The sequence below is a fragment of the Pistacia vera genome, unplaced genomic scaffold (assembly GCF_008641045.1).
Source record: "Pistacia vera cultivar Batoury unplaced genomic scaffold, PisVer_v2 Contig268, whole genome shotgun sequence".
NCBI classification, from domain to species: domain Eukaryota; kingdom Viridiplantae; phylum Streptophyta; class Magnoliopsida; order Sapindales; family Anacardiaceae; genus Pistacia; species Pistacia vera.
Window position 1 is genome coordinate 1117741 of NW_022196077.1, and position 72089 is coordinate 1189829.

The 72089-nt window shown below is 33.5% G+C and overlaps 3 protein-coding genes and 1 pseudogene across 4 annotated transcripts; 3 read left to right on the top strand and 1 right to left on the bottom strand.

The window, feature by feature from the left end:
- The first annotated feature begins 16384 nt into the window (after positions 1-16384).
- Positions 16385-22426, top strand: LOC116133324 (annotated as a pseudogene).
- A 344-nt stretch (positions 22427-22770) lies between these two features.
- LOC116133273 (phosphoribosylamine--glycine ligase, chloroplastic-like) lies at positions 22771-24918 on the top strand. The gene is made up of 3 exons (XM_031418981.1): positions 22771-22956; positions 23160-23690; positions 24150-24918. The coding sequence occupies exons 1-3, from the start codon at positions 22915-22917 to the stop codon at positions 24564-24566; spliced, it is 990 nt and encodes a 329-aa protein (XP_031274841.1). The 5' UTR covers positions 22771-22914; the 3' UTR covers positions 24567-24918.
- LOC116133274 (BTB/POZ and TAZ domain-containing protein 4-like) lies at positions 24449-26106 on the top strand. 2 transcript variants are annotated; one of them, XM_031418982.1, is made up of 4 exons: positions 24449-24562; positions 25141-25398; positions 25565-25695; positions 25791-26106. In XM_031418982.1, exons 2-4 carry the CDS (start codon positions 25168-25170, stop codon positions 25927-25929), a joined length of 501 nt encoding a protein of 166 aa, XP_031274842.1. In that variant the 5' UTR covers positions 24449-24562; positions 25141-25167; the 3' UTR covers positions 25930-26106. The 2 variants fall into 2 exon arrangements, with proteins under 2 accessions (XP_031274842.1, XP_031274843.1); XM_031418983.1 differs by lacking the exon at positions 24449-24562 and adding an exon at positions 24805-24893.
- A 21137-nt stretch (positions 26107-47243) lies between these two features.
- On the bottom strand, positions 47244-59123 carry LOC116133325. The gene is made up of 8 exons (XM_031419033.1): positions 58148-59123; positions 55901-57843; positions 54907-55317; positions 54281-54688; positions 53496-53906; positions 51859-52677; positions 47523-47630; positions 47244-47345 (listed from the first exon to the last, which is right to left on the bottom strand). The coding sequence occupies exons 1-8, from the start codon at positions 59121-59123 to the stop codon at positions 47244-47246; spliced, it is 5178 nt and encodes a 1725-aa protein (XP_031274893.1).
- Positions 59124-72089: the final 12966 nt, after the last annotated feature.

Consider the following 72089-nt stretch of genomic DNA (forward strand, 5'->3'; position numbering starts at 1 on the left):
ATCCAAGAGATTAGTCTATTAGGTCAAACTATTTAAAATCTATTTGTGCTTATAAATCTCCAAAATTCCCATAATTTTTTTTTGGTTATATGATAAAAGAGTGTTCATCTCGAAGGAGGGAAAAAAAAGAATAATAGATAATTACACTAAATTCCCACAAGTTTGGATATTTTGGATAGTTTTATGAAACCCTTTTGAATAGTTTTAACAATGAATAATACAAAAATTTCATACAAAATCATCCATACAAAATGACATGACACTACTCGTGCATTGTCATATCATTCACTATCATAACTTCCATTTTTCAACTTTAATATATTTGAAGTTAATGATAAAAATGATGTTATTATCAATTTACAGTAATTGAAAAAAAAAAGAAAAAAAAAAAATATCATCTTAATATAAAGGAAAACTTTGTACCACCTTTAAAAAAAGATTATGCTTTAATGCCACTCCCCAATGTGGGCAAACAATGTCGCAATTCTCAGACTATGCTGACACACACCCACATTAGCGAGAACAAGATTATACCTCAACGCAAAATGCATCGGGGTGTGGATGCATTCTCTAATGCCAAATTTATGCGTCAAGACACCACGGTAAATTAGCTACCCACAAACATGACCAATGCATGATTACAACATGACCGTCTTCATAAAAATTCTGATGTGCAGTTGCACCAAAGAAGTATTTATATCTCGTTATATTTGAAAGGAAATAATGCACTAACAAAATATTTCCTACTTGAATGAATTTGTGAGGAGCAAAACCTTGAGTAAATATGTCTGAAACAACAATCAAATTCACAAGAGACATAAGCAATTTTACGTGGTAAAACCTCTTCAATGTGAAGAGATTAAAAAACCACGAGATCGAATAATCCGCTTAAATCCACAATAATAAAAAAGTGTTTACAACAATCACAAATCACCAATAATATTCCATACAAAATTTAGAGCTTCATCACAACTCTAACAAAGTGAAATACACAAAAAAGTTACAAAAAGATAAGAATAATATCACCAGCAAAGCACCCAAAATGCAGGCTATATAACTCCAAACTTAGCCGTTAAAATCGAAAACCAATTGTCCAGATTGAAGAGCCAAACGTCCTCTATGTTCTGACAAAAAATCAGGTTGACTAGACTAGAGATGACTTTCTGATTGTTAGGTTGAAGAAAGATAGAGGGACTAAAAATTCTACAACTCAGCTCTAGGGGTGTTCAAAAGCGATTAACTGAACCGGTTAACCGTTTTTCTAAACCAAACCTGTTTTTCGGTTCGGAAAAATTCCCAAACTGGAACCGAACCAGTTTGGAGGGAAAAATCAGTTTTTCAGTTAATCGAAAAACCGGTTAACCACTTTAAATAAAATGGTTAATCGGTTTTAAACCGATTCCTTCCCCCCCCTCCTTTTTTTTTTATAAAACTTATTTTTTTCCTAAATTAAACTGTAAATATAAACAATACATATCCAAATAAAAATTAAACATTCATACTTATCCATTGACCACTACTAATAATACATTAAAAATTGATATAAATAAAAGTCCGAAATGAAATTATTTTTTTATTTAATATATATATTTGTAAAACCGGTTCAAAAAACCGGTTTTAGTTAATTGTTTTTTATTTTTTCTCAAACCGGTAACTGAACCAAAAATTAGGTTTTTTGAATTTTTTGAACCGTAATCGAACCTTTTGTTCGGTGAACCGGTTTTTCGGTTCGATTTTTGCATTTTTTTGAACACCCTTACTCAGCTCTTTGATTTGGTTGTCTTTTTAGAGGCAAAACTCCACAAAAAAGATGGCTATCATGAAACTGACCATTGGATGTGAAGATCTTATTGTAAACAACACTTTGAAATTTGAGCAAAAATGGAGCAAGATTCACTGTTGGATTGTTGTCAGAATAACTTGGTGTGGCTGCCTTTCTCTCACTTATGCAGATTTTTAATTTGTGAACAGTATCCACGTTTTTTACTATTCACCCACTCAAAAATCAACTAAAAACAAGGTGCACATTTTTTTTTTCATTTTTTTTTGGGCTTTAGGATTTTGGGCCATCCTTCACATGAGGGAAACCCAAGCCTAACAAATTGCCCCCTTTCCTGACTATGTTGAGAAATGGACCATACCGGCAATAGATTGACAAACTTCAAGCTTCTCCATTGCCAAAGACTTTGTCAACATATCTGAACCATTGTCATCTGTATGGATCTTATCAAGTTCAAATAGGCCATTGTGAAGAGTATCCTTTATCCAATGATACCTTACATCAATATGTTTAGATCTCGAATGGAATGTAGAATTTTTCACAAGATTAATATCACTTTGGTTGTCACAAAACAAAACATACCGTTGTTGTTTAAAACCAAGTTTTCTCATGAACTTCTTCATCCATAGCAACTCCTTGTAATCTTCTGTTATAGCAATAAATTCTGCTTCTGTTGTAGAAAGTGCAACACACTTTTGCAATCTAGACTACCAAGAAACAGCTCCATCAACAAAAGTAACTAGATAACCAGAAGTAGACTTACGAGAATCCATGTCTTCGGCCATGTCAGCATCTGTGGAGCCAACCAAAACTAGTTTATCACTTCCAAAACAAAGTTATAACTTGGAAGTGCCTTGAAGATACCTCATAATCCACTTCACTGCATCTCAATGCTCTTTCCTTGGATTTGACAGAAATTTGCTAATAGCCCCGACTCCATAAGCTATATCTGGTCTCGTACACACCATTGCATACATCAAGCTTCCTACAACTGAAGCATAAGAAACTCTTTGCATTTCCTCCTTCTGGATATTTGTAGATGGACTTTGCTTTGCACTTAGCTTGAAATGAGTACCTAGAGGAGAACTCACTACTTTGGCCTTACCCATGTTGAACCTTTCAAGCACTTTTTCAATATACTGCTCCCGTGAAATATACAATTTCTTCTCTTTCTGTCTCAACAAATTCGAATGCCAAGAATTTGTTTTGCTGGCCCTAAATCCTTCATAGCAAATGACTTACTCAACTGTTTCTTCAAATCATCAATCCCAAAAGAATTCTTGCTAACTATTAACATGTCATCAACATAGAGCAATAAAATAATAAAATCATCATCAAAGAATTTATGAACAAATACATAATGATCAGAAGTAGTCTTCTTGTAACCGTGCTCCCCCATAACTGACTTGAACTTCTTATACCATTGTCTGGGTGCTTGCTTCAAACCGTAGAGACTTTTCTTTAAACAACAGACATAGTCTTCTTTTCCTTTAACTTGGAAACCCTCTGGTTGTTCCATGTAAATCTCTTCCTTCTAATCACCATGAATAAAGACAGTTTTCACATCCATCTGCTCAACCTTTAACTCTAGGCTAGTCGTTAAGCCTAAAACCACACATATAGAAGGTAATTTCATAACAGGAGAGAAAATCTCATCAAAGTCAATGCCTTTTCTCTGATTGAATCCCTTGACAACTAATTTGGCTTTGTATGGTGGCTGTGAAGTATGTTGTTCTTGCTTCACCCCATAGACCCACATGTTTTTCAAAGCTCTCTTACCTTTAGGCTACTTTACCAACTCAAAGGTGTGATTGTCATGCAATGACTACATCTCATCTTCCATAGCATCAACCCAATTTGCCTTGTTTTCATCTTCTATTGCTTCTGCATAACATTGAGGCTCTCCCTCATTAGTCAATAATACATACTGTTTGTAGAATACCGTGTGGAAGGACGTCAATCTCTAATAGACCTCCTGAGTGAAATTTCTGGTTCTGGAAGCTGATCAGTAGTCTGATAATCTGTCTCAACCTGCATAGGAGCATCTACATCATCTAAATCTTGTTGGTCATCCAGAACATCATATTCAACTTTTGTTAGCCAATCTGTGAAAGGTACTGGATCCAAGTTAGTTAAACCATCACTATACTGAGACACTACTTTCTCTACTTTTTCAACATCTTGTATAGTTTGATTTTCCATAAACACAACATCATTACTAGTTTCTTATCAACTGGATCATACAGCCTATAGCCAAATTCATCCAGACCATAACCTATAAAGATGCACTGTTGAGGCTTCATATCAAGCTTAGACCTCTTATCTCTAGGAATATAAACAAATGTTTTACATCAAAAAACACGTAAGTGATCATAAAAAATATCTTTGTCACTCCAAACTCTTTTTGGTACATCAGACTGAAGAGGGACACAAGGTGTGAGATTAAGAACATGTACTGCTGTACTCAAAGCTTCACCCCAAAAGGATCCTGGCAACTGTGCTTGTGAAAGCAAGCATCTCACCCTCTCAACTAGTGTTATGTTCATCCTTTTAGCTAACCCATTCAATTGTGGAGTCTTGGGTGGCGTCTTTTGATGTCAAATGCCCTGTTGTCTACAATATTCATCAAATGGACCCAAATACTCTCCCTCGTTATTTGTTATGATGCACTTCAATTTCTTCCCAGTTTGTGTCTCAACCAAAGCTTGAAATTGTTTAAACACATCCAACACTTGATCTTTTGTTTTCAATGTATAGACCCATGAATTTCTTGGATAATCATTTATGAAGGTCACAAAGTAAGAAGCGGTACCAAGTTTTTTCGTCTTCATAGGTCCACAAACATCGGAATGCACCAAATCAAGAATACCTCGTTTTCTTGAAGGAGGGGAACTCTTGAAGGAAACTCTATTATGTTTTCCTGTACATCTTTTCAAATTTACACTTTTCACTCCAGAGAAAAGATTTTTTTTAGCTAATATTGCCAAGCCTTTTTCACTCATGTAGGCAAGTCTCTTATACCACAAGCCTACTGTAAAGTCATCCTCCATTGCATTAATAATGCCTTTGGAAAGTCTTGTTTGTAATATGTATAAAGTAGAAAGCTTCTTGCCTCGAGCCACAACCATGGCACACCTAGTGAGCTTCCACTAACCATCACTAAAAAAGCTTTGCAATAGCTCTCATCATCAAGTTTGCCATAGAAATCAGATTCAGAGAATGTCAGGAATGTGCTTCACATCTTTGAGTAGTAGACTACACCATTATCCATTTCCAAACACACATCTCCATACCAATGACCTTGCCAGATCATCATTGCTCATCTTTACGGTCCCAAATTGCCTACAACATAGGAAGTAAAAAATCTTTTCTAGATGTAGCGTGAATAGAAACACCACTATCATTACCCAATTGGTCTCTTGGCTTGCAACATTTACAACATCATCATCATCATCATAGAATAAGAAATCTTCAGAAGTATAGTAGCAACTTGATCTTATGCTGCCATCATCATTTTTCTCTTGCTTGCTATTTTTCGAGTTGTTCTCCCTTTTCCATTTATACACATTTTCTTGATATGCTGTTTTACCACAGTAGTGACATTCAAGATTCTTGTACTTTGCCTTGATTTACTCCTACTTTACCCTATACATTTTGCCCTTGACCATTACTCTTCTTCTCCCCCTGTTTTAGTGACTGGGACCTCAAAAGGTTATGATGAAGAACTTTGAGTTTTCGTCTGACCTCCTCATTTAAAACACCACTCTTGACATATCCATGGTCACAATTCATTAGGAGCGAAATTTCTCAAGGATACACAAGTTTTCCCAAGAGTTAGGTAGAGTATTAAGCAACCAAGTCCTAGAATATCCTCATAAAACTTTACACCATACTAGGACAATTGATCAAAATAGCATGGAATTCTTTCAAGTGATCCAAAATAGAACTCTATTCCTTGTATCTCAAATTCATGGCTTGTTAAAGTAGGAACAGTTTGTTATTTCCTGTTTTTGAAGCATACAAGGCTCAAGTTTAACCACAAAGTCCTAGTATGAGTCTCATAGCAATTTGATTGACAACATGTCTTCTACCCATTGCCTAATATAGCCACACACTTGTTTGTGCTCAAACTCCCTTCTTCGTCACTTTTAGAATCAGGTTTTTCCCAGCAAATACTGGCAAGTGTAGCCTTCACAAATAGAAGATCTTTCATTTCCCTCTCCACTTATGATAATTTGTTCCATTCAAACAAACCATTTTACTCAATTTGCCTTCAGATCTCAAACAATCCACAATCTCTCTAATACCACTTTGAAAGGAAATAATGCACTAACAAAATTTCATACTTGAATGAATTTGTGAGGAGCAAAACCTTGAGCAAATATGCATGAAACAACAATCAAATCACAGAGACAAAAGCAAGTTTATGTGGAAAAAACCTCTTCGATGTGAAAAGATTAAAAACCACGGATCAAACGATTCACTTAAATCCACTGTAAAAAAAAAAAAAAAAATTGTTACAACAACCACAAATCACCAATAATATTCCACACAAAATTTAGAGCTTTATTACAATAACTCTAACAAGTGAATACATAAAAGAGTTATGAAAAGATTAGAGTAAAATCACCAGCAAAGCCCCAAAATGAAAGCTGTATAACTCCAACTCACTGTTAAAATAAAAACACAACCATCTAGATTGAGAGCCAATTTCCTCTGCGTTCGACAAAAAATCAGGTTGAGCAACTAGAGATACCTTCACATCGTCAGGTTAAAGAATGATAGATGGCTGAAATTCTACAAACTCACTCTTTGATTAGGCTGTCTTTTTAGAGGCCAAACTCCATAAAAAAGATGGCTATCATGCAACTAACCTTGGATGTAAGATCTTGCTAACAAAACAACGCTTAAAATTTGAGCAAAACAAGAGCAAGATTCATTTGTTTAGAATCTTCTTCGAATAAACTGGTGTGGCTTCCTCTCTCTCACTTTTGTAGATTTTTAATCTGTGAATAGTATCCACGCTTTTCACTGTTTACCCACTAAAAAGTAAAAAATAAACTAAAACAAGCTGTACCTTTTTTATTTAATTTTTGGGCTTTAGGATTTTAGACCATCATTCACACGAGGGAAACCCAAGCCCAACAATATTTTCCCTGGACACATTTTGCATCCGAATTGACAGTTTATATGCCAATATAGAGATGAAGGCTGTCAACATGGGAGCTGGACTAGAACCACCAGATTTCTTAGTGAGTAATTCCCGGCGCGAATTTACCAATTTCATATTCATGTAAGCAAGTATCTACTGTGAATCTAAAATATTTTAGAATTTACTCCTACCAATTAAACTTAATATTCACGTAGAGGCGGATCTATTTTATTGTCGAAGTCATATTATTTATGACTTTTTCTTTAAAATTTCATTTTTCATCTCTTGCAGGATTTAAAAAAAATGAGTTAATATATTGTAACACAAATTTTTGATCATTAATCCAATATAATTCCATTTATAAAAGTTCTTAGAATGGTATTAAAGTTAACTACTTTAACTTTCCTTGAATTGAAACAAATCAATAACGTGCCAAAATTTGTGTCAGAAATTTATATTATAATAGTATGAGCTCAGATAATATATAATAAGTTGGAATTGGTCGTAGAGCTTTCTTTATTACTAAAAATTATGTATAAATATAACATATAAAATTAAAATAATGGTAATGCCATTGGTTGCTTATCTTTAGACAGCCAATTGATTAATATTTAAACAAAATATGATCAGGAGATGCTCTCCTCGATCTTCTGGCTTTAATTTGAGCATATTTGATTTATTTTTTATATTTATATAAGACGGGAGTTGTTAGAATACTGGGATATGTGAGAGAGCCCAATTTTATATGTATTTTATTCTCGAAATAAAGCTTGCCTTGGAGAGAATGTTTTAACTAAAAATATTTTTAATCTTTTTTCTATAAACAATTTAAAAAGGAATAAAACTTATATTTTAGCGTTTGAATTTTATTTATTGGTTATATGACAAAATCGGTATTTGAAGGTTTTGGCCTTAATTCCCAAAATTAGAGGGAAAAATGTTTTGGTATCAACCTCATGGGTGGCAATAATTAACTTTTAATTTGATTGATTATTCTTGATCTATCGTTGATTTGAGTATACCCAGCAATGTATAAATATATATTGTGAGATTGAATAACTTAAAACAAATCCTTGTTTTTCATCACTCAAAAATTAAAAATTAAAAATTAAAAGAGCATGTCATGTTTTATATAACTCATTTAATAATCAATCCAAAAAGTTCCTCATGTTCTACATAATTCATTTATATAAAGCAGGATTGGTTTGTGATTTGGAAAGAAAATATAAAACTAAAATAATAAAAAAACAAGAGTTATATTTCAATATTTTTTATATCTAAGAATACCCAGAAGGCCAGAAACCAAATATAAAAATATTTAAAAGCTAATAAAAAAAATTGAGTAATTTTTTTTTTTTCAGTTGAATAAGCAACTTGTCCAGTTTCACAAAATTTATTAAAGAATTAATCCAATCTAAAATACTATCATGATGCACACAATTTATTAAAGAATTAATTTAATCAACAATTTATTGGTTTGTGATTTGAAATTAAATTTTAACAACCAAATTATATTTAAAAAATTGAGATGTATAATAACTTATATTGACTAGCTCCATGATTTTCATCANACCACAGAATGCATGTGCCAAAGACTTTTATAAGATGCTACTAACATTAAACACTAATCGGTAACATTTAAATATTAGAGAAATAATTTTTATTAAATGTCATTAAATCTTTATTAAAAATATAAAATAACAACTCTAATGTCGAAATCAAAACAAATTTTGAAAACAACAATCCAACTTACTCCGCTATGCATAAATTAAGAAGAAAATAAATATTAAAGAAAGACTTGGCATTTGTTTAAGGCATGGTCATGATCCACATTCATTACTTCCATTGCATAAGATCGTATGCTACAACGATAATTTTAGCTGAAAACAAAATGCATCTTGGAAATCCAAACTAAAAAAACAAAAGATTTGGTGTCTGTCATTGTAATTTAAACATTTAATTAATATATTAATCAATAAATTTAACCAAACAAAAGCATATAGAAAGTAATCCGAATACAAAAAAACAAACAACTGAAAGCAACAATCCAACAACTCTTGCATAAAAATAATCGCAATGAAAGCTCTCTTGATGGTAGCTCCAACATTCAAATTCCTAGATTATAGCTTCCTTAATTTGACCTTAACTCAGCAATGTACAGAGCTAATTTGCAATCTATAGAGTTGACATTCCATACTCAATTTAGCATTCATTGCTAATAATCAATCAAAACTCATCCCAAATAATATCTTATAGCCTTCACCAATAAGAAAATGTGATACCGAGACACTAAATTAGAAAAACGCTAGTGGGAAAGAATTTTACAATGTAATAAATAAGTATATGTGGATTTTTAAGAATGTCTTTAACGAAATTCACTAAAATATTGATATACGCAACTCACAATAAGATTTTACATAATTGAGACTTAAGTAAGGAGATATCACATAACATATCTAAAGCTATTTAAGCTTCTTTGATTGATTATAACTTCATTTAATTATTTGGGATTCTGAATGCTTGATCTTTGAAAATACTAATTTGAGTGATAAACTTTAAGGGTAATATGATATTCTCCTAATAAATGATAATATATAGTAAAAGTGTGAATATGTAACTAAAAATGATCTTTTATTGTTTGGATTAAATTATTTATTTTGGTTTCACAATCGATTTAAATGAAATCATGTCATCCAAATTAATCAAATCATAAATAGAAGGATTACTATAAATTTTATTATTTATTATACTTTGTCTAATTATAAACGAANTTTTTTTTTTTTTAATATTGTCACAGAAATTGTTTTATCTAAATGAATTAAGATTATTTTTACCTGAACTGAAGGAAAAAACAAAAAATGTTTTGGTTGGTTTCATCTCTATCCACACTCATTACTTCCATTGCGTAAGATAACACGCTACAATGAGAATTTCAGCTGAAAACAAAGTGGTGACCTCGATTATGTATAATATATATTAAAGCATACAAATGCATCTTGGAAATCCAAATTTAAAAAACAGATTTGGTATCTGTCATTGTGATTCAAACATTTAATTAATCTATTAATCAATGAATCTAACTAAACAAATGCATATAGAAAGTATCAAAGTAATCCAAATACAAAAAAACAAACAACTGACAATCCAACAACTCTGTGCATAAAAATAAAATAAAAGCCATGTTAGAAATAATTAAATTTAAAGAAAGACTTCGGCATTGGCTCAAGTCTTCCAGTCTCTCTGCGTCATGACCTTCACAGAAAGGAGTTAAAAACTGAACAATAATTGATCCACGTTGTTACCTTTATTAGGGAGAAATCACCTCTACCAATCATAATCACAATGAAAGCTCCTGGACGGTAGCTCCAACAATCATATTTCCAGATTATAGCTTTTTTAATTTTGTTGGATATGGTTCATACTTCACATGACATTAATATATTATCCGCTTACATGATGCATTCACGGTAAGTCTAATTAGTAATTGGGTTTAAATTTGATTTGCAAATATTTGAGCTTGGGTCGAGTTATATTGAGTTAACTCAAATGAAGTTAGGTTTACTATTATATGCCTATTGTCATAGTGAAAACCTTGGAGCGTGTAAATATTTAAGAGAGAGTGAGTAAACTGCCACCCCTACTATTGTATTTCTGCAGATTTATGAATATTGGACATAGTTCCTATATTGGGAACGACTTAGGGTAAATTGATTGTCTTCTTTACTTTTTAGCCATATAAGAGCTAATTTACAATATGCAGAGTTGACATTCCATACTCAATTTAGCACTCACAAGTATAATTTTGAATCACCATTCATTGGTGATAATCAATCGAAACTCATCCCAAATAACATTTTATAGCCTTCACCAATAAGAAAATGTGATACCAAGACAGTAAATTGGAAAAACACAAGTGGGAAAGAACTTTACAATGTAATAAATAAGCATATGTGGATTTTCAATAATGTCTTTAGGGAAACTCGCCAAAATGTTGATAGAAGCAACTCACAATAAGACTTTACATAATTGAGACTTAATTAAGGAGATATCACACAATATATCTAGAGATAGTCAAACTTTGATAGATTATAATTTCATTTGATTACCTGATATTCTGAATGTTTGATCTTCGAAAGTAATAAGTTAAGAGTAGTATGATATTCTCCTATTAAATGATAATATATAGTAAAAGTGTGAGTATCTAACTAAAAATGATGTTTTATTATTTGGATTGAATTATATATTATTAGTTTCACGGTGAATTTAAATGAAATCATGCCATCCAAATTAATCAAATCATAAACAGAAGGATTACTATAAATTTTATATTTATTATACTTTGTCTAACTATAAATGAATTACGACATTATATTTCTTTTAAACGCTATGGATCTATATCTTAGATATTAATTAATATTGTGTCTTTTGCATTTAAATGAGTACATATAATTTTAAAAGGGATTTAGATTGATTAAAAATAATAGATTTGAATATCATATATAAGGGATCCAACTCAAAAATAATAGATTTGAAGTATGAAAATAGGGTGAAGCATAGTGTTGTGGAGCAAACTGACTAGATGAGGAGTATATATTTGCCCTGTGTTCGATAAAGATGATGTATAAGGACGGTGATTAAAATAGGTTTGCTTATGTGCTAACAAAGTGTGTTTTGATGTCATTTATGCACTGAACTGTATCTTTCCAGCCTTATCTCATGCTTATGCAGCGGAAATTGAGCCTCTTGAAGTGTGACATTATCCCCTATAGAAGATAAATGCATATAGACTGTATCATATTCAATCCTAGACCATTATTGATTCAGAAATTGAAGAAAACAACCAACTTATAAGAAACTGATCAATTCTCTTCCACAATAGATATTCAAGATTAGAAGTTTTAACAGTTAAACTTGAAGTTTCATTTTTAACAACAACAAAAGAAGAAGGACAGGTTCGAGTTCAAGTTACAAAGCCTTTAAGCTCAAATGAAGCTAATGCTGGCAATACCATAGAATGCCAATAATTGTAATTTTTCTCAACCAGCTTCAAAGAAATTGTTGGCAAAGACGAAGGAAAATTGAAGGCAAACATTTGATCACTGAATTGGAACCTTTCTTGCAGTTTTACCCGTGAGTTTTCTCAAACATATTTGATGAAATTGAGAAATAGGCCATGATGTTAGTGTGGTTTTGATACCATGATAGATTTTGATAGGTTAATTTTACTGAGTCGAGAAAGTGCAAGGGCAAGAAAAACAAAGAAAATACAGAGAGTTTGAGAGAAGATACTAAACTTCAGTAAGAAATTGTACTCATTAATGAACGAAATAGAGACAACAATAGGAACAAAAATATAATAGTAAAACAAATCAAACAGTAAACAAAGAAAATAACACGCAATTTACCCTGGTTCACCCAATGTGGGCTACATCCAGCTGAGTCAATATTATTTCAATATGCTTCACATCTCTTGTTTACAATGAATGAATTGCCCTATGATTTGCTATCACACCCATAACAAGAGAAAAATATGTTTATATACTAGGTCTAAGAAACTAAACCTAGTTTTAAAGGGATTCATATTCCTAAGTCCAACCCAATAAAGAATTAGTAACTTAAAAGAAATCTTATAATGGTTATACATGGAAAAGCCCAAAACCACGATAACTTTGTCAGCGAGACCCTCGAGTGCGTCTCCATTACCCATTAATACTCCAATAATTAAGAACCGAAATGAGTACAATTTAACTTTTATACAACAATGAAGTGGTTATTAGGAATCTAACAAACTGATGTGATCTAAGGCAACCATTTTCCAGCTCATTAACATGCAAAACATGTGCACGGTTTATTGTTTTTTCTTTAATTTAATTATTTTTAGCATTTATTCTACTTGTAGGCCAGTTGATGTTTGTTCTAAACAAAGATTTTGGGTGGTCAGAGCTACTTTGAAAATTTCATCAGCTTCCTAAAAAGCATTTACCCCTTTTTCTATACAGTAATTACCTGTTCCTGATGAAGTCGTTCTTCCTGTCACCGAGTCTATTGCTTTACCTAATTAATTGGGTAATAGTTTTTTTTTTTTTTCTTTTCTTGGGATAAATCCAGAAATTGCATAAAAAGAATAAAAATATACAAAGCTCCCCTAAGACCAAGAGAATAACTTGGACATGCCCAAGAATTCACCTCAACGAAGGCCAAGAGACGCTAGGCCTAACCAATAAGCCTAACCAGAGCCCATAACAAAAACCAAACACTAAGCTCAAAAACAATGCAAAAATAACAAAGTCCACTTCATTTGGGCCAAACCATTAATCCAGCCAATCAGATCATTTTCCTTCTGAGAGTTGCCCAAACCATATCCTTAGAGCTACAGTGTTTGTAGTTGGTTCTGCAGCAAACCATCAACTATAAAGCATACCACAACAGCAAGACCTCTCCGCATCCTTAACCACGTCACATGGCACACACCAATCCCACCAGACATAGATCTTATCAAACCAAATGTTGTGGGAACTGTTTGGTAACATCATCGTCCACAAAGGGAACCAGATTCCCTCCCCAACCCATATAAACATCAAAACTGAGAACAAAAACTCCATCTCATAGTACTTGGCAAGCTTAAATTCAACTAACTTCCTTCCAAAACACATGCGAATCTACTCATTCTGTTAAATTCAAGACACCTTATAAGTTATACCCATCTTCTGTTACCCATCAACTAACTTCCTTTCAAAAGCTCAGTTCTTCTTTTCTCACGGCAGCAGTTGCAATGTTTTCATATATATATATTTCAAAAAACAGAGCTCCTATCTTTACCACATTAAACATTTCGAACATTAATTTCTTTTCAATTATTTTGATAAGTAAATTTCATGAGTCCAGAAATCCAAGAAAAACAGAGAGTTTGAGAGAAAATGACCAAACTTCAGTAAGGTATGAACGAAATAGAGATGGTAGCGAGAACAAAACAATAATAAAGCAAATCACAGATAATAAACACAGAGAAAATAACACGCACAATTTACCCTGGTTCTCCAATGTGGGTTACATCCAGTCGAGTCAATATTATTGTAATATTTCCTCACCCCTCTCTCTCGTGTACAATGAATGAATTACCCTATGATTTGCTATCACACCCATAACAAGAGAAAAATATGTTTATATACTAGGTTTAAGTGAGTAAACCTAGTTTACAGAGATTCTTATTCCTAAGCCCAACCCAAGAATAAATTAATAACTTAAGGAAATTCTATAGCGGTTATACATAGAAAAGAATCGAAATGAAAGCTATATAACTCTAAACTCAACTATTAAAATAAAAAATCAACCGTCTAGATTGAAGAGCCAAATGTCCTATGCGTTTTGACCAAAATCAAATTGATCAGACTAGAGATGACCTTCCTATCGTCAGGTTGAAGAAGGATAGACGGATTAAAAATTCTACAACGCAACTTTTTTATTACACTATGTTTTTAGAGGCCAAACCCACAAAAAAGATGACTATCATGAAATTAACTGTTGGATGTGAAGATCTAGTCAACAATAATGCTGTTCTGAAATTTGAGCAAAAACAGAGCAAGATTTACCATTGGATCATCGTCAAAATAACCTGACGTGGCTTCCTCTCTCTCTCGCTTTTGTAGATTTTTAATATGTGAATAGTATCTACGTTTTTTACTGTTTACCCACTCAAAAATAAACCAAAACAAGTTGTACTTTTTTTCTTTAATTTTTGGGTTTTAGGATTTTGGGTCATCGTCTACAGGAGGGAAACCCAAGCCCAACAATATCTTCCCTCGACACATTTTGCATCGGAATTGACAGTTTATATGCCAATATAGAGATGAAGGCTGTCGACCGGGAGCTTGACTAGAACCACTAGATTTCTTAGTAACTCCCGGCGCGAATTTACCAATTTCATATTCATGCATGTGAGTAGCTACTGTGAATCTAAAATATTTTAGAATTCACTCCTACCAAATACGCCTAACTTAATATTCACGTAGAGGCGGATCTACTTTATTGTCGAAGTCATACCATTTATAATTTTTTCTTTAAAATTTCATTTTTCATCTCTTGCAGGATTTAAAAAAAATTGAGTTAATACATTGTAACACAAATTTTTGATCATTAATCCAATATAATTCCATTTTATAAAAGTTCTTAGAATGGTATTAAAGTTAACTACTCTTAACTTTCTTTGGATTGAAACAAAACAATAACGTGCCAAAAATTTGTGTCAGAAATTTATATTATAATAGCATGAGCTCAGCTAATATATAATAAGTTGGATTTGGTCGTAGAGCTTTCTTTATTACTAAAAATTATGTATAAATATAACATATAAAATTAAAATAATGGTAATGCCATTGGTTGCTTATCTTTAGACAGCCAATTGATTAATATTTAAACATAATATGATCGGAAGATGCTCTCCTCGATCTTCTGGCTTTAATTTGAGCATATTTGATTTATTTTTTATATTTATATAAGACGGGAGTTGTTAGAATACTGGGATATGTGAGAGAGCCCAATTTTATATGCATTTTATTCTAGAAATAAAGCTTACCTTGGAGAGAATGTTTTAACTAAAAATATTTTAAATCTTTTTCTATAAACAATTTAAAAAAGAATAAAATTTATATTTTAGCGTTGAATTTTATTTATTGGTTATATGACAAAATCGGTATTTGAAGGTTTTGGCCTTAATTCCCAAAATTAGAGGGAAAAATGTTTTTGTATCAACCTTATGTGTGGCAATAATTAACTTTTAATTTGATTCATTATTCTTGATCTATCGTTGATTTGAGTAGCAAAATACATATTGCGAGACTGAATAACTTAAAATAAATCCTTGTTTTTCATCACTCAAAAATTAAAAATTAAAAGAGCATGTCATGTTTTATATAATTCATTTAATAATCAACCCAATGAATATCGATCCAAAAAGTTCGTCATTTTTTACATAAATCATTTATATAAGGAAAATGATAGAGTTACCGAAAAACTTATACCAAATTTGTGCACCGAATGACGTGGCAAAATCCTGACGATTGATTAATATTAACTGATAATAAATAAACGATCAGGATTTTGTCACGTCATTCGGTGCACACCCATCGATAACTGTAGCATTACTCTTTATATAATGTTAGCTTGATTTGATTTGTGATCTAAAAAGAAAATTAAATGTGTTTCTTATAAACAGCTTTATTCATTTTACGTGTTTTACATTTGTTTTTCAGGATTATATTCGAAAATTGTTTTAAAATATATTTCTTTTCAGGATAATATTTTAATATTTATTAGTGTCAGCTAAAACTAATCCAAATTTTAATAAAAAATAGTCTTTTGTTTTGCACCTGAGAATTTTCCGTACATATATATACATTATGGTTTGCTACTAGTTTAAAGGACGCCACGTTTGATAGCTACTAAAGCTAAGCAAAATGGCTAAAATTGTTGGTTCAGATGAAATAGAGTCACTGAGAATTGAGTTGGCAGAGATTGGAAGGAGCCTGAGGTTTTCATTCAGGCGCCTTGCATCAAGTTTCAGAACCAGCTCAGTTGTAAGCTTAGGGAGAGATTATCCTGATGTTGAATACGCTTTGCAGTGGGCTGCCATTGAGAGATTGCCAAATTTTGAGAGGCTGAAGTCATCTTTGTTTGAGACTGATGGTGAAGGAAAAAGGGTTGTTGACGTCACCAAGCTTGGCCCTCTTCAAAAGCATATATTCATTGAAAAGCTCATCAAGAACACTGAGCATGATAACCTCCAGTTGTTGAAAAAAATCAGAAAAAGAATTGACGAGTAAGTCTCTTTTAGAAAAATGAGTTGAATGGAAACTTAACTGATATGTCTGCAAGCTCGGTTTGTTATTCGTTGGTGATTTTCTTTTCAAACTTTACTCAAATATGCACTTACTAATTAATGAATAATGTGATCATAAATTTTGTAGAGCTGGTCGTGAATTGCCCTCTGTAGAGGTGAGGCATAAGAATTTGAGGTTGGAATCTGAGTGTGAGATTGTTCAGGGAAAGCCACTTCCAACTCTATGGAATCTTCATTTTCTGTGAGTATCTTCATCTTCTGAGAATGGATTACAAGCATTGAAATGATTTATTAGCTAATTGGACCTTCGTTTCACAGGTCTTATCATGGCTTCAAGGTTCCAAGTCAACAGAAGAAAAGACAAACATCATTAATGCTGTCAGTGGTATCATCAAGCCCGGAAGGTATGTGCTAGAGAATTTTATGGCCAAATTGTACTTATAATCGCTTAATTTGCTTAGCAATTTACTTGTAATTGTATGCAATATGCTTGACTAGAAACAGTTTAAGTCTGAGATGCTTTCTAGGAGAACTGATTGATTTTTTCTAGCAGAAATTTCTGTAAAACCGAATGTTTACTTAACTATGGTTGAATTATTGCAGGATAACTCTTCTGCTTGGTCCCTCAGGTTGTGGGAAGACCACCCTTTTGAAGGCTCTCTCAGGAAATCTTGACAAATCTCTTAAGGTTTCATAATTTCTTTATAGTTAATCATCATTTTGATTACGACTGGAATATTGTTGTATCAAGTGTTAAAGTCACTCATTCAGTTAGGAAGAGAATCTAGATTACCTAATTTGGATATTGCATGTTGAACTTTTCGTAATCGTTGAAACTGACCCCATTATTTTATCGAGAAAAACAATGAATATTACTCCTAACCATATGCTTGTATATATTCACTAAGTTCTGTTTTGCTTTTGTTCAATAGGCGACAGGGGAAATTTCCTACAACGGTTACCGGCTAGACGAGTTTGCTCCCCAGAAAACTTCAGCTTATATAAGCCAAGAAGACCTGCATATAGCAGAAATGACTGTGAGGGAAACACTTGACTTTTCAGCCCAATGTCAGGGTATTGGAAGCCGGGCAGGTAGGTTTTCTTGAGTTTAATCCAATGAATTCTTAGTTGTAGCTACCTTATCAATTCTCACAAGTAATTGATAGTTACAGAAATATGTTTTTCGCCTGTGTAGATATCATGATGGAAGTAAGTAAAAGAGAGAAAGAGGCAGGAATTGTACCAGATCCGGACATAGATACTTACATGAAGGTACCGTTAGCATTCTTGTCTAGTTTCATTCTATTTTATTAAAAAAACTGATATAACAACATTTTTGACTGGTTTGATTCAACAGGCGATATCTGTCCAAGGAGTAGACAGAACCCTTCAAACTGATTATGTTTTAAAGGTAATTCTCTTTAATTTAGTTGCTTGTAACCGTACTTCTCAAGTTGATTTTTTAATTTTTTTTCTGTGGCTTGAAAGATCCTTGGACTTGATGTCTGTGCTGACATGATGGTGGGAGATGTCATGAGAAGAGGTATATCTGGTGGTCAAAAGAAGAGACTGACTACAGGTAATTTTGGCATAAAGGTTTAAAAGTTCATCAGGTAACTTCAAAAGATTAGATGTATACCATAATGTACATTGAAGGATCAAATTTTCATTAACTTACGCAGCGGAGATGATTGTTGGTCCTACAAAAGTTCTAATGATGGATGAAATATCAAACGGTTTAGACAGTTCCACTGCATATCAGATTGTTGCCTGTTTTCAGCAGATGGTGCATATCATAGATGCTACTGCATTGATTTCACTTCTTCAGCCTGCACCTGAAACCTTTGAACTCTTTGATGACATCATTTTGATGGCAGAAGGAAAGATTGTGTATCAAGGACCACTTGATCAAATTGTATAGTTTTTTGAGGACTGTGGATTCAGGTGTCCTGAAAGAAAAGGTGTAGCTGACTTTCTTCAGGAGGTAAGCGCATTACAGGAGCTTATAATCATTTCTTTTCCATGCTCAATTATTAGTTCTTCATCATTTTACCTTCGTTTTTCGTTTGGTAGGTGATATCAAGGAAGGATCAAGAGCAATACTGGTACCGCACCGAAGATCACTACAATTATGTTTCAGTTGATATATTATGCAGGAAATTCGAGGAATCTTCTCTCGGTAAGAAGCTTCAAGAGGATCTCTCAATGGCATTCGATAAGTCAAAAAGCCACAAGGATGCTCTTTCCTTCGACGTGTATTCTATTTCCAAATGGCAACTGTTTAAAGCTTGCATGTCAAGGGAATTTCTTCTTATGAAGAGAAATTCTTTTATCTATGTATTCAAAATTGTCCAGGTTATGATTTATCCTTCATAGCCTTTCATCATTTATCCTTTTGTGCATTGGTTGGAAAATTTTGAAATATGTAAGGACTTTCTTGTTACAGATTCTCATCATTGCAACTATCACGATGACTGTCTTTATAAGGACTCAGATGGACATTGATGTTTTTTATGCCAGTTACTACATGGGAACCCTGTTTTTTGGACTGCTAATATTTCTTGTTAATGGCTTTCCGGAATTGACTCTGATTATTGCAAGACTTCCGGTTTTCTTTAAACAAAAAGAACTAGGCTTCTACCCCACTTGGGCATATGCAATTCCAACTGCTATTCTGAAAATCCCTATTTCAGTAATCGAATCTTTGGTATGGACATGTCTTACCTACTATGTCATTGGATACACCCCTGAAGTCTCGAGGTAAGTTTCACTTGACAACGCTATGTTTATTAGTGCATTGAATCCTCTAATTATGTTTCATGTTTACGTATTTAATTCTGTGTATAAATTGAATGCGTTGATTTCAGGTTCTTCCGCCACCTTATTGTACTTTTTGCTGTGCACTTGGCATCAATATCCTTGTTCCGATGTTTGGCATCAGTCTGCCAGACTCTGTCTGCTGCTATGACAGCCGGTGGTTTTGCAATGTTATTTATCTTGATATTTGGTGGCTACATTATCAAACATCGTAAGGATTTTGAGACGTTCTCACCTTTGATTGCAGAATTTTCACCTGAAAGGATTAACTTATGCTATGTTTTTTGTTGCAGCCTCTATGCCAGGGTGGTTGAAGTGGGGTTTTTGGGTTTCCCCTCTTACATATGGAGAAATAGGCCTTTCTGGAAATGAATTTCTTGCTCCTCGATGGCAAAAGGTGAGTTTCTCATAGCTGAAGTTACTTGTTATTAGCATAAACTGAACCCACCAATCAAAATCTGGAGAAAGAAACTCACTGCGTTGTGCTTCTTGATTTTTTTTTTTTTTTTTTTTTTTTTTTTTTATAGATGCTGCCTACAAATACTACAATGAGGAATGAAATACTTGACAGCCGTGTTAGAGTCATGAAAGTGACTCTATTTTGGTGATAAAAATACCCCATTTGTGATTAAATTGAAGTATATTGAGACAATTAAAGAATTTATGAATTTATTCACGAAAATCGCTTCCTAATATTTTTCTTATGAATTTAACGTGTTTGGAATGATTTTGGAAAGTATATGAGTTGATATTGGGTTGTGGTTTATGGATTGAGGGTGATTTTGTCTCATTTATGCTGTTTAGGGGGTAAAATGTCATGTTTTAAGGGGCTGATTCTGTCATGTTTCAATCATGCAGGGACCAAATGAAAATTTACCAAATTTTGTATAAAACTCCAGTTCAAGTTCGCAGAAACGGGGCTGCCGCCCACCAAAACTCTTCACCTTCTCCGATCAAGCTCCGGCGACCCTCCATCTTCATTTCCGGTGACGTTTCGTCTTCCTTTTGCTCCGATCACCATCATCCCGCAAGCCGCCACCGTGAACGCCACACAACACCGCGACGCTTCGCCTCCCACCGCGTCGTTTCATCTTCCCGGCCAGTTTTGGCCGTTTTCTGGCGACGATTCGACTCCCCAAGGGTTGATCTCCCTTCCCCACACCCGGATCTACACTTCCTTTGCTTCAGTTGCCACGAAAACCGTCGGAATCAGCGGTTTAGCCGCCGCGACTCTTCATCTTCCAGGCCAGATCCTGCTCATTTCCGGCGACTTCTCGCCTCCCCAAGACCTGATCTGAACTCTCCATCACCAGAGCTTTCCATCGGTACCTTCGGATCCCATTTCCGCCACCGTTTTCAGGAGACCCGCCGGAAAATTAACGTTTTCTGGCGAACCGCGGCTGTTCATATTCCAGGCTGTCCGTTGGTCATTTTCGGCCCTTCTTCGCATCATATCGCTGTCGGTTACCTCCTCTTCGCCATGATCAACTCCGTTTCCACTGTTTCAGCCTCCGTCATCACCACCATAAGCGGCTGAGTTCCCGGTTGTCCGTTACGGTGTAGGCGAGATCGAGATTGACTGCACTGATCTCCTCATCAGCTCTCGACTAGTTGGATGAGCCCGAATGTTGGATATTTGGTTAAGTTTCTTGTATTCAGATTATATTTGTTTTCGTTTCAATTTGTTTGCGATACTTTAATNTCAAAATCAAAACCCTTTTGTTTTCTTAAACAGCAGCCAATCTTTCTCTTTGAAACCCCACTTCAGCTTCACCTTTACTCACCGTTCTGTCTCTCCATCACGGACGTTCTTCAGCCCCTTCACGTGTCTTGCCAAGAATTCAGAGCCGTCCGTTGCCGTTGTTACACCCAGCAAACGTGGTAATCCACTGGAACCTTAAGACTTCTGTGGGTATTGATTTTCTATTTATTATAATTGAGTGATCAATTGGGGCTCAAACTGTTCTTGAGCCCTGATGCATCATTAAGGCTGTTTCAGGCGATTTAACCCCGATGGACCAAAGGACCAGGAATCATGTCTTGGAAATGAGATAATTTTGGTGTGGTGATGATGAAACATACGGTTGAGTGTTTTTGAATGAATTTTACTTTCATTAATTTTTTATTCATTTGTTCTTATGTTTTGACTTTTGATGGCCGTGACCATGAATGTTGATGGCTGTGATGATGAAGTGATGGAGGGTCGGGATGATTTTGATTTTAATCTTGTTTGGATGCATCTTTAAGTAGATAGAGATTAATTCTATTTTCTTTTTCCAGGTTTTGATAAATCTGATATTAATTCTTAATTAGTTGAAAATTTATTTGTAATTATGTTTACTTTGATACTAAAATTTTTAATAGATTTTTTATTTATATGGTTTTTTTTAATAATATGATTTTTTTTTAATTAGTGCAGATTTATAATTAATTTGTGTTTAGTGACTATAGAAGATTATTTTTAAAAATTATTATTTTGATAATTATTACTAGGGGCAAAAGTGGCATTTTAGTGCCAACAAACAATTGTGATGAAAAAAAAAAAGAAGCATTTTGATGTTGTAATTGGTCCGGTAACATTATTAAGCCAGTATTTTAACACTACCTTTTAGCAATAAGAAGAGTTAATTTGTAGACTTATATTAGTTTTTTACCAGTTTGAAATTATTGGGAAGAAGTTCGTTTGAATTTTGTGGTCAAAACTTTGATACTCCTGCTGTTAGGATTGTTGGATTCGCGGGTCCCAAATGGGTCACGTGATATGATTGATGAATATATGTTTGTTTTGGAGGTTGAAGCATGGAAGATTATAAGCAATGCAGTGAGTATAGCAGTGCTATAAACCAACAGAAATTGTGTTTGTTCACGACCTGTTTTGTGTAATTTCATCGATGAACAGAAATCAGATAAAAGATAGAATAATATGTTCAAATGGATGATGTTGTTATTTGTTAATTTATAGATGGAGTAATTCTTTAAATTTTTTCGAATGGTGCAGAGGAGAGGGTGGTTGTGTTGGTTATTGGTGGAGGGGGGAGAGAACATGCCCTTTGTTCTGCTTTGAAGCGATCTAGCTCATGTGACTCTGTATTTTGTGCACCTGGAAATGTGGGAATATCTAGCTCAGGGGATGCAACTTGTATTCCTGATCTTGATGTTTTTGACAGTGAATCCGTAATTTCATTCTGCCGGAAATGGGGTGTGGGACTAGTTGTTGTGGGAGCGGAGGCTCCTCTTGTTGCTGGTCTTTCCAATGAACTTGTAAAAGCTGGAATTCCTACTTTCGGCCCTTCATCAGAAGCTGCTGCTTTGGAAGGTTCTAAGAACTTCATGAAGAATTTGTGTGACAAATACAGGATTCCTACCGCTAAGGTTTGTGTTTTTCTTTGGTCTCAATTAAAAAGTTAGTTGTGATCAGACCTAGAAAGTGATTGTGACTAGTAATGAATGTACTATCCTCTTCCTGCTTGCCCCCCTTTTTTCGGCAAACAAAAATCTTCAACTTCATGGTGTCTTTCCTCTGTCCTTCCTTCACCCGGGAAATTCTCTACTGATACTTTGATTTGGTGCTGCAGTATAAAACATTTACAGACCCATCTGCTGCAAAGAAGTATATTCAAGAGCAAGGGGCACCCATTGTCGTTAAAGCAGATGGATTAGCTGCTGGAAAAGGAGTCATTGTTGCTATGACACTGGAGGAGGCATATGAAGCTGTTGATTCAATGCTCATTGAAAATGTTTTTGGCACTGCTGGGTGTCGAATTGTTGTCGAAGAGTTTCTTGAAGGGGAAGAAGCATCCTTTTTTGCCCTTGTGGATGGAGAGAATGCCATACCTCTAGAATCTGCTCAGGACCATAAAAGAGTTGGTGATGGTGATACGGGGCCAAACACTGGTGGAATGGGGGCATACTCTCCAGCACCGATCTTGACGAAAGAACTTCAGTCTGTGGTCATGGAATCTATAATTCTCCCTACAGTGAAAGGAATGTCAGCAGAGGGATGTAAGTTTGTCGGTGTCTTATATGCTGGGCTTATGATTGAGAAGAAGTCTGGCTTACCTAAGCTAATTGAGTACAATGTGCGATTCGGAGATCCAGAGTGTCAGGTTAGTTAAAAAGTCTCTTAGCATATATCTCTTAATATGATCCCACTCATAATTTAGATAATGATTCAAATAAAAGTTTATTTCTTGCGGAGTTGTTCATATCATCACTTGATGTATATAGGTTGGTAGTGAGATTTCTATGTAGGTGGTTTGGAACAATGGAACAAGGTAGTGAGAGGAGAGTTCTAACGACCTATGAGATGGGATGATGTTGTTTCTCGTACCATAAGTTTTCTATGTTCTATTTTAATGATTGGCAAGTGGTTGGATTCTAATAATATCTAGTTTGCGTACTTTATGGGGTCTCATGCTATAAGGGGGCAACTGACAATCTTTCGGGTGCATTTGCATGTTATAGCCAAGAAAGTTCAGTTTATGTTATGGATTGCATAAATGATGATATAATTTGATGTGGATTTCTTTCAACCATGTCTTATACCTCCATTAATGGTTGCACAGGTATTGATGGTCCGCTTGGAGTCCGATCTGGCACAAGTTCTGCTTGCAGCATGTAGAGGAGAGCTAACTGGTGTGACGCTAAACTGGTCTCCAGGCTCTGCCATGGTGGTCGTAATGGCAAGCAAGGGTTACCCAGGATCCTACGAGAAAGGCACCGTGATACGAAATCTTGAAGAAGCAGAACAAGTTGCTCCATCTGTCAAGATATTCCATGCTGGAACTGCACTTGATTCTGATGGCAACTTCATTGCCACTGGAGGCCGTGTTCTTGGGGTTACTGCAAAAGGAAAAGATCTTGAAGAAGCACGAGATAGAGCTTATCAGGCTGTAGAGGAAATTAACTGGCCAGGAGGGTTCTACAGGCGAGATATCGGATGGAGAGCACTTCCCCAAAAGCAATTTGCCTCACAAGGGTAAATTTATGTCCAGAAACTAGGGGTGGCTCATTTGAGGACACAGATATCATTCAATGTCAAACAGTTTATAGAGTTACCAAAATAATGTATTAAAAAAGCTTTCCGAGTTAAGCAAAATTCTGTTAAGTTGAAATCAAAACCTCAGCAAATTTGGTCTATAGTGTTCATTTCATGCTGCTGCTCTTCATTAAAGACATTTTGTTCAACATTAGCTTCAGATTGCTTCTCTCGTCTATGTTTCTCTGTTTATCGAAAGCTAAAATAGCAAAATTGAGGCTGTATAGGTTGTATCAGCTCTGAAGAGGCCATTTATTGTTCATCAAATAAAGTAATTAGTTCATTTTCGTTGACAATCCTATTATCCTAAGCTTTATGATGCTTTGGCTGTTATATATCTGGCACATAGATCTTCTCTGATTAGATGCAGAGGAATATCATTTAGAAGTGTCATAAATTATTTGAGCATAAATAGATCATGCTGAACCATATCTTTACTTTATTATCTTTTTTTAATGTTATATAAAGAAGTCTATATCGAGCCAAAATTTTATTTGATTGTTTTCTAAATTCTGCAGAAAAAGTAGCTTGAAAATATACTATACATGATGGAGAACGTTCAAGTGGGATCTCCCCAAGTTGCCAATGGAGTTGTTCCAGTTCCGCCTCCATTACCTGGTCCAACAACCAGTTATAATCAATTGAAGGATGGATCTCCATTAAGAGGGTACAGTTGTGTCTCCACAGCAACAAAAGATTTGTGGGAGAATCTCTCTGACTCAGGCTTTATTAACACTGATTATGATGGCATCATCTATGGCCATGCTAATATTCTTGTAAGTCTTTTAATTCTACCTTTTGTTTAATGAAAGTAAAAGCTTTTCTATGAAGAACAATGAAAAAGATTTAAAGTTTAAATAACTTGTTAGTTAGTAAGGCGTACCTGTGTAAAATCTGACACCTTAAGTAATCATATTGTCCATTTTTGTGTTTTGGTAACAGGGCATTGCTTCTCCTACTATGAGAGGGATCCTGAAGCAATCAAAATGTCATGGACGTTGGCGATCTCTCTCAATTCATGGTGTTCCACCAAATGCAGTTAAAATTTTTATAAGATTCTTGTACTCTTCCTGGTAAAAGTTTTGTCCTCAATAGTGCTTAATTTGCTGCTTAGAATTCTGCAAGTAATGCCACTGCGTGCTAATTGTTATTGGTAATTAATTTGTAGTTTTGAGAAAGTAGACATGGAGGATTATGTCTTGCATCAGTTGGTTCTATCTCATGTGTTTGTGGTTCGTCGGTTAAAGCGGGAGTGTAAATGTTCACTAGAGGAAGGTTTGCACACCATGCCATACCCCAATCGGTAGCCTTAGCCTCCCGTTTATCACCACAGTAGCCAAATCGTTGCCATCTCCTCCATTGCATCCACACATGACACCACAGCGATCGCTATTGCATAAAAGTTGACCTTGATATAAGCTTTCCAACTCATCTTCAAGAATCTCAATGGACTTTTAGAACTCAAGTTATACCCAATTATTGATCAGTGCCCAAGTTTGTGACAAGATTGATCTTAACTTTCATGTAAACTTTGAATACCCAAATCTACTGGGATGAAAATGCGTAAACCAAATTTAGAAAGCTCAAGATTTCTACTTCAAATATTAAGAAGACCTCTTTCTGATTCTAGAACTCTAAGATTGTCAAAGCTCTATGAACCTTCAGATGTCGAATCAGCCAATGTTTGAAAACTGCACATTATGCTCACTTCCATTCGCATGCCTCCATTCCTTTTTTAATTCAGAAAATATACTAATCAGCTCAATTAATCACAAAATTATCGCAAGATTAATAGTAAGGAATTGAAAATATCAATTATTGAACATTTATCAAGATGATATTAAGATGGCATTTGGGGCTTACGTAGTCTTATTACCCCGGCCTGGGTTTTAAAAATTACTATATAAATGAAAATTTCAGACTGTTTTTGTATTTTACATAAGAGTTGTCGGTGGGTCACGCCATGCCACGATCCACAAAAATGTGGGTTGTGCCATGCCTGCCAGACAAAAACTCAAGGCCCATGGCCTGCCTTCGTGGGCCGGCATAGGCTATATTAATTTTTTTTAATTTGTGGGTCGTGTTGTGCCGCCCACATGCCAAACTAAGACCCACATGGCCCATGCCCCACGGGCCATGGCAATGCACAAAATTTTCATTTCGTGCTATGGTGGGTTGTGCCAAAAAAATTGTGAGTCGGTGCCGGTTTGCAAATTGTATATCTAGCTTGCTGCTTGTCTCTAGATTTCATTTCATTTTCATTTTTAGTTTATTTGATTTTTGAGTGACCAAATATGTACTTTTACCTTAAAGAGAATCAATAACCTAACAGATTTTGTTAGTAAACAGTACAGAGGGGAGGTGTAGGACACTTTTTGCAATTTGAGGAGAGGTTAGAGATGCTATTTTAAACATGTTGGTGTCCCGGAAAATGTAAACCTTAAAGGAATGAGGGATATCAAAAGTTTAAACCATCTATATATATATATATATCATCTAATTATTTTTGAGTTGGATCCGTTATATAAAATATTCAAATATATTTTTTTAATCAATTTAAATCTTACCTAAATCCCTTTTAAAATTATGTGAGGGATCTTTAGATATTAATATTGTGTCTCTCAAGTTTAAATGAGTACATATAATTTAAAAGCAATTTAGATAAAATTGATTAAAATAATATATTTGAATATTATATATACGGATCCAACTCAAAAATAATAGATATGAATATGTGATTATTTTAGTGGTGTAATTGCAAGAAACTAAACTAAGAAGGATTGAAAGAATGACAAAATAAAGGGGGCTGAAATAAGAAGCTTTTATTAACTCTTTTATGTCATTGTTTTGTGTACATAGAATGAAAATGGGCTGAATTATAGGTATTATCACTCTCCTCAAACCCAATAGGGGCATGCCAAAGACCTTTCTTGATTACATGTGGAATGTGGTAGCTAAGCCACCATTTATAGCACTCCCTTTTGGATTTCCATCACTTTTTCTACATAGATAATGACCTGTTCGATTGTTCCTGATGAAGTCGTTTCTCCTGTCACAGAGTCCATTGCTTTAATCTTAATTAATTGGGTAATACTGTATGGGGGGATAGATCCGGAAATAGAATGAAAAATTACAAACACCTGGGAAGCTCCCCTAAGACCAAGAGACAACTTGTACATGCCCAAAATTCACCTCAACAAGGCCAAGAGCATTGTAGGCCTAACCAAGCCCCATAACAAAAAGCTCAAAAACTATGCAAAATAACAAACTCCACTCATTTGGGCCAACCCATTAATCTGCTATCAGATCATTTTCCTTTTGAGAGTTGCCCACCCCATATCCTTAGAGATCAGTGTTTGTAGTTGGTTCTATAGCAAACCATCAACTGAGTCTGACTATAAAGCATACCACAACAGCAAGACCTCTCCACAACCTTAACCACGTCCCAAGCCAGTCCACACAGACATAGATCTTATAAACCAAAGGTTGTGGAACTGTTTGCTAACATCATCGTCCACAAAGGGAACCAGATTCTCTCCCCAACCCTATGAACTTTATTTCATTAAGAACAAAAATGACTATAATTGAGTGAGTCCAGAAATGCAAGAAAACAGAGAGTTTGAGAGAAAATGACTAAACTTCAGTAAGGTATTCTCATTAAGAACAAAATGACTACAATTAACTTTTATACAACATGAGGCGTGCACTACAAAACCCAGAAAGCTTTTTAGAACCAAGCTCGCAATAAATTTTATTATTCTGTATAATTAGCACAAATGCATTATAGCACATCCATACCAAATAATTCTTACGCAAGTAAATAAATACAATCCATAGCAACAGATTGAAAAAGAGCCTCCACTGCAGCTGAATCATTCTCAATTAAAGATAACCTTGGTTTCGTTACAATCCTATAGCAGTAATTCACAATGAAGTAAAGTTAAGCAATAACCACATGGAAACAAGGCCCTTCTACACTCTGACTTCAGCAAACGGAACACAATACAATAAGGAGGGCAAAAGCGGGACAATCGAGATGCAAACAAAATGCCCTTCCACTCTCTCACTTCAACAAGGGGACAGAGCCATAATACCTCACAGACCATTTAGATAGGAGCCCTTAATCTGAGACTGCATCGAAGTTTGACCTGAATTTTTCCAGAACTCTTGATACTCTGTAAATATAGAAGACAACAGGTTTGAAGTGAACGCAAAGCTATAGGGAAGTTATTTTGAACCATAATTGGGATAGTTTATTCAAGCAAAAAGAAAATGTTATCCATGATCATGAAGTTTTATTGTGGCCTCTAAACGACCTTTATGCTACTATATTAAATATCATTATATGTAGCTTTTGTATTCTTAAAGAGTTATCGACTCATGATAGAGAAGACATATATAAAACAGATATAAAATTAAGATATGGTCATGAGAATGGACTAGTGTCCTATTTCAAATGTTAGGAGAATAGGAGATCCAAAGAAAAGTAATTTTTAACTAAATATTTACCTCTTTCTTCTGAATGATGTTGTTTTAAGGTCACCTTCCCATACTCTTCATTGACTAATATACAAGCTTCACTCGTAAAGTTTGGTGTGTTCATCTGGGGCATTTTTACACCACTATGTATTCCAGTCAAGGAATTTCAAGGTGTGTTCCCGAATGCCGTCCCGCCCTATCTCCTTTCAATCCTTAATTGTGAGTGGTACATGCGGATTCCCAGAGCATCCATTTTCCTCGAACTAAAATCTGCATTCTCCTGTGAATATTTTCCGTATCTCTTAGGCTTTGATAACAAGATGTGACCAAACCAAGTAAACGAGGCAGAGACAACAAGAAGACGCCAGGGAGCACAAACTATAGCATTACAGAACATCATAATACACATAGCATCATAATACACCAGAAGTCCATTACAACAAAGATTGGGTGTGATCACAACATATATAAGATTAGGGGAATAATTATAACAGCTTTCAGAAATCAATTTCACCAAATACATCATAATATTACATAAACATATGCATGTAATTCACAGTTCAGACATCCATAGGCACATAATTCATACTTTAATGTAATGCACCGAAGCTGAACGAAAAATAACCTCCATGTTCTTATTTCAACCTCAAATGAGTCAAGAAAATAATTTTTGAATCATGTACTTAAAAGCTACAATTCACAATCAAGGAAAACTAAAGCGAACAATAAACATGAAACAAAACACCCTTCTAATTGCCGACTTCAGCATAGGGAACATGAGCCATAATGACTCATAAACCACTTAGAAAATGGGCCTTATTCTGGAATTGTAAAGAAGGTTGACCCGAATCTTTTTAGGAATTTTAAGATATTTCTAAATTCATGATAATTCGTCAAATAAAAGATATGTTTCCGTGATCATGGCGTAATATGGTGGTAAATAAGGTCGCCTCTAATGACCATCACACCACTCCTAACTATTATTATATTGTAATGTCAGTAAACACTGACAATGGAAGCATTAGTTCTGTATCCACTTTCAAGCATCAACTCACATGAAGGAAAGCTAAAGCAAAGATAAAGATAGAAACAAAAGGCTCCACCCTTCTCTGACATCACGCAGGGAACTCGAGCCGCATAATGCCTCACAAAGAGCCCTTATCACTAGATTTCATAGAAGTTTGACACAAATCCTTTTGAAAACTCTGAATACTCTGTAAATATAGAGCACAACACATTCAAAGTAAAAACAGAAACTGCAGGGAAATGATATTTTAAAAAGCAAATTGTCGATAGTTCAGCAAAGAAAAGGTAGTTGGAAATAAAAAGAAAATATATACCCCTGAAATTCCAGCGCTCCAATTCAAATGATGAGTGATGAAGATATAAGCGTTGTTACATTTTCACACCAGCAACATCACAATGAAGGAAAGAACAAAATCAGAACATTGAAGATGAAAATAGATGGCCCTCTCATTGTCTGACTTAAAGCAGAGGAGCAGGAGCTGCAATGCGTCAAAAAACTACATAGTGGCCTTATTACTTGAAGTTTAACCTAAATTAGCGTTTGAAACTGTGAACATTCTGAATCATTGGCAAAATATATTGGAAGTAAAAGCATGATCAGAGGAGAAATGTCTTTGAACTACAAACCGATGATAGTATTTTGATTGAAGAAAATCGAAAATTTGAGTAAATTTATATATAATCATATGACGTTTTATGGTGATACGTTAAGATAATTACCAGTTGTAATATAGTAATTGCTATATGCTCATGAGTTTATTGATTCCCACATAGATGTCTCACATGATTTATCATTAATTAATAATGCACTGATCTGTTTATGATAATCTCAAGAGGAATGGCAAGTAAAGGTAAAATGCATTAACTAAAAACTCACCTCAGGCGTGCTCTGGACATGACAGATATATGAAGTTAAAGCAATTTTGGAAGAGCTGCCTAGAAGTTTCTGACCTACCTGTAATGTAGAGATATCAAACCAATCAATGTTCAAATGAGTCCAACCAAATCATTGAAACAATTCAAACATCGCTAATATTAATTATTCTAAACATTTTAGGATTACAATTGTTCACTTTTTCATAGCTACATTTAATAATTTGATTGTTTACATATGTTTGTCGGTAAGAGCTCATGTGTGTTTTCAAATTTCTTGAGACTTTGTAACAAAGACAACACAATGGTGATTACAACAATACAACGAGTTTAGCATAGGAGGTCTATGAGATATAAGCAATTGAATTGGTTTGTGTGATCAGTGCAGAAATGAAGATTAAGTGGAATGATTAGACACATAATTCATACTCACGTCATGAATACAGAGCACCAAAGCGGAATTTTGAATGATCTATACCAGCTTTTGAGGAACAAAAATTCATGAAATAGATTTATAATACACCAGAAGTTCATTACTTTGACAGATTCTGAGACTCGCACAAATTCACGTATCCATAGGCACATAATTCATACTTCTAAGTATTGAATACAATGCAAAGCAACAGAATAAAATACAACCTTCACTTTGCAAATCAACCTCAAATATGTGACTAAANGGCCTGGGTTTTAAAAATTACTATATAAATGAAAATTTCAGACTGTTTTTTGTATTTTACATATAGAGTTGTCGGTGGGTCACGCCATGCCACGATCCACAAAAATGTGGGTTGTGCCATGCCTTGCCAAACGACAAAAACTCAAGGCCCATGGCACATGCCTTCATGGGCCGGCATAGGCTATATTAATTTTTTTTTAAATTTGTGGGTCGTGTTGTGCCAGCCCACATGCCAAACTAAGACCCACATGGCCCATGCCCCACGGGCCATGGCAATGCACAAAATTTTCATTTCGTGCTATGGTGGGTTGTGCCAAAAAAATTGTGAGTCGTGCCGGTTTGCAAATGTATATCTAGCTTGCTGCTTGCCTCTAGATTTCATTTCATTTTCAGTTTAGTTTATTTGATTTTTGAGATGAACAAATATGTACTTTTACCTTAAAGAGAATACAATAAACCTAACAGATTTTGTTAGTAAACAGTACAGAGGGGAGGTGTAGGACACTTTTTGCAATTTGAGGAGAGGTTAGAGATGCTATTTTAAACATGTTGGGTGTCCCAGGGGAAAATGTAAACCTTAAAGGAAATGAGGGATATCAAAAGTTTAAAACCATCTATATATATATATATTCAAATCTATTATTTTTGAGTTGGATCCGTTATATAAAATATTCAAATATATTTTTTTAATCAATTTAAATCTTACCTAAATCCCTTTTAAAATTATGTGAGGGATCTTTAGATATTAATATTGTGTCTCTCAAGTTTAAATGAGTACATATAATTTAAAAAGCAATTTAGATAAAATTGATTAAAAATAATATATTTGAATATTATATATAACGGATCCAACTCAAAAATAATAGATATGAATATGTGATTATTTTAGTGGTGTAATTGCAAGAAACTAAACTAAGAAGGATTGAAAGNCATATTTATATTTTTTAAAATTGAATTAGTTTTCCTTTTAAAATTTGAACTTTCTATATTCTTAAATTTATGCATTTATGTTTTATATATATTTTGAAACTTAATATTTGTTTCTTACTAAATATCTTTTGGAATCATATTATCAAGATTTTATTGAGTGTGAATAGAAATATGAAATTTAGAGATAAATTATTCTTAACAAGACACGTACCTTTTTTTTGTATAGTTGTTGCATAGTTGTATTAAGGTCACTTTTCCAATATCCTTCCGTGTCCCAATTGTTCTTCTTTACTTTTTGTAAACATGGTGCACTTGTATCTCCTTTAGAAAAAGTCTTCATGTTGTGGCAGTTTTCCACGATTAATTCTTCCAAAGTTGGGAATTTGAAAGTGAAATTGCCATAGCAGAAACATGTGAGACTTTCTAAACAGTGAAGTGACAACAATTTCAATTTGTTAAAAACAATTCCATCTTCTACTCCTTCATCATCCTCATTTGATACCACTTCTATCAGCATTTCACACCACTCAATGTTTACTTCCTTCAATTGCACCATGCTTTTGGCTGTTGAGGGTGTGAATAATTTTATCAATCCCCAGCACCAACTTATGCTCAAAACTGTAAGATTTGCAAAAGATGCTGAGGATGGCAGCATACAACTCAATTTGTGACACAGCTTTACTTCTAGAACTTCAAGATTTTGAATAACAAAGTCCACTTTGGAGTCTTTACTCCATAAGTTCTTTAGATTATAAAGTCTATCCAACTCTAAACTTTTGATCTGCATCAGTGTTCCCGTATGTCTATCGTCCCATCCATATGAGAATATTTCTTTGTATGAACTCTTATGTAGTGTGAGTTTTTCCAGACGAAAAGATCTCTTAAGGACACCAAGTGGAATATTTGTTGATTTATCACCATTGATCTCAACAGTACATTTGCAAGAGAAGTTTTCTAGAAGTAAACACTGCCATGTCATCATGTTGTCTGCTCTTAATACCAATTCCAATTCCTCCAAATTGGGGCAAATCTACAAATCAATCAAACAAAATCAAATCAACACCCCAAAAAAAAAAATTCCTTTATTTACAAGTCTGCCATTACTGGTTTTATTTTCAAATTTTCTGATAGATTGTACAACAAAAACGTTTTATTTTCTATCAATATTGGATTTGATTAAAGAGTTCATTTGTTTAACAAACGTAAACAATATTGCATACACTTAATTTTTTGTTTTTTTAATAAAATTATTGTTTATAAACTTTATACATTTTCATCAATTATTAGAAAAATGATTTATTTTGCTGAATAAAAACAAAAAAGTGTGAACAGTTACTACCTTTACAGTAACTTACTTTCTAATTTTATAAGTGAAATAGATAATATTTTTATTATTAATTATTTAAATAAGTTTAATTTAAGATATTAAATTGTGAGGAATATTATAAAGGATTTTAATTATTACTCCAATTACATTATATATATTTCTTTTTTTTTTCTTTTTTTTACCAAAAAGTTTCTAATATAACCATTTTTATATGATTTTTCGAATTTTTTTAAAGAATAATGCTAAAATAAAATTATTTATTTTATTCTAATCTTAATTTATTTCGAACGAATTGCTTAAATTAACAAAATTTATTAGACTTTCAGTTCCTTGGACTATGCATATATAATTCCAATTAAATTAGATTTGTGATGCTTGCTTTTGTCTTCTCTAGGTGAGATAAAGAAACTCGGCTCTATAACATTCAGACATCAATAACAAAAAAGAAAAAATTAACCAGAAAAATTAATAATTTTTAGGATAAAAGCGTTCTTGTAAGGCAAAAACCTTTTGGTGTGAAACGAAAATTTACCAAATTGGTCAACAAGAGGTATTAAATTGCTGAAGTAGACTTCAAATGGTCAACAAATTCAACCAAAAAGTTATACAGTTGAAGAGGCATCTTTGTAATTTGTATATAAGGGCTCATACCTTATTTTCGAAGGCAGCATTGTAATTTGTCACAATCGGACACTTCCAGCTTCTTTAACTTGGGCAAGGGCCAGTCTAAAGTAGGTATCCCAAGGCAAAACTTTGTAAGTTCTGGCAAGTCATTAAGTTTTAAGAAAGCTACATGCGGAAAGTCAAATTAGCATTCTTTCTTCAACGTCTTCTTGGTAAAAACTCCTTTAGTTCTTTACAAGTGCTTATCGAGGTGTTGAGCTGCTCGAAGCTTTGATCATAGAAATGGAAATACGTATTTTGTTTTTCACAGTTCCCAAGATCAAAGGGTCAATTTTTCGGGGCCGGAAGATGTTTTTTAGAAGTGAGAGTGAGATCTTCCGTATTGTTCCTGCCGTTTAAGGCTCCAAATCGGGTAAAAACAACCTGCACTCACAGTTATTGATTAGAAGTAAATAATTAATAATTGTTTCTCCAGTTGTGTCATGTGGCAGGTCTCACACGTCAATTTTTTCTCTTTAGAAATTGCATCCATTATCAATACACTGAAAAAACAATGAAAGCAAGAGTATGTTGTACATACAAATACAAATTATCTTTTATTAGCTATTTCTAATTTATTTTCAATTATAAAGTCTTATTAAAATTTATATGAATGAGAGTTGTATAAATGTTTCTACACAAAGTATTATGTAAAAAATATTGTTTTCCTTTATTTAAAAGTCTGCCATGTCTTGACTTGCACGACAAAATATATTAAAAAAAACTGAATTATATTCATACCATTTTATAATTTACTTATTTTATAGTTATTATGAAGAAAGAAAATAATTGGTCAACAAATTCAAACCAAAAAGTTAATACAGTGAAGAGGATCTTTGTAATTTGTATATAAGGGCTCATACCTTATTTCTGAAGGCAGCATTTGTAATTTGTCACATCGGACACTTCCAGCTTCTTTAACTTGGCCAGGGCCAGTCTAAGTAGGTATCCCAAGGCAAAAAGTTGTAAGCTCTGGCAAGGCATTAAGTTTTAAGAAAGCTACATGCGGAAAGTCAAATTAGCAATTCTTTTCTTCACCGTTTCTTGGTAACAACCTCCTTTAGCCTTACAAGTGCTTATCTCGAGGTGTTGGAGCTGCTCGAAGCTTTTGACATAGAATGGAAATACGTATTTAGTTTTTCACAGTTCCTCAAGATCAAAAGGGTCAATTTTGGGGGCGGAAGAGTGTCCAAAAGTTGAGAGTATTTTCGGTATTGATTCCCATGCAGTTCTAAGGCCTCCCAATGGTAAAAACAACCTGCACTCACAGTTCATGATTTAGAAGTAAATAATTAATAAGTGTTCTCATAGTGGTCAGGTGCAGGTCTACAAGTCAATTTTCTTTTTCAAAATTGCATCCATTTATCAATACACTTAAACAACAATGGAAAGCAAGAGTAATGTTGTACATACAAATACAAATTATCTTTTATAAACTATTTCTAATTTATCTTTCAATTAAAGTATTCATCTTATAAATTTAATGAATAAGATTGTATAAGAGTGTTTCCACAAAGTATTATTGTAAACAATAATTGTTTTTCCTTTATTTAAAAGTCTGCCATTAGTCTTTGACTTGCACAACAAAATAATTATTAAAACAAACGAATTATATCATACCATTTATTTAAAATTTACTTATTTTATGTATTATGAAGAAAGAAAAGAGGCCATACCTTGCATTCTGAAGTGGATATTTGTAGGTTGTCACATCCAGACACTTCCAACTTCTTTAAAAGGCCATTCTGAAGGGTAGAAAGTTTTAAGTTGGGTAAGTTTCCTAGTTTTAGAATTCTATCCATGGAAAGATAAATGTAGGAGGTGCTTCTGCTCTTTTTGGCGACAATCTCCTTCAACTTCTTACAAGAAATTATCAAAGTGTTGGAGTTGCTTAAAGTTTTTTACCAAAGAAGATGGGAATACATATTTTAGTTTCAACGTCTGATGACCAAACGAGTCAAATTTTGATAGCCATCAAAAAATTATGGAAGTTGACTGTCCCATATCATTTGAGAATTAATTGCTTGCAGCCTGAATCTACCAAATTGGGAAAAAACTCAATCCAAAGGAATTGTTTACATACGTTCAAGTCGTTCCGTTAAAAGCTCTTTCATAAAACGATCAATACTAAGAAATTCAGCATTCTTAAAAAATACAAAAATAAATATTAATATTATTCTTTCATATTTTCAAAAGATTATAAACAGATTTTAATTCATGGTTGTGCAATATTATATATTTCCTGTAATAATTATGAAACTAGAATATGGAAAAAGAAACTTACTTGAAAAAGTGATAATTTTGTAAAGACAACACTTTAATTATGAAATCATTATTTGCATCAATAGAAAGTAAGTTAATAACTTGAGAACACTGATGGTATAATTAATATGTAGCACAATTAGAATTAAATGTTGGTAAACAAATCTAACCAAATGTAAAACACGTGTGTATGTTGAGGCTAGTGACAGTCTCTGCCAGTACTTGTAATTTTTTTTATTATTATTATTATTAAAGAAAGAAAAAAGGTGCATACTTGTATTGGAAGTGAATATGTGTAAATTCTGACAATCAGAACCTCCAACTTCTTTAACTTGGGCCAATTTGAAGTGTGTATCCAGGGTAGAAAGTTGTAAGTTTGGTAAGTCTTTGAGTTGTAGAAATTCTACTGAAAAATAAATGTAAAGCTGCTTCTACTCCTCTTCTTTGTCAACAATCTCCTTAGTTCTCCAAATTCTTATCTAAGATGTTGGAGCTGCCAAAACTTTTGACATAGAAGATGGAATACATAATTTAGTTTCTCCATATTACTAAATATGACCAAGCGTGTCAAACATGATAGCAAGAAGACATTGTTGGAAGTTGGTTGTCCCAGATCATTCGAATTAATTGCTGCCAGTTCAAGGTCCAAATTGGGGAAACAACCTGCATTCAATGTTAATTTTCATTTCAATTTTTTCTATATGAAGTAAAAAGCAATAATTGTTTCTGAACATGACAATATGCCCTGCCCCAGGGGTTAGAATATATAAGAAACTCTCTACCTGTCTATCTTTAGCATGTGCAAACATTTGAGATACGTGTCATAAGAAACTTTAGCATGCTAAAATTCTAATCATAAATACTTTTTTTTTTTTTTTTCATATGTTTAATAAAATACGAAGTAAAGAAGCAATAATAGCTTAATTAAGACTAGAATAAGAATGAACGAACATTGACAAAATGACAAAGTTTATCCACAGTTGGTTGAGTAAGCATCGAAAATAAATTCTAGTGACACAAGTTTTACTGAATTAAAACATGAGAAGAATTTATGAAAAAAGATGAGAAGAATAACGCAATTATATGTAATCTTATTTACATTATTTTTTATTTATTATTTGCGTTTTTTTTTGTTTTTTTTTTTTTTTTGTCTCTTGCCAATGAGAATTTGTTTTCTTGTATTGTTAACAAAAGAAAATAAATGCAAAAGAAAAAATTATATAGATAAATACAAAGTTATCGGACCAAACTTTCCGTTAAAAAGTGGGTGAAAGTATCAAGCTCATCTTCCAAAATTTCATGGACTGTAAATTCGTTGTTGATTCCTTCTGTCTCATTGGCAATGTTGAAGGTGTCTTTACTTCTGAGTAGAAGCTTGCAATCCTTGGAAGATCCGTCAAAGTCAGATAGCATAATTGACAGAATTCAACTCTCTCAATTATTCATTGTTGTTGACATTATCTTCTCTTTCTGCAACAAAAATCTCTTTCATATTCTTGCAATTTGCCACGGGATTGTTTGAAGATGTGGAAGGCTCTGGAATTGGAGGATGAGAAGATATTCTTCAATTTATCGAATGCCCACTTCAATGATTTTTAAGTTGGAGAAAGAATTTATTGTGGTTGACCATAACATACTTCTCCAAGTTAATCAGATTGAAAAGAATCAGTGACTCCAAGGCAGGGAAGGCATCATGAGGGTGCACTTTATCGAATCAACAATACAAAAACGTTAGATTAGTGGACACGAAGAGTTTTAATTGTGAGAAACCTCTTTGTCTAAATCAAAAAAACATTATTGATCCCCAATTTGTCTAAGCATAGAACCAACATTCTTGAAACCCTGCAATTGTCAGACCAAACGGTAGAATTTAGCTTTATTTCAAAGTCCTAATTGAAGTTATAGGCTTATCAAAACTGAAGCTTAAAGACATTGCTTCCACAGCTAACATGACCAATCACCAACCAGACGACCTAGCTCCTATTGATATTTGCCTATCTACTTTTGGTGAACAAGCCTTCTGGCACAATTTGTCATCTTCAATATCATTTAAAGTGGTAAGATGAGCAGATGCTTCAACTCCTCAAGACTAGATTACTTCTTGAACATCGCGTCCTTCAACCTCCCATAAACAGAACATCCATTCAAATACAACTCTTCCAATCCAACCAAGTTTGATAACAGTTTGGTGCGATAACTTCAACTGCTTACAATCGCTTAAATCTAACAATTTTAATTGAGTCAATTGACCTTTCAGGCAACTGCTCAACACTTGAACTCGTAAGCTAGAATTTTTAATTTCTTTAGCTTTCCGATGATTGCTACATCTCAAATTACTATAATCCAAACACAATGTTTGAAGGTTACCAGGAGACTAAGCGACAACGCAAAGAGGAAAACTGCATTCTAGCAAATCTAGAACTTGAGTTTTTCATGCCTCTGAAAAAATTATCAGGAAGTTTTACATGAGAATCTCCAACCTTGGTGTTCATGAAGAGAGATTCAAGCTGGGACAATCCAAAAACACCATACTACGATATCAATAGTACTATCACGTACAAATATCTTTTGCAAATTTTAGCCTACCTGATGAGGCCATTCCCACTTATCTCATTTCTCACGGAATACTTGATCATCCCTATTTGCATCGACAAAGCAACTTCTCGAACAAAATCATGCATTAAAAATGATTCATAGGTGTGACGTAAGTAATAAAAATAGTCTTTAAGGTCATAGAATCAATGCATTTACTTTATTCGTGCTTCTTCCATGCATAGATCTGAAATATATATCCAAACCTATAACATATTTGACCAAGTCTAAACTGAAAACTTCAGTTCATTAGACTACAGAGCAAAAAAGCTTTTTGTAGTTCCTCCACCTTTCAAGTATTGTAACTCAACTCATCGTTGCATATGCTTCTTTGATATCTCTTGTGAAGTTTTTCGAGGAAGACCTTTCAATTGTCAGGGCTTTTTCCACTGAGATGAATGTTCTTGGTCTTAATGCTTTTGCTACAGTAACTACAGCAATAGGTAACCCTCCACTTTCTCGCATATATTTTCGGCCAGAGTTTTAAACTCTCGTGTTTCAATAAATTCACCTGCAAGGAAAAAAAGTTATTTAATTTAAAAATATTTTTAACAAAATTAAGACGCAGAGTTTTGACGTTTATAAATATTTGATTCAATTGAGAAAGTAAATGAGCCAACGTTCTAAGTTCAGGAATAAAACAGAGGATGGCTCAATAACTATTGGGATCTTTAAGACTGAAGACGCTTTGATAGAAAACCTTGTGAACTAATATATATATAGTTTGTTATCATGCTAAGTATTGTTTTGCTTTATCAAGTTATATATAGATGACAATTATTCTGTTGAAATTGAAACTTTAATATTTGAATTATTTTCTAAGAATTAAGAATTTATGTGTTAAGATATTTAAAAAAAAAAAAAAAAATTAAAGTATAGAAATTGTATTAACAGAAAGATTGAGAATTCTATAACATGATCACCTGCGTCTTCTTAAACAGTCTCAACTCTCGTCACCATTTAAACTGTCAATCTGTAAAGATTAGGACAACCCATCTTCTCCAATAGTGGTCGTTCTTCTCGCTGTCAGCAATAATTTACATCCCCTATCATCAACTTCATCAGGAATTCCAACACTCTTAAATAAACTCATCCCAAGATTATCTAAAAATAAGGATCTTCTTCTCTTTCTTCTTCAATCGTTCATGCAGCTTACTCGCTCTCTGAGTCTCTTCTTCGAATTTCATATCTACGTACGCGCAATTTCTCTCTGAATCTCTCAATGTCTATAGTTTATTTACCTCAAACTAACCACCACATCGAAGATTATTCTTTCTTGGCTTGCCTGCCTATTTCTTCACTAGAGTCGTTTTTTCCGATGCCACCCATCCCGTACACCCCAACGTTAACATCAGCATCATTTAACGCCTTGAGTATATTTTTGAAGTGGAATCTCTTGATATGAAAAGATCATAATTTTGTCGGTTTAAGCCACAAGCCTCCAGAGTAGTGGGATAGGAAACCTCACCGAAGTCATTTCGTTGCTGCAGGAGTGGAGTATATTATGCTCCTTTATTTCGAATGCTTTCTTACCATGTTTGTAGCGGGTGATCAAATTAGGACAAAATCCTTCAACATCGGTCGTTTGCTTCTCTGCAATCAACTGCTCTGCTTCAGATGATGGAATCCAGTCATCCTGCCATTGCGTAACACTCGTGTTGATATTTTCCACTGTTTTCAGCCGCACAAACCTTATTCTTCACCTCCTCCTGTGCATCCTTCAGCTCGGACTTCTTTTAAGATTTTCTAAGTTGTTCCGTGGGTGTACAAATACATAAATCGGCGCCCTCGGACGAGCAAACCACTTGCCAACCTGGAGAGCAACACTCACCACACTGGCGATATTCGGCAGGTTCCACCATTTTCATTCCTTTTCTTTCTCTTTCATTTTTGTTTTTGAAGTTTGAAAAATAGAAAAGAAGAAAAGCAAATGAAATAAAACAGAGACAGTAACAGAACAAAGCAGAGGGCAAAATCAAACAACAGTAAGGTATTTTTTGTTTTTTAAAAAAAGATTAAAGGAGTCTCTTGAACGTTTTCTTGATTGAAGAAGGAGATTATTGTCGTTAAGAACTGTCTGATTAAGAAATGAGGGAAAGGGGGAGAGGAAAACTAATTCAGAGAAACAAAAAAGCAAGAAATAAGTGATCGAAAGTTTTTTTTTTTTTTTTTTGAAAGAAATAGATAATGGAATGGAAGAGGATCTAATAAACACAAACAAAAAAGAGAAATAAGAAGATGGAAAAGATATAAGAGGATCTAAGCAGTCCCTGAAGATATGAGAAAAGGCAAAAAGCAATAGAAAGAGGTATTTAGAAATGTGGAAAGGAGGAACGAAGAGAGTGATTGACGGCAGTAACACCATGAGAGAATGAAACAATAATAGCATGACGGAAACACTAACATTATAACATTATAATAAATCGTCAACTGGAAACACTAACATTTAAAATTATAATAAATCGCATCTAACAACGACAAAATGTGAAAGCCGAAAACCACGGAATGCATGTGCCAAAGACTTTATAAATAATTTTTCGGTTATGATATATATGAAATTTTGATATAAACTTCATGATTAATAATGTTGATGATAATCAATCAAAACTCATCCCAAGTAACGAAAAAAAAAAAAAATCGTTAGTTTTAGGTGTTAAATAAATAATAGAAAGTTAATTTGTAATATTTATAATTCATACATGTAAATTTTATCAGTTTATAACAATTTATAACTAGAGAAGGATTTTTGTTATGTTGAAAACCTCATAAGAATTGTTTGATTATATAATATCTTAGGGGTATTAATTTCATTAATCTTTATTAATATAAAATAACAACTCGAATATCGAATCAAAACAAATTTTGAAAACCACAATCCAAACACGCTATGCATAAATTAAAAACCAAATATATTAAGTATATAAAAAAGACTTGGCATCTGGCAAGTCTTGTTTAGGCATGATCATGATCAACATCAAGGAGTTTAAAATAAACGACAGCTAACCACATGTGGTGGCTGACTGCATTGAAATTACGACAAAATGTGACAGCTGGAAGCTAAAGAAGAAATTGATGTAATTAAATATGTTTCAATGTATATTATTATTAAGATGTCTTTACAAATGTCCCGGAATTCAATTTTTATCATTGTGCCTGAAAATGAAGATTGAAGTAATTAAAATGAGCACTAAGAAAAATATACAATTATAGTTTTTTGCCTAAGAAAAATTGTAATTAAATTCTTCAAATTTTTTTTTTTTTTTTTATTGTCACAGAAATGTTTTATCTAAATGAATTAAGATTATTTACCTGAACTGAAGGAAAAAACTAAAATGTTGCTTGGTTTCATCCTCTATCCACACTCATTACTCATTGCGTAAGATAACACGCTACAATGATAATTTCAGCCGAAAACAAAGTGGTATCTGTCATTGTGATTCAAACATTTAATTAATCTATAATCAATGAATCTAACTAAACAAATGATATAGAAAGTATCAAAGTAATCAATACAAAAAAAAAAACAACTGAAAGCACGATCCAACAATTTGTGCATAAAATAAAATAAAAGCCATATTAGAAATATTATATTTAAGAAAGACTTTGGCATTGGCACAAGTCTCCAGTCTCTGCGTCATGACCTCACACGAACGGAGTTGAAAACTGAACAATAATGATCACGTTGTCACCTTTTAGGGAGAAATCACCTAACAAATGAGAATCACAATGACAGCTCCCTTGATGGTAGCTCAACAATCATATTCCCATATTATAGCTTCCTTAATTTTGTTGATATGGTTCATCTTAGTATGACCTTAAGGATTATCGGCTTACGTCGATACATCATGGTAAGTCAATAATAATTGGGTTTAGATTTGATTTGCAAATATTTAGGCCTGGGTCAGGTTATATGGGTTAACTCAAATGGGGTTAGATACATTATGCTATTATAATAACGAAAATTTGGAGTGTGTAAATATTGAGAGAGGGAGAGAGAGAGTGAATTGCCGTCACTAGTATTGTATTTTTGCGGATTTATGAAACTCAATAAAATCATCTCTATCTTGAATGGACATAGTTCTTATATTGGAAACGAATCAGGTAAATCGATTATTTTATTTACTTTTCTGTTTCATTATTAGTGTGTTTTCAGCGTTATTTTAAACAAATTTGACTTTAACTTCAGCCATGTAAGACTAATTTACAATATGCAGAGTTGACATTCCATAATCAATTTAGCACTCACATGTATAATATTGTATCACCATTCATTGGTAATATCAATCAAAAACTCATCCCAAATAATATCTGTAGCCTTCACCAATAAGAAAATGTGATACCAAGACACTAAATTGGAAAAACGCAAGTGGGAAGAAACTTTACAATGTAATAATAAGTATATGTGGATTTTCAATAATGTCTTTAGGGAAACTCGCCAAAATGTTTATAGAAGCAACTCACAATAAGACTTTACATAATTGAGACTTAATTAGGAGATATACACAATATATTTAAGATAGTCAAACTTGATAGATTAATTTCATTGATTACTGATATCTGAATGTTTGATCTTCGAAAGTATAAGTTAAGAGTAGTATGATATCTCTCTATTAAATGAATATATAGTAAAGTGTGAGTATCTAACTAAAAATGATGTTTTATTATTTGGATTGAATTATATATTATTAGTTTCACAGTGAATTTAAATGAAATCATGCCATCCAATTAATCAAATCATAAACAGAAGGATACTATAATTTTATATTTATTATACTGTCTAACTATAAATGAATTACGACATATATTTCTTTTAAACGCTATGGATTCTATCTTAGATATTAATTAATATTGTTTCTTTTGCATTTAAATGAGTACATATAATTTTAAAAGGGATTTAGATGATTAAAATATAGATTTGAAATTATATATGGGGGATCCAACTCAAAAATAATAGATTTGAAGTATGAAAATGGGTGAGCATAGTGTTGTGGAGCAAACTGACGATGAGGAGTATATATTTGCCCTGTGTCGATAAAGATGATGTATAGGACGGTGATTAAAATAGGTTTGCTTATGTGCTAACAAAGTGCGGTTTTGATGTCATTTATGCACTGAACTGTACTTTCCAGCCTTATCTCATGCTCATGCAGCGGAAATGAGCCTTGAAGTGTGACATTATCCCCTCTAGAAGATAAATGCATACAGACTGTATCATATTCAATCTAGACCATTTGATTCAGAAATTGAAAAAAACAAACACCTTATAAGAAACTGATCAATTCTTTCCACAATAGATATTCAAGATTAGAAGTTTTAAGAGTAAACTTGAAGTTTCATTTTTAACAACAACAAAAGAAGAAAGACAAGTTCAAGTTCAAGTTACAAAGCCTTTAAGTCAAATGAAGCTGATGCTGGCAATACCATAGGTGCCAATAACTATTTTTCTCAACCAGCTTCAAAGAAATTGTTGGCAAAGACGAAGGAAAATTGAAGGCAAAAATTTGATCACTGAGATTGGAACCTTTCTTGCAGTTTTACCCGTGAGTTTTCTCAAACATATTTGATGAAATTGAGAAATAGGCCATGATGTTAGTGTGGTTTTGATACCATGATAGATTTTGATAGGTTAATTTTACTGAGTCGAGAAAGTGCAAGGGCAGAAAAACAAAGAAAATACAGAGGTTTGAGAGAAGATACTAAACTTCAGTAAAATTGTAATCATTAAGAACCGAAAGAGTAACATTAACTTTTATACACAATGAAGCGGTTTAGGAATCAACAAACGATGTGATCTAAGGCAACCATTTCTAGCTCATTAACATGCAAAACAGTGCACGGTTTATTGTTTTTCTTTAATTTAATTATTTTAGCATTTATTCTACTTGTAGGCCAGTTGATGTTTGTTCTAAACAAAGTTTGGGTGGTCGAGCTACTTGAAAATTTCATCAGCTTCCTAAAAAGCATTTACCCCTTGTTCTATACAGTAATTACCTGTTCCTGATGAAGTCGTTCTTCCAATTAATTGGGTAATAGTTCTTTTTTTTTTTTTCTTGGGATAAATCCGGAAATTGTATAAAAAGAATAAAAATATACAAAGCTCCCTAAGACCAAGAGAATACTTGGACATGCCCAATAATTCACACTCAACGAAGGCCAAGAGACACTAGGCCTAACCAACAAGCCTAACCAAAGCCCATACAAAAACAAAAATTAAGCTCAAAAACATGCAAAAATAACAAAGTCCACTTCATTTGGGCCAAGCCAGTAATCCAGCCAATCAGTACATTTTCCTGAGAGATTGCCCAAACCATATCCTTAGAGATGCAGTGTTTGTAGTGGTTCTGCAGCAAACCATCAACTATAAAGCATACCACAACAGCAAGACCTCCCTGACTCCTAACCACGTCCCATGGACACGCCAATCCCACCAGAAATAGATATTAAACCAAATGTTGTGGGAACTGTTTGGTACATCATCGTCTACAAAGGGAAACCAGATTCCCTCCCAACCCATATAAACATCAAAACTGAGAACAAAAACTCCATCTCATAGAACTTGGCAAGCTTAAATTCAACTAACTTCCTTCAAAACACATGCGAACACTCATTTGTAAATTCAAGACAACCTTATAAGTTATACCCATCTTCTGTTAACACCTGTTAACATCAACCATCTTCCTTTAAAAACAAGCTCAGTTCTTCTTTCTCACGACAACAGGTGCAATGTTTTCACAACATATATTTCAAAAAACAGAGCTCCTACCTCAACCACATTTAATTTCAAACATTAATTTCTTTTCAGTTATTTTGATAGGTAAATTTTAGTGAGTCCAGAAATGCAAGAAAAACAGAGAGTTTGAGAGAAAATGACTAACTTCGTAAGGTATTCTCATTAAGACAAAAATGACTAAATGAACTTTATACAACGAGGCGTGCACTACAAAGCCCAAAAGCTTGAGCCACTAAGCTTTTAGAACCAAAATCTGCAATAAATTTTATTACTGTATAAATCATCAATAAGATACACAGCAACTAATGAAAAACAAACCTCCACGATTCAAATCAACCTCAAATGAGTGAAGAAACTAAGTGTACACTTTCAAAGAAGTAATTCACAATGAAGGGGCTACAGCGGCACAATAAGATACAAACAAAATGACCTTCACTCTCTCACTTCAACATAGGGACCAAGAGCCATAATACCCACAAACCGTTTAGCTAAAGAGGCTTAAACCGGATACTGCATCGAAGTTTGACATGAATTTTTCTAGAACTCTTGCTATTCTGTAAATATAGGACAACAGGTTTAAGTGAAACAGAAGCTATAGGAAGTTATTTGAACTAAAATTGGTGATAGTTTATCAAAGAAAAAAAATGTTTCCATGACATGAAGTTTTATTGTGGCCCTTTAATGACCTTTATGCTACCATATAAGATATTAATTATCAATTATACTGTAGCTTTTGTTTCTTAAAGATTATCACTCGAACGAGATAAGACATTTATAAAACAAATATAAAATTAAGATACGGTGAGAATGGACTAGTGTCCTGTTTCAAATGTTAGGGGGAATAGGAAGATCCAAAGAAAAGTAATTTTAAACTAAATACTTACCTCTTCTTGTGAAGATGTTGAACGGTTGTGTTAAGGTCACCTTCCTAATACTCTTCATCGAATAATAGATTGCTTTACTCTATAAACTTTGGTGTTCAATCAGGGAATTTCAAGGTGTGATTCTCAGAGCATTGATATTGCCCTTTCAATCCTTAATTTATGAGTGGCAGGTGCGGATTTTACGCGGATGAAGGCACATCATTGTTTTCCGAACTAAAATTTGCATTCTCTGTGGAATTTTCCATATCTCTTAGGCTTTGATAAGAAGATGTGAGTGCAAACTATAGCATTACAGAACATCATAATACAACAATAGCATCATAATACAACAGAAGTCTACCGTTCAAATCAACCTAAAATTGGTGAAGGAAGCATTAGTTCTATATCCATTTTCAAGCAATCAACTCACAATGAAGGAAAGCTGAAGCAAAAGAATAAAAAGGAAACAAAGGCTCTACCCTTCTCAAACCTAACACAGGGAACAAGCCGCAATAGTGCCTCACAAAAGAGCCCTTATCCGGAGATTTCTCGAATATTGACCAATCCTTTTCAGAACTTGGAATACTCTGTAAATATAGAGCAAAATACATTCAAAGTAAAAAAACGAAACCGCAGGAAGTGATATTTTAAAAAACAAATTGTTGATATTCAGCAAAAGAAAGTTGGAAGATAAAAAGAAAATGTTTCCATGATCATGAAACTGTGTTTAGTATATATCCAGGAAATGACCTCACAATACTATTAAATTCAATATATTTACTTTGTCTACTTAAAGAGTTATCAATATACTCCTGAAATTCCAACGCTCCAATTCAAATGATGAGTGATGGAGTAAGCGTTGTTACATTTTACACAAGCACATCCAAATGAAGGAAAGCACAAAGCAGAACATGGAGATGAAAAAAGAGGCCCTCCTTGTCTGAGTTAAAGCAGAGGAACAGGAGCTGAATGCGTCAGAAAAACTACATAGATGCTCTTACTTGAAGTTTGACCTAAATCAGCGTTTGAAACAATGAACGGTCTGAATCATTGGCAAAATATTGGAAGTGAAAAATCTGATCAGTGGAGTGATGTCTTTGAACTACAAACTGATGATACCATTATTTCAATACATTATAATGCAATGATCTGTTTATGATAATTCGAGGAATGGCAAGTAAAGGTAAAATGACTTAGGCGTGCTCTGGATTGACAGAATATCTAGTTCAAGAATTTTGGAAGAGTACCTGGAAGTTGCTGACCTACCTGTAATGTAGAGATATCAAACCAATCAATGTTCAATGAGTGCCAACCAATCTTAAACAATTCAAACATCGCAATATAATTATTCTAAACATTAGGATTACAATTGTCACTTTTCATAGCACATTAATTTGATTGTTTACATATGTTTGTGGGTAAGAGCTCATGTGTGTTTTCAAATTTCTTAAGACTTGTAACAAAGACAACACATGGTGATTACAACAATACAACAGCATTAATTTGATTGTTTACATAAACAATTGAATTGGTTTCTGTATCAGGGCAAAAATGAAGATTAAGTGGAATGATTAGACACATAATTCATACTCACATGAATACAGAGCACCAAAGAGAATTTTGAATGATCTATAGCAGCTTTTGAGGACAAAAATTCATGAAATAGATTTATAATACACAGAAGTTCTACTTGACAGATTCAGAGACTCGCACAAATTCACATATCCTAGGCACTATTCATATTCTAGTATTGAATACAAGGCAAAGAACAGAAAAAATCAAACCTTCACTATGCAAATCAACCTCAAATATGTGAAGAAAATAAAGCACGAAAATGAAGATAAGAAAATATATATCCTTCCACTCTCTATCAAACTCAATATGTGAAGAAAATAAAGCATGAAATGAAGATAAGAAAATATATATCCTTCCACTCTCTGACTTCAGCATAAGGAACACGAGCTACAGAATAACTCACAAACCAATTAGAAAATATAGCTTTATTCAAAGATTGCATCGAGTTGACCTGAATTGATAGATACCTTCCAATACTCAATCAAACCCAACAATAACAGCAAAAACACTCAGACTCAACTAGAAAAATATCAACAAACAGTAGCCATACCCAGAAAATAAAAGTCAAAAGTCTATTTATATTCTAGCAAACCAAATACAAAGAAGAATAAAACTTAGCAATCACCTCTCCACTTTTCTCTTTTTTGAATATCGTCCAATTCTCCCTATCTCCTTTTTATCCCATTTAGACTCTCTCCAGAACGATTCCCAGTTAGCCACACTCTATTGCACCTGTCCCACATAATTAATTCTTTCCTTAACAATCACACGCCTAGGACCTTTTGCCCAACTACTAATAATCCTCTACTACCACATCCTACACTTCCTACTACAGACCAACACATCAGGTGTTTCATCATAATCTTTTTCAGAACTCTGATCATTCTGTAAAGTGGAATATAACACATTGAAAATAAAGATGGAGCTATAGAGAAAATATTATTTTGAACTACAAATTGATGATAGTTTTTGGTACCATACATGGCCTCATGACTCATTGTTATTAAATATAACTTATATCGTAGTTTGATAACGAAGGTATTAACCCTAGCAGAGATATTAAACAAAAATGAAATACAATGTTAAAGGGAACAAGAAAATCCAAAAAAAAAAAAATTAATTGTTAAACAGAATACGTACCGCTTTCTTGAATAGATGTTGTAAGTTGTATTAAGGTCACCCTCCCAATGCCTTTCATTGTCATGCAACTCTGCTCCACTTTGTCCAATTTTGGTGTGCTAAGACTCTCTAGAGAAAGTGTTCATTGGGGCATTTTTCCACTCATGTATTCCAAAGCTGGGAATTTGAAGGTGTGATTTCCAGAGCAAAAGCTTCTGAGGCTTCTAAATTGCGAAGTCTAGGGAATTTAATTTACCAAAAACAATTTCATTTTTCAACATCTCCTGTATTTGCTACTATTCAACCGTCATCTCACAATCTTCTATGACATCTCTTCAAGGTCACCATACTTTTGGCCGTTGAGGATGTTACTAAGTTTACCAATCCATCACAATTTTGTACAACCAGAGTTATTAGATTGTCAAAAGATGCTGAAGATGGCACTAGTTAATCAAATTGTGACATGATACACTGACAGCTCTTGAAGATTTCGAAGAATTGAGACTGATGAGAATTTGTTACAGGTGCTTCAAATTGAAAAGTCCTGAAGCTCTAACTGTTTAATATGTGCAAGCATCCCTGATGTTTCTCACCCTCTCCACATGAGAACAACTCTTGGTATGAATTTCCTTTTAATACGAGTTTTGGAGATTGTTAAATCTCTGAGGATTTCATGGGAATATTTGTTGGTTCATTGTGAATAACATTAACAACTTTCACTGCAGAAAACCGATGTTCTGGAAACTGATTTGGCCACATAGACAGATGTCTTTTCCACTTAATGTCAATCCTCACAATTGGACTTTACCTAAAGTTCAATCATATAAATCATGTCAAAATAGATGTTCCCTTAAACAATTTTACACAAAATTAGAATTTGTATATTTTCAACAATACAAAGAAATCATATATCTAAATTAAAAGAGAAGAAAATGATTAAATTAACAGTTAGCTCTTTACCTTCATTATATTTTCCTTCGACTGGGTTTGTTTCTCTTGAATGAAATATTAAAGATCTAGTGTACTACATGGGTTAGGGAAATTAGGATTCAATTTAATATTAAGATAATTTTTTCATTTGTTTTATTAAGTAATAATTTTTTCATTTGTTTTATTGGTGGTCATTATTTGTTTAGTGTTTATTTGTTACAATTGAGGTTTGGGGTCATGGGATAACAGCTTGTGGTTACAAGAGGAGGCGACAACATTGAGATGTGAAAAGCTCAAAACTTAACCCTTGTTTATGATATATATAATAATCATAATCATTAATGGAGACAAACTATTCGGAAATTGGGGAGGATATGGTTTTAAATAATAATTAAGCAAATTAGAGATTAATATAAAAAGATGTTGAGGGTGTAGTTAGCAAGAGTGGGGTGGGTGCGCCAGCCTTTACTTACTTTTCATTTGTTTTAGTGTAATTAGGATTCATTAATTAATTTGATTTTTTTTTATATTTATTTATATGTAAACAGGATTCAGTCAATTTTATAATCTAATTAACAATTATTTTAAACCTTTTTCAAGGGTAAAAAGGTCCTTAAAACACAAAATGGTAAAACTTTGGACAATTAATATGCTAAAATTTTGGAGCTAAAAGATAGGGAAGTAATTTTAGCCCCACCCAGCTTATTAGGATCCCCATTTGAAACATTTTTTGACACGTTTGCCTTAAAGAAAATTACTAAAAATGTTTTTTAATAATTAATTCTTACATAAATGTTCATAATCATTTAAAATATATTATTAAAATTGTAATTGTACACCACAATGAATCAAAAGAAGTAAAGGTAAGTTTCCAATTTGAAGCTGAATCAAATTTTTAAAGTCCAATAAGCATCAAGCTGGGCCAACTACCCGGAGCAACCCCACGAAATTGCTATAGCCCTCTAATGGTACTACATTTTGATATGTACTATTTTCAAAAAATATTTATATTTTTTAAAATTGAATTAGTTTTCCTTTTAAAAGTTGAACTTAATATTTGTTTTATATATATTTAGAAACTTAATATTTGTTTCTAATTAAATGTCTTTTGGAATCATATCATCAAGATTTCATTGCGTGTGAATGGAAATAAGAAATTTAGAGATAAATAATTCTTAACAAGACACATACCTGTTTTTTGTATAGTTGTTGTATAGTTGTATTAAGGTCACTCTTCCAATATCCTTCCGTGTCCTCCTTGTACTTCTTTACTTTTTGTAAACATGGTGCACTTGTATCTCCTTTAGAGAAAGTCTTCATGTTGGGGCAGCCTTCCACAATTAATTCTTCCAAAGCTGGGAAATTGAAAGTGAAATTCCCATAGCAGAAACATGTGAGACTTTCTAAATCCCAAAGTGACAACAACTTCAATTTGTTAAAAACAATTCCATCTTCTACTCCAACGTCTTCCTCATTTGATACCACTTCTATTAGCATACTGCATGTCACAATGTTTACTTCCCTCAATTGCACCATGCTTGGGGCTGTTGAGGGTGTGAATAATTTTATCAATCCCCAGCAACCACCTATGCTCAAAACTGTTAGATTTGCAACAGATGCCAGGGGTGGCAGCATAAAACTCAATTTGTCACAGTTGTGTACTTCTAGAACCTCAAGATTTTGAATAACATAGTCCACTTTGGAGTCTTTACTCCATATGTTATTTAGATTAGAAAGATCATCCAACTCTAAACTTTTGATCTGCAGCAATGTCCCTGTATGTCTATCGTGCAATCCATATGAGAATATTTCTTTGTATGAACTAGAACGTAGTACGAGTTTTTCTAAATCAAAAGATCTCTGAAGGATGACAAGTGGAATATTTGTTGATTTATCACCTTTGATCTCAACAGTACATTTGCAAGAGAAGTTTTTTGGAAGTAAACACTGCCATGTCATCATGTTGTCTGCTCTTAATACCAATTCCAATTCCTCCAAATTGGGGCTAATCTACAAATCAATCAAACAGAATCAAATCATCACCCAAAAAAATAAAATCCTTTATTTACAAGTCTGCCATTACTGGTTTTATTTTCAAATTTTTTGATAAATTGTACAACAAAAACGTTTTATTTTCTATCAATATTGGATTTGATTAAAAGAGATCATTTATTTAACAAACATAAACAATATTGCATACACTTAATTTTTTTTTTTTTAATGAAATTATTGTCTATAAAGTTTATACATTTTCATCAATTATTAGAAAAATGATTTATTCTGCTGAATAAAAACAAAAAAGTGTGAGCAATTACTACCTTTACAGTAAGTTACTTTCTAATTTTATAAGTGAAATAGATGATATTTTTATTATTAATTATTTGAATAAGTTTAATTTAAGATATTAAATTGTAAGGAATATTATAAGGGATTTTCATTATTACTCCAATTATATATATATATTTATTTTACAAAAAAGTTTCTAATATAAGCATTTTTATCGATATGATTTTTCGAATTTTTTTTAAAGAATGATGCTAAAAACAAATTATTTATTTTATTCTAATCTTAATTTATTTTAGAAATGATTTTTAATTAACAAAATTTATTAAACATATTTCAATTTCCTCGGCCTATGAATTATATAATTCCAATTAAATTAGATTTGTTGATGCTTGCTTTTTGTCTTCTCTAGGTTGAAGTAAAGACATTTAGATACCGATAAACAAAAAGAAAAAATTAACTAAAAAATTTTATAATTTTGTGTATAAAAAGCGTTCTTTATTTTCTGAACACAAAAACCTTTAAAGAAGAAAAATGGCTCATACCTTATTTTCTGAAGTTAGCATTTGAAATTTGTCACAATCAGACATTTCCAGCTTCTTTAACTTGGGCCATGGCCAGTCTATAGCACGTATCCCAAGGCAAAAAGTTGTAAGTTGTGGTAAGTCATTAAGTTTTAAGAAAGCTACATGCGGAAAGTCAAATTTGGCATTTGTTTCTTCTCCTTCTTCTCTGCTAACAATCTCCTTTAATTCCTTACAACTGCTTATCTCAAGGTGTTGGAACTGCTCAAAGCTTTTGATCATTGAAGATGAAAATACATATTTTATTTTTTCACACTTCTCCAATACCAAACGGGTCAACTTTCGGGAGCAAGAAGATGTTTTCAAAAGTTGAGAGATATTTTCGGTATTGGTTCCATGCAGTTCTGAGGCCTCCAAATTGGGTAAAACAACCTGCACTCACAGTTAATTAATAATTGTTTCTCATAGTTGTATCACATGCCAATTTTTTATTGGAGGTCTGGCTAACCTCTCATACTGACACGTCTATTTTCTCTCACAGTTAATTAATAATTTATCTTTAAATTAAAGTCTTCCAGTCATGTTAAAATACGTCAATTTGAAAGAAAGTTTGTATAAAAAGTTTCTACACAAATATTAGTGGAAAAAAAAAATGTTTTTCCTTTATTTAAAAGTCTGCTATTAGTCTTTGACTTGCATGATAAGTTGCACGACAGAAAACTATTAAAACAAAAATGAATTATATTTTAACCGTTTATGAGAAATTTACTTATTTTTATATTTATTATCGAAGAAAGAAATCATACCTTGTATTCTAAAGTAGACATTTGTAGTTTGTCACAGCTAGACACTTCCAACTTCTTTAAATTGGGCCATTCTGAAATGTGCATTCCGGGATAGAAAGTTCTAAGTTCTTCTAAGTTTTCTAGTATTAGGGATTCTACCCGTGGAAAGATAAATGTAGGAAGTGCTTCTGCTCCTTCTTTGGCGATAATCTCCTTCAACTCCTTACAAGAACTTATATAGAAGTATCGGAGTTGCTTAAAGTTTTTTACCAAAGAAGATGGGAATACATATTTTAGTTTTCCAATGCTATTGATGACCAAACAAGTCAAATTTTGATAGCAATCTGACATTATTGGAAGTTGGCTATCCCATATCATTTGAGAATTAATTGCTTGCAGCCTGACATCTTCCAAATTGGGGAAAACGACCTGCACCAAAGTTAAAAGCTCTTTTCATAAAACAATCAATACTAAAAAATTCAGCATTCTTAAAAAATACAAAAAAATATATATATATATATATATTTAATATTATTCTAAATCCTAACCAAAATGTCAAACACCTGTGTATGTTGAAGAGGCTAGTGACAGTCTCTTGCAATACTTGTTAATTTTTTTATTATTAAAGAAAGAAAAAAGGCTCATACCTTGTATTCTGAAGTGAATATGTGTAAATTGTCACAATGATAAACCTCCAACCTCTTTAACTTGGGCCAACTTGAAGTGTGTATTCCAGGGTAGAAAGTTGTAAGTTTTGGTAAGTTGTCGAGGTGTATGACTTCTACCCTTGAAAATAAAAATGTAGCAGCTGCTTCTGCTCCTTCTTCTTTGCCAATAATCTCCTTTAGTTCTTTACAACTCGTTATCTCAAGAACCTGGAGCTGCTCAAAACTTTTGACCATAGAAGATGGAAATACATAATTTAGTTTCTCCATATTACAAATGATCAAACGTGTCAAACATTGATAGCAAGAAGACATTGTTGGAAGTTGGTTGTCCCAGATCATTTCAGAATTAATTGCTTCCAGTTCTAAGGTCTTCAAATTGGGGAAAACAACCTGCATTCAATGTTAACTTTCAATTCAATTATTTCTCATATGAAGTAAAAAAGCAATAATTGTTTCTGAACATTTGACAATATTCCCCTGGCCCCTGGGGTTAGAATCTTAATAAAGAACTCTCTACCTGTCTAATCTTTAGCATGTGCAAACATTTGAGATACGTCTCGTACATAAACTTTAGCATGCTAAAATTCTAATAATAAATAACTTTTTTTTTTTCATATAGTTTAATAAAATACGAAGTAAAGAAGCAATAATAGCTTAATTAAGACTAGAACTAAGAATGAATGAACATTTGACAAAATGATAAATTTTATGCAAGCAGTAAAAACAAATTCTAGGGACAAAGTTTTAAATGAAATCTAAAATCATGAGAAGAATTTATGAAAAAAGATGCGAAGAATAACGCGTTTCTATTGTAATCTTATTTACATTATTTTTTATTTATTATAAGAGTTTTTTTTTGTCTCCTCGTCAATGAGGAATTTTTTTTCTTGTATGTGTTAACAAAAGAGAATAAATGTCAAAAGAAAAAAAAAATATTTATAATAGATAAATGCAAAGTTATGGCTGACCAAACCTTTCTGTTAAAAAGTGGCGTGACAGTATCAAGCTCATCTTCCAAATTATTGTCATTGGACTGTAAATTCGTTGTTGATTCCTTCTGTCTCATTGGCAATGTTGAAGGTGTCTTTACTTCTGAGTAGAAGCTTGCAATCCTTGGAAGATTCTTCAAAGTCAGATAGCATAATTGACAGAATTCAACTCTCTCAATTACTTCATTGTTGTTGACATTATCTTCTCTTTCTGCAACAAAAATCTGTTTCATATTCTCGCAATCTGCCACGTGGATCGTTTGAAGATGTGGAAGGCTTCTGGAATTGGAGGATGAGAAGATATTCTTCAATTTATCACAATGCGCCACTTCTATGATTTTTAAGTTGGAGAAAGAATTTATTGTGGGTTGACCATAACATATCTTCTCCAAGTTAATCAGATTGAAAAGAATCAGTGACTCCAAGGCCGGGAAGGCATCATGAGGTGTGCACTTTATCGAATCAACAATAAACAAAACGTTAGAATTATTGTGGACACGAAGATGTTTCAATTGTGAGAAACGCTCTTTGTCTAAATCAAAAACAACATTATTGATCCCTTCCAATGGGTCTAAGCATAAGAACTCAACATTCTTGAAACCTTGCAGTTTGTCTGACCAAATGGTAGAATTTAGCTTTAATTTCAACGTCCTAATTGAAGTGATAGGCTTATCGAAACTGAAGCTCTTAATTCTCATGGACTTCCAATCAGAAAATATGTACGAATCACCAAACTTAGACGACCCAGCTCCTATTGATATTTTGTACCTATCTAGCTTTTTGGTGAACAAGCCTTCTGGCACAATCTTGTCATCTTCAATATCTATTTCTAAAGTGGTAAGATGACGCAGATGCTTCAACTCCTCAAGACTAGCATTACTTCTCTGAACATCGCGTCCTTTAACCTCCCATAAAACAGAACATCCATTCAAATACAACTCTTCCAATCCAACCAAGTTTGATAACACGTTTGGTGCGATAACTTCCAACTGCTTACAATTGCTTAAATCTAACAATTTTAATTGAGTCAATTGACCAATTTCCTTAGGCAATTGCTCAACACTTGAACCTTGTAAGCTAAGAATTTTTAATTCCTTTAGCTCTCCAATGATTGCTACATATTCAAATTCACTATAATCCAAACACAATGTTTGAAGGTTTACTAGGAGACCAAGCGACAACGGCAAAGAGGAAAACTGCATTCTAGTGAAATCTAGAACTTTGAGTTTCTTCATGCCTATGAAAAAATTATCAGGAATTTTTACATGAGAGTCGCCAACCTTGGTATCCATGAGAAGAAATTCAAGCAACGGACAATCCAAAACCACTTTACTAAGATCACCAATAGTACTATCATGTACAAAGATCTTTTTGCAAATCTTTAGTCTATCTGCATCAGGCCATTCCCACTTTATCTCATTTCTCACAGAAAATACATGATCATCCCTATTTGCAATTGACAAAGCAACTTCTAGAACAAAATCATGCATTGAAAATGATTCGTAAGTGTGACCGTTAAGTAATAAACATGAGTCTTGAAGGTCATCGATCAATGTAATTACTTTATTTTGTGCTTCTTCTGTTGTATAAATTGCTTGAAACATATGCAAACCTATAACATATTTGACCAAGTCTAAACTGGAAGCTTGATGTGGCATTAGACTACAGAGCAAAAAAGTTTTCTGTAGTTCCTCACCTTTTAAGTACTTGTAACTCAACTCAATCGTTGCATATGCTTCTTTCATATCTCTTGTGAAGTTTTTTGAGGAAGACCTTTTCAATTGTCGAAGGGCTTCTTTCCACTGAGATGAATGTCCCTTGTTCTTTAATGCTTTTGCTACAGTAACTATAGCAATAGGCAAACCTCCACATTTCTTACATATGTTTTCCGCGGGAGATTTAAAGTCTTGTGTTTCGATAAAATCACTTATAAGGAGAAAAGTTATTTAATTTAAAAAAAAAAAAAAAAATCAACAGATTAGTAAGAAGTAAGCTGACAATTATTCTGTTGAAATTAAAACTTTAAAATTTGAATTATTTTTTCATGTTATTTTTACTTTAATTCTTTTTATTCACATAAAAAACACAGGAAGTATGAATTTATGTGTTAAGAAATTAAAAAGAATAGATTTTACCAAGAGATCTAGAGGGCCAAGACTAATAATTAAAGTATTAGAAATTGTATTATATAATTATATATAAAGAAATTGAGAATTCCATAACATGATCACCTGCTGTCGTCTTAAACAGTTTCCAACTCTCTTCACCATTTAAACCGTCAATCTGTAAAGGATTAGGACAACCCATCTTCTGCAATGGCTGTCTTTCTCTTGCTGTCAGCAATAATTTACATCCCCTATCATCAACTTCATCAGGAATTCCAACACTCTTTAAATCAAACTCATCCCAAAGATTATCTAAAATAATAAGGATCTTCTCCTCTTTCTTCTTCTTCAATCGTTCATACAGCTTACTCGCTCTTTGAGTCTCTTCTCCGAATTTCACACCCAAGTTACGCGCAATTTCTTTCTGAATCTTTTCAATGTCTAGAGTTTTACTTACCTCAACATAAACCACCACATCAAAGATCTTCTCTTTCTTGGCTTGCCTGCCTATTTCCTTCACTAGAGTCGTTTTTCCGATGCCACCCATCCCGTACACCCCAACGTTATCATTAGCATCATTTAACGCCTTGAGTGTATTTTTGAAAGTGGAATCTCTTGATATGAAAAGATCATAATTTTTGTCAGGTTTAAGCCACAAGTCCTCCAGAGTAGTGGGATAGGAAACCTCATCGAAGTCCTTTAGTTGCTGCAGGAGTGGAGGTATATTATCCTCCTTTATTTCGAATGCTTTCTTACCATGTTTGTAGCGGGCGATCAAATTAGGACAAAATCCCTTGAAGCATTGGTCGTTTGCTTTCTCTGCACTCAACTGCTCTGCTTCATGAATGATGGAATTCACTTCCTCCTGCCATTGCCTAACACTCTGTTTGATCTTTTCCACATTGTTTTCAGCCGCAACAACCTTATTCTTCATCTCCTCCTCTGCATCCTTCAGCTTCTGAACTTCATTTTCAAGATTGTCTAAGTTGTTCCTGTGGTTGTACAAGTACATAAATCGGCGCCCAATCGGACGAGCAAACCACTTGCCAACCTGGAGAACAACACTCACCAGACTCGCGGTATCCCCGGCAGGTTCCACCATTTTCAATCCGTTTTCCTTTCTCTCTCACTTTTTGTTTCTGAAGTTTGAAAAAATAGAAAAGAAGAAAAGCAAATGAAAATAAAACAGAGACAGTAACAGAACAAAGCAGAGAGCAAAATCAAACAACAGTAACGTTTTCTTGATTGAAGAAGGAGATTATTGCTGCCAAAGAACCGTCCGATTAAGAAAAGAGGGAATGGAAAATTAATTCTTTTAAGAAAAAAAGGAGAAATAAGAAGATCGAAGAGGTTTTTTTTTTTTTTTTTTTTTTTTTTTTTTTTTTTTTTTTAAGAAAATAGTAAGGGAATGGAAGAGGATCTAAAAACACAAACAAAAACGAGAAATAAGAAGATGGAAGGGGGTAAGTTTACTTATTTTAGTTCTTATAGCAATAAAAAGATCAGAGGTAGCAGTCCCTGAAGGTATCAGAAAGAAAGAAAGAAGATTGAAAAAGCAGTAGAAAGAGGTGTTTAGAGAGGTGGAAAGGAGAGGAATGAAGAGATTAGTGATTGATGAGAATGAAACAATAAGAGCAATGGCTGGAAACAGGGGCGGATGGTAAAGTGAAATAAGACTTAATCACTTTATCAGTAGCCATGGGAGGAACCCAAAATATAATTAACAAAAGATTCTAATAAAGAAGTAACGACGAAATGTGAATGTCGGAAACTACGGACTGCATGTACATTCTGAAGAGTGTATTTAGGAGTATTTCATCAAACAGTTCATAGACGCAGATCCAACACCTCTATAAGATTGTAAAGTGCATTGAGTTGCGTATATAAATGTGTGTAAAGTGCATTTCACCAAATTAAAGTTTAATAAGTATAATATATGAAAAATGTTATCCTTACAAAGATCCATACAAAGAGAGCTACAAAGTGACATCAGTAAGAAGAAAAAAACAAAGAAAAAACGAAAAAAGAGAGAGAGAAATCATGAAAATCAAGGATAGAGATTGTCTTTGTATGTCCCCTTTATATGTGTCTTTGTAAAACTAACGTTGCTCATAATATATATAGGATTAGGGTTTGTGTTTTTAGATAGACAATTATACTGGATTGAATTTATCTTGATATTTGTGAATACTTATATACTTGTATTGTAACACTTGTTATTTATCATCATCATCATTACTTTTCTATATTGTCAGGACATTATTGTCTTATGCCTAGGATCCTTGGTTAACTTCTGCACACCAAGTGTTTGATAAATTATCATACATTGAATTATCTTCAAATATATCATATGTCAATAATGAAAAAGAAAGATTTGGTTTATATCAAAAGTCTCAAGTAGCTAAGAAGACAAAACATGGAAAGCAAGATGAATTGCGCACAAATTCAAAGAATTTATTCCACAATGAAATAGAAAAAGTCTTAAAAGGATAGAAAGGAGTTAAAAGATGAATTGTGTTTCATGAACAATAGATTATACCAAATATTTCTTCATCTTTCACTTCACTTTCACATTCATTGTGGGGGCACATGATAAAGATAGAATAAATTATTACTAAATATTATTTTAAGTCTAATGAAAATTCTGAAAAATTTGAGATAGTGGCTGAGAGGTAGGTTAATTACTATGTATAACAAGAGTAGTGTTGGTTCTATATCTTCATAATTTGATTTCTAGATGAAAGACCATTTTAAGTCAATACAGAAAAGCAAATTGAAAGCCACAAAGACAACCCAACAACTCTCAGCATGATAGTTAATACATGGAGAAGGAGACTGAAAGAAAATATTTCTTTAAGGCCTTGATTTAAAAAAAAATAAAAAATAAAAAAATTGTGTTAATAAACAATTGGAGAAGTGAAATGAAATGACATTTTAGTCCTCAAAGGGTGTTACGTGGTCAACTTGAAGGGAAAAAATTGTGTTAATTCTTATAATAATATTGATTGTGGCAGACAAAGAGCCAAGGATGGGACTAAAGTTACAGTGAGCATCTCCCCTTTGTTTAGTGCTCATATGAAAAGCAAAACTTTAAAGAGCCAAGGATGGGACTAAAGCTAAAGTGAGATCTTAACTTGTTTCTTTTTCTTTTTTTCTCTCACCCTGTCATTGTACAAGTTGTTCCAAAGAAATCGCAGTATCTTGATGCAGCCCAAACATCTGGTTTAAAACATTCAAATATCACTAAAATTTCAATTTATGTTAAATATATTAGGATTAATATAATTGTTGATAGCTTCAATTTATGTTAAATATAGTCAGCCAAAATTTTTGAAGCTAAATTATCTGGATAATTAGCCATACGGATAATGAAATGGTGAGATCTCTTTTTATCAATAACGCTGGATTGTTTATATATGTTTGTGAGTATGCAGGGAGAATGATAATCTTTATATTTTTTATTGCGGGCATTTCACTAAAGGATATGAGATTTTATCGAAATAATGTTCTTATTACAAATGCAATGTCACATTTGTAAATATGAAATGTTATAATGGTAATATACGCATCAACTGGTTACTCTTGACCATATTTATCATTCTTCACTTTGCATCATGGTTTAATCGAGCAAATTCATCATGCTTTGGCTTCAGGAAATCAGTAAATTTGTCATACCAAGTTCTTATTTCAGAGACAAGAATATACATGCATTCTTAATTTATACTTTAGAGATTTTAAATAAGAACAGTTATGAAAGAATAGAATAATGGAACCAAGGAAGCCTTGAAAGGCAAGGCAAATTATGGAATCAATAATCAGTCAAAATCTATTCTCTTCTCTTTTCTAATTCAATTGCTTCCTCTTTTCTATTTGAATTGCTTTATACTGTAACTCTTCTAAATAACAATTATGAAAGAAACGAATAATGGAACCAAAGAAGCCTTTAGAGGCAAGGCAAATTATGGAATCAATAATCATTTCAAAATCTAGCTATTCACTTCGCTTTTCTACTTCAATTGCTTCCTCTTTTCTACTTGAATTGCTTTATACTGTAACTCTTCTAAAGAAGAGTTATGAAAGAAAAGAATAATGGAACCAAAGAAGCCTTGAGAGGCAAGGCAAACTATGGAATCAATAATCGTTTCAAAATCTATTCACTTTTATTTTCTCATTTATTTTTGAATTTACCATTTTGTCATTCTTCAGTTAAAGTTAATAGATGGATTTTAATGATTGATGGGAAATTGTTTTTCTCAAACTTTTTGGGTGAAAAAATTAATTACGCCAAACCTTGGGTGGGAAATTGTTATTCCCCCTAAGTATGCATGGGTCAAACTAACAAAGGGTGCAAAAGAAAATCTGGAATTTTTATTAATTGAATGAAAGATCAACGGTACAATCTTATATAGTAAGCTTAACTAATCTTTAATAAAACTAACGGCTATAATTTCTCTTCAACATCATTGATCCCTGGTCTCGCCAGCTTCAATTTCTTAACTTAACCTCACTATCATCACTGTTGTTATCATCCCTGAACCTTTGAAACATCCTTTGTACACTCGTCCACAAACAACACTTTTAAGTTTTCTTCAAAGGCTCGCAAATTGATTAGCTGCTAGAGTTGTTGTAAGAATATCAGCACTTTGAGATTCAAAAAGAACATATTGAATAACAAGCTGCTTTGTAGTAACTTGATTTCTAATATAATATGCATCAATTTGAAGCAAGAGATCTGGCACTAAGATTATCACACCAAATGGTAGGAGCTACCACAAAATGTAATCCTAATTCAGAAAACTAGCTTCTGAGCCAAGCAATTTCAGTTGTTTATGTTAAAGCCCTGTATTAAGCTTTTGTAAAAGATAGTGCTACCACCTTCTATTTCTAAAACCCCCATTGAATGAAATTAGAACAAAGAAATAAGCAGTTTCCAATTGTAGACCTTCTGTCATGTAGACTAATTGCCCAGTCTGCATTTGCAAAACATTCTAAGTGTAGTCTGTCACTGGCCCGAAACATTAACCCAAAGTTCATAGTTCCTTTGATGTACCTAAGCACCTTTTTATAGGCCTGTTAGTATAGCTATATGCGAGATTTCAAAAATTGATTTAACTTGTTTACTGAAAAAGCAGTATCTGGCCACCATTACAAACAATAATAGCAATATCTGGCCACCATTCAAAAATTAAGGAACATAGAAACTGAAACCAAGATGCTGAAAGAAAAGTGAAAAAGCAGTAGAAAGAGGTGGAACGGTGAGAAATGAAGAGATTAGTGATTGACGGCACGGCAATATGAATGAGAATAAGAATGAAACAATAATAGCAATGACTAGAAACAGAATATAACGTAAGTGTATTCAGGGCATTTCATCAAACAGTTCATAGACGCGGCTCCAACACTTTTAAAGATTCAAAAGTAATAATTTGAGCGGGCAGTATGATATTCTTCTAGTAAAAGTGAGAATATCTAACTAAAAATGATCTTTTATTGTTTGGATTAAATTATTTATTTTTAGTTTCACAATGGATTTAAATGAAATCATGTCATCCAAATAATCAAATTATAAACAAAAGGATTACTATAAATTTTATTATTTATTATACCTTGTCTAACTATATATTTTTTTTCATTTTTCTTTTCCTGTAGTTGACGTAGAAAAATGCTTAATTACAGGTAAGTCATAAACCGTAAAACTAATTTAATATAATTAAGATTTTTGTACAAACAATAATTTCATTCATATATACCTAAAATCTCAAATTCAGCATAATTAAAATTATAATTAATTTTTCCCAACAGCAATCAATGGTGATTTAGGACAGCGTTGTTTATATCCAAATTTCTGCATAAAATTTAAATATATATGCAGATAAGTCTTTACAATATTTCACCAAATCATAATTAATACCAGTACTCTCAAGGTTTATCAATCTAGATTACCAAGGAGACTATTTCATCATAACTTCAATGATTCTCAAGTTACTAAGATGATTACTAATGCCATAATTCTTTATAATATTCATTGACTGGACATGGCACATAATCCATCAGACGAACACTGATATTGATATAATGACTTTGTTTCAAAGCAAAGATTTGACCATTTCCGGAGAGAGGAAATCCCACTACAAGAAAATCTATCTTTGTAACACCCTTATGTGTTAGCACTAAACAGCTGTCACAAAAACACAATATTTGTAACGGCTTCAATGCTAGTCATAATAGAAATAAAAATAAAATTAAAATTTTGCATCATAATCAAACCAAAAATATAAAAGTTAATTTAAAAAAAAAAAAAAAAGCCAAACGGAAATCTCTCAAACCCTAAAACACATTACCTAATAACCTATCTTGATAGCTTCCAGCCACTGTTTTTGCTTCCGAACACAAGACCATTGCACGACTACTAGAGTCGATTGAGCCACCGTCAGCATGACAAGCCCTAGGCAGTTGTATTGCCACCAACTCAAAAGGCTTTTACTGATCGTGTCGCTGCTAACATTGAAAGTTTCAGTGATCATGTTGTCTTCGATCGTGGGACCACCACAAAAGGCCTCTGCTGATATACATCAATTCCTCAAGTTTGATATATAGATTTTTAATCCAACAATTTATAAGTAGTTACGTAACATCATGCTTGGTGTTGACGCTTGATTTTGGACGCCAACGACTCGCACGTGGGAAACGCTGAGCTGACTCAGGAGACACACGTGATGGATACATGAGATTTGAATATGGAGCTGAGAATATATATTTTGCAGATAAATAAGTAAAAGATTGGCAAGAGGGGTTTTTATAGTGGTTCGGATGCTCAACAAGCGACTCCTACATCCACTGTTATTTTATTGATCTCTCACTATTTCTATGATTTTGCCCGTAAGGCATACAAAGATGAAGAAATACAGTGTTTTTACAGAGAGAAAGAATTGAAGCTAAATCTCAGCTCAGCCACCAGCCTCCTTCATTCGGGAAGAGAAATGCCAATTTATTCACATTTGCACTCAATGCAATGAGTGTTTTGCAAGCTGCCTTGACACATGGAAGGCTCTCGTCCATTCATCTCTTTGAAATGAGATAAAGTTGGTGAGAATGCTTTGGAGATATAGGCTTGGTAGCTGGTACAGAGAGACATTAATTGTGCTGACATAGGCTTGACTTTTGAGGCATAACACTTGGTAAATATAATATTTATTTAAATTTTGCTATTTATGTTGTCACTGATTAAAACTGATTTATTTGAATCTATTAGAAATTGAATTGGTGTTATTGTCTTCTGCAAAGCATATGAAGGTGCAACATTGAACGGAGGACTGGAGAAAAGTTTCCTATTTAGAGTTTTGATTACTTTTGCATTTAAACGATGGGTATATTCATGCATGCGACATCTTTTACAATTACTTAAGGCTTTAGCATGCAGTCAGCTGAAATTTTAATTTTGACAAAGCACGGTTTATTTTTTTTTTTTAATTTAATTATTTTTAGCATTTATTCTACATGTAGGCCAATTGATGTTTGTTATAAACAAAAATTTTGGTGGTCAGAGCGAGGGGTGGGATAATCCGGTTAACCAAACCGGTTTATCCAAACCGAAAACCAAACCGGTTTTTCGGTTTGGAGAAAATCCAAACTGAAAACCAAACCGGTTTCAGTTAAAAAACGAATGTAAACCGAATTGAATTTTTGGTTCGGTTACCAATTAACCGGTTTTCAAATTATCCTTTAATCCTTAAAATTGATTTACCTCTTATAGAACAAATACCCTTAAAAAGAATATGCAAACATTCTACTGCTATCAAATTCTTTTGCTTCCAATCTTACTAGTCCATTTTCTAATGAAGGCAAAAAGGAAACGAGCTATGATCATCATCATCCAAAGAAAACAGACCAAAAATGAAGTACAAACACAATGACATTATCAAAGAAACAAGAACATGCTTAATGAAGCAAGTACAATTAAAATTCCAGNCCTCAAGTTTGATATATAGATTTTTAATCCAACAATTTATAAGTAGTTACGTAACATCATGCTTGCTGTTGACGCTTGATTTTGGACGCCAACGACTCGCACGTGGGAAACGCTGAGCTGACTCAGGAGACACACGTGATGGATACATGAGATTTGAATATGGAGCTGAGAATATATATTTTGCAGATAAATAAGTAAAAGATTGGCAAGAGGGGTTTTTATAGTGGTTCGGATGCTCAACAAGCGACTCCTACATCCACTGTTATTTTATTGATCTCTCACTATTTCTATGATTTTGCCCGTAAGGCATACAAAGATGAAGAAATACAGTGTTTTTACAGAGAGAAAGAATTGAAGCTAAATCTCAGCTCAGCCACCAGCCTCCTTCATTCGGGAAGAGAAATGCCAATTTATTCACATTTGCACTCAATGCAATGAGTGTTTTGCAAGCTGCCTTGACACATGGAAGGCTCTCGTCCATTCATCTCTTTGAAATGAGATAAAGTTGGTGAGAATGCTTTGGAGATATAGGCTTGGTAGCTGGTACAGAGAGACATTAATTGTGCTGACATAGGCTTGACTTTTGAGGCATAACACTTGGTAAATATAATATTTATTTAAATTTTGCTATTTATGTTGTCACTGATTAAAACTGATTTATTTGAATCTATTAGAAATTGAATTGGTGTTATTGTCTTCTGCAAAGCATATGAAGGTGCAACATTGAACGGAGGACTGGAGAAAAGTTTCCTATTTAGAGTTTTGATTACTTTTGCATTTAAACGATGGGTATATTCATGCATGCGACATCTTTTACAATTACTTAAGGCTTTAGCATGCAGTCAGCTGAAATTTTAATTTTGACAAAGCACGGTTTATTTTTTTTTTTTAATTTAATTATTTTTAGCATTTATTCTACATGTAGGCCAATTGATGTTTGTTATAAACAAAAATTTTGGTGGTCAGAGCGAGGGGTGGGATAATCCGGTTAACCAAACCGGTTTATCCAAACCGAAAACCAAACCGGTTTTTCGGTTTGGAGAAAATCCAAACTGAAAACCAAACCGGTTTCAGTTAAAAAACGAATGTAAACCGAATTGAATTTTTGGTTCGGTTACCAATTAACCGGTTTTCAAATTATCCTTTAATCCTTAAAATTGATTTACCTCTTATAGAACAAATACCCTTAAAAAGAATATGCAAACATTCTACTGCTATCAAATTCTTTTGCTTCCAATCTTACTAGTCCATTTTCTAATGAAGGCAAAAAGGAAACGAGCTATGATCATCATCATCCAAAGAAAACAGACCAAAAATGAAGTACAAACACAATGACATTATCAAAGAAACAAGAACATGCTTAATGAAGCAAGTACAATTAAAATTCCAGTGAAAACTTTCGCTGCAACGAACAGCAAACTTCTTGACACTTGAACAAAGAGCTGTAAATACGACATTTTTGGTATATATAACAAATGAGAGGAGCAAGAATGCGCCCAAAAACTAAAATTAACCCACAAAAAAAAGGGCTTCTGGGCATCAAAATTAACAAGACAAATCAACCACTAGCCACAGAATAACTCAGAATACATAGGGGTATCTCATGTAAATAACAAAACAAACAAACAAAGTTCTAATCAAGAGTCTGCTCAGGGTGGGTCTGCTCACGGTGGAGTCTGTTCACGGTGACGGTGGAGTCTCTTCAAGGTGGGTCTGCTCACGCCTCAAGTTGGAGTCTGCTCATGGTGGCTTGACTGGAGAGTGATCTGTGGACTGGGAATGTGAAGCTCGCCAGATCTAAGCTTGGACAGAAGAGTCTGCTCACGGTGGGACAATAGCGTGATTGCCTGACTGGAGAGTGGAGTCTGTTGGAGTGCTGGGTGCTGGCGAACGACGAACGTAGCTCATGGTGACTAGACAGTGATGGAGTCAACTCTGCTTAGTAGCTCATGGTGTGGAATTGATGAACTGTGGATGGAGTAGCTCATGCCTCACGGTGTGGACTGTGGATGGAGTAGCTCACGGAGGAAGACTGGAACTGCTGAACTGGAGTCTGGAACTTTGGAAGTGACGAACATACGAAGTGTAGAGATTTGAAATTTTCAGATTTGGAGGCGGAGAAAGACGAACTATGAAGAGAAATAGAGTGAGAAGTAAAAAAAAAAAAAAAAAAATTTGCTTTTATATTTAGGGTAAAACCGGTTTGAAATTTTTTTTAAACCGAAAACTGAACCGGTTTTCTGGTTTTTTTAATTTCACAAACTAAAAACCGAACCGGTTTGTAAAAAAACCTAATTTTCAGTTCGGTTCGGTTTTCGGATTATTTATCCCACCCCTAGTCGGAGCTACTTTGAAAATTTCATCAGTTTCCTCTTTCTATATAGATAATTATCTTAATTAATTGGGTAATAGTATTTTATTTTTTGGATAATTCGGAAATTGTATAAAAAGAATTTTCATTAGTTACCTAAAAGCATTTACCCTTTTTTCTATACAGACAATAATCTGTTTCTGATGAAGTCTTTCTTCCTGTCACAGAGTCTATTGCTTTATCTTATTTAATTCGGATATATATATATTTGAGATAAATCCGAAAATTGTATAAAATGAATGAAAAATTACAAACAAATGGGAAGCTCCCTTAAGACCAAGAGAACAGACATGCCCAAGAATTCACCTCAACAAAGGCCAAGATACACTAGGCCTAACCAACTAGCCTAACCAAGGCCCATAACAAAGACTAGGCCGTACCAAAACTAAGCCCAAAAACTATACAAAAATAACAACTTGCCCACAAGGGGTTGCTCCACAGTCGGCAGGCAGTCCAAGATGAAAGCAGGCCATCTTCAAAAGCCCACTCACAATTGCTGATCTGGCCTAGCATCTGTTTTGAAAATAATTTACGAAAATATTTATGGACTATTTTATTTTTATATACAAAATTTTTAGGATATGAATACCCTTGAACTTAAAAACAATTACCCAAGACTAGTGGTCGCACCAACCGTTTATGACTAGATTGCTATGTCTTTGGCAAAAAACGGCCAGATTCGTTGATCTGACTGTTAACGGCCATGATTCTAGAATAGAGGTTGTATAAATCAAATTTAGTGCTCTCAAACATGTCAATTCACATAGCTTTGCTTTCCTTTTTCTTTCAAAATTATTTTGTCCCACACTCATTTAACTTTAGCCAAGGACTATTATATTTCATATGGCTTTTGGGCCTACCTTCCCTTCTTCAAAACAATTTTGTCCCTCAAATTATGATGTGTATTGATTTGGGATATTTAGAAAAAATTTGTCCTATAAACGGGTGCAGATAACACTTTTCGCTCCTAGAGAACCAGTTTATTTACGAGCTGATTAAAACAACTGCATATGTTCGACTAATTTATAGAGACAAATTGTGTTATTATTAGGGCTGTGCAAATCCGGATATCCGATCCGAATAGGGCATTTTTTGATCCGATCCGAATTTTCGGATCAAGCTATTTGTTGATCCGAATCCGATCCGAATTATGTGGATATCCGGTTATCCGGATATCCGATTATTCGGATCGGATAATCGGATATCCGAATTTTAAGATTTCCTTATTAAAATTTAAAACCAAATAATTCAATCGTTCATTTCATTGGGCGTTCAATGAACTACAAACATAAGCAGTTAGAATGTGTCACATTTCATAAGAACAACATCAAAGTGAACAATAATAATAATATAAGATGCAAACAGTTTCAATGAACTATAAACTACTACAAAGTACAAACATAAGCACTATTGCACTAAGCAGCACTGCAATCAGAAATGTTCCTGTGGCATTTACATCAAAAAGACAGCAAGAGAAAAACAAGGGGACTTTTCAAGTAAATGCTAGATTGACCATCAAGTCTTGTCCCTTGCCAGTTGCCACCCCACGTAGAAAGACCAAGGTGAAGGTGCTCCAATTCATCACTGCACAAAAGGAAAAATATTATGTCAAACAATGAAAAATAACAACAATAATTATTGCAAAGAGAAATCTTAGATGATACACCACCCTCCTCTGCCCACATCAACACAACAATTCAATTTCAGTAATTCACGACATTTTTCTCTTCAATACAACACTCTAAGCTACACATTTCCCTTGACTATATTTCAGTAGTGTAATAATTCAGGGTCAATAGCAATCACTGTAGTACAGTTTGAAAATAAGGTATGAATTAGTCTTCCAAGTTTGTTGAAATTCCCATTTAACAAAAGAATTAAACAAATATCAAATATGGGTTACGAATGGAACTAAAATTCTTGGAAATTAGAAGTTACCCTTAACTTGGTCTCCAATCAAACATTATATAGAACCAACACATAAAAAAAAAAAAAATTAGAAGTTACGCTTTCATGCTTTCACCTTCGTTTCCGAAAGAATCTTCTTCCTCTAGCCGACCCACACCCCACTCTTGAATCCGGTGATCAGAAATCGTCACCAGGAGGGCTCGGGGTGAGAGGAAGGAAATGATTGAAGGGTCGGGTTTCTATTCAATCTAAGAGTCAATTATCAAAGATGCTCTACCAAACAAGGATTTGTCTGTACGTATTCGAGCGAGAGAGATCGAGAGAGTCAGAGAGTTGAGCGAGAGAGACAGAGTGAGATTGAGATGAGATCTGGTGATTCACTGATTCTGGTCTGAGAGAGTGAAAGGCTTAAGGCTGTGCGTGTTTCAGGCTTTGAGCGAGAGAGACAGTGAGAGATTGAGACGACAGACGCGATCTGGTCTGAGAGAGTGAAATTGTGACTCTGTGAGAGACTGAGAGGCTGTGCGACTGACGATGACGACTGTGAGAGACTAAGAGGCTGTGCGACTGACAATGATGACTGTGCGTGAGCGAGAGTGCGAGACTGCATGTTCGTGTTCGATTCGAGCAAGAGAGATACTGAGTGTTTACTGTTTAGGGTTCGTGTTCGAGTCTGAGACAGAGATTCAGAGTAGTGACTAGTGAGACTATTGTATTTTTCGTTGGAGACTTGGAGAGTTGGAGTATAGACACTTAGACAGACAGACTGTAGGAGTGTTAGTGTCTTAGTGACTTAGTGTTACTGTGTTAGCACTGTTAGGGACTTAGGGTGAATTTAATTTTGAAAACTCAAAACGACGTAGTTTAGCAAAATCTGGATCGGATACGGATATCCGGTTTTTTTATAATCCTGATCCGGTATCCGATCAGAATATTCGGATTTTGCTAAATTCCGATTCGTATCCAATCCGAATTTCCAGATATCCGAATTTTTCGAAGCAGAGCGGAGCAGATTAGGATCGAATATCAGATTTTTTTCCACAGCCCTAGTTATTATGTAACATATTCCCTGTTTTCATTAATTTTTGTTTAATTAATTAACTAATTACAAAAAATATGCAAACTTGATATACTTGTATGATCTATCATTTTGAAATTATGATGAGGATGATCCAATCTGTAAAGAACTTTCTCCATCATTGGGATCCAAATTAATTTTATTCTAGAATGGTGTGTGTAAATGTCTTCTCATTTGGCCTTCTCTTTTTAACTTTTTTCTTTATTACAAAGGTCAACAATGAATATCACATTTTGCTTTGTAATTAAATCTCCTCTTACCTCGCTCTCTCTTTTTTACATGTTGTCTCTATAATTGATAACTTTATACAAGGATTTTTACATTATTGTTATCACTAATCAATTAACTATATTTAAAGGTTATCTTCTTCACTTTCTACTGAAATTTCAAGGAGAATGAATTTAATCATGTTTTATAATATCAAGAAATAATACTTTACATATGTTATGATACCAGTGTTCTAAATGTTTTCATCTCGTTTCCCAAAAGTCCAAAAATACTTTAACAAAAGTTGTACTAAAAAAAAAATAAATAAATAAATCATCGCAACTTGCCAATTACTTGATATTAATGGCCAACAAAAGATGATCGAATTACTTAATTTTTAAACTTTTACCATGGGGGTGTTTTAGCTAAATTCTTAAATGTAGGGTGTTAAAATTAATAATCTAAATACTAATAATAATATTAAAATAAAAGGTAAATTCAATAATCTATATAACATATCCACCAATTTATTTTT

Bases quoted from the DNA above. Each gene is read 5' to 3' on its own strand.
- LOC116133273 (XM_031418981.1), top strand. From the start codon at position 22,915: ATGAAGAATTTGTGTGACAAATACAGGATTCCTACCGCTAAG. The intron at 22,957-23,159 runs GTTTGTGTTTTT...TTGGTGCTGCAG, and splicing joins ACAGGATTCCTACCGCTAAG to TATAAAACATTTACAGACCC. The intron at 23,691-24,149 runs GTTAGTTAAAAA...ATGGTTGCACAG, and splicing joins TCGGAGATCCAGAGTGTCAG to GTATTGATGGTCCGCTTGGA.
- LOC116133325 (XM_031419033.1), bottom strand. From the start codon at position 59,123: ATGGTGGAACCTGCCGGGGATACCGCGAGTCTGGTGAGTGTTGTTCTC. The intron at 55,318-55,900 runs GTTTGGTCAGCC...CATTGAATGCAG, and splicing joins CGCCACTTTTTAACAGAAAG to GTTGTTTTCCCCAATTTGAA. The intron at 47,346-47,522 runs GTAGAGCCTTTG...GTAATGCTATAG, and splicing joins CTGTGTTAGGTTTGAGAAGG to TTTGCACTCACATCTTCTTA.
- LOC116133274 (XM_031418982.1), top strand. From the start codon at position 25,168: ATGATGGAGAACGTTCAAGTGGGATCTCCCCAAGTTGCCAATGGAGTT. The intron at 25,399-25,564 runs GTAAGTCTTTTA...TTTTGGTAACAG, and splicing joins ATGGCCATGCTAATATTCTT to GGCATTGCTTCTCCTACTAT. The intron at 25,696-25,790 runs GTAAAAGTTTTG...ATTAATTTGTAG, and splicing joins AGATTCTTGTACTCTTCCTG to TTTTGAGAAAGTAGACATGG.